The sequence below is a fragment of the Rhinatrema bivittatum genome, chromosome 9 (assembly GCF_901001135.1).
Source record: "Rhinatrema bivittatum chromosome 9, aRhiBiv1.1, whole genome shotgun sequence".
Lineage (NCBI taxonomy): Eukaryota > Metazoa > Chordata > Amphibia > Gymnophiona > Rhinatrematidae > Rhinatrema > Rhinatrema bivittatum.
This window is the reverse complement of record NC_042623.1, coordinates 84,822,078-84,894,166: the sequence shown is the minus strand read 5'-3', so window position 1 is coordinate 84,894,166 and position 72,089 is coordinate 84,822,078. Positions and strand designations below refer to the sequence as shown.

The 72,089-nt window shown below is 42.5% G+C and overlaps 1 protein-coding gene across 2 annotated transcripts; it reads left to right on the top strand.

Moving 5' to 3' along the window:
* Nucleotides 1–36,069: 36,069 nt before the first annotated feature.
* LOC115099520 lies at nucleotides 36,070–39,092 on the top strand. Of its 2 annotated transcripts, none has more exons than XM_029617194.1 (2): nucleotides 36,070–36,876; nucleotides 37,449–39,092. In XM_029617194.1, exon 2 carries the CDS (start codon nucleotides 37,617–37,619, stop codon nucleotides 38,955–38,957), a length of 1,341 nt encoding a protein of 446 aa, XP_029473054.1. In that variant the 5' UTR covers nucleotides 36,070–36,876; nucleotides 37,449–37,616; the 3' UTR covers nucleotides 38,958–39,092. The 2 variants fall into 2 exon arrangements, with proteins under 2 accessions (XP_029473054.1, XP_029473055.1); XM_029617195.1 differs by having other exon boundaries at nucleotides 36,125–36,876.
* Nucleotides 39,093–72,089: the final 32,997 nt, after the last annotated feature.

Below are 72,089 nucleotides of genomic sequence, written 5' to 3'. Positions count from 1 at the left end.
TTTTGTTAAGATCATTTTTAAAGTATTTATGGAATCAAATCAAATTTGACTTTTATATTAATAAATAATTATACTGATATGCGTAGTGCTGTGAATTGATATCTCAGATAGGACTCAACTTTATGATGCCAATTATTGGTCTTTGAAATAACTTCAGCACCAGAGTCTTCAGAAAGCGTGGGGGTAGCTTGCTTATCATGGCGGTTACTACCCTAAACCAATTAAGCCTGATACATCACTTTGAATACATATACAGCGTTGCTCTCTGCTTCTACGGCAGGGGGAAATGTGGAAAAGAGGATTTTCATTCAGACAACAACCAAAAAGGACTGAACTTCATAATCTGGGTAAACAAATAAGCGTGGGGGTAGCTTGCTTATTATGGTGGTTGCTACCATAAACCAATTAAGCCTAATACATCACTTTGAATACATATATAGCATTGCTCTCTGTTTCAACAGTAGGGGGAAATGAGGAAAAAAGGATTTATATTCAGATAACATCCAACAAAGCATCGATCTGTGCAGTCTGGGAAACAAACATCAGGGTAACTTGCTGGATGCGACGATTACTACCCTTAACCATAAGCCTTATGCTCACCTTTGATGCACTCCAACATTGCTTTCTACATCAATGAAAGGGGATGGCAGAAATTTGAATCAAACAGTTACCAACAAGGTTGATGAAACCTAAGATTTCTCTGTGACACATAGGAAAAATGTGTCTGCTTATATATGCAATTTTACCAAGAGATGGGATCTAGCAAAGCTAAGATTTAATGCTAAAAAATGCAGAGTAATGCATTTAGAGTTCAAAAATCCAAGGAAGAAGTATACTGTTGGAGGTGAAATTCTTTTAATCATGAAAGAATAGTGGGATACTGGGATGTGGGGATTATTATATCTGATGATCTTAAGATGGCCAAACAGGTAGATAAAAAAATGCTTGGCTGCACAGGGAGAGGGATGTTCAGCAGAAAAAGGGAATTGATGTTGTCCCTGTATAGGTCCCTGGTGAAACCTCATTTGGAACACTGTGTACAACTCTGGAGACTGCTCCTTCAAAAGGATATAAACAGGATGGAGTTGGTCCAGAGGGTGGCTACTAAAATGATCAGTGGTGTTCATTCTAAAGCATATAGCAGGGGTCGGGAACTCATGGCTCGTGAGCCAGATATGGCTCTTTTGATGGCTGCATCTGGCTCGCAGACAAATCTACTAAATCAGTGTGTAGCCACACTTTCCAGTCCCCCGCTGACCCAACTGCTCCCCGGTCCTCCTCCGTCAGGGCTTAAAATGCTGTCAGCCCGGGCGGAACGCGGCAGAATAGCTGGAGTCGGCGGCACCGGCATGCTCTCTTCTTCCCGCCCCCCCCCCCCCCCCCGCAGCCCGGAAGAGGAAGTGGTGCGCATCGGGTGTGTGCGCGGGAAGAAGAGACCACGCTAGTGTGGTCAGCGTCGGTTCGACGAAAAGAAGACTGTGCAGCGCGGCTCGGAGGAAAATAAAGAAGAGCTTCAACCGCGGCCAATGGGACTCCTCCTCCGCGAGGGCTGAAAATGAAGGAGGTTAGCGTTGGGAGGAGGCTGCTGCTGCCGCGAGTTCCCGGGGTGGGGGAGAGAGAGAGTGAATGAGCAAGCAAGCATGTGTGTTTGAGATCCTGTGTGTGTGAGTGAGAGATTGCATGTATGTGAATGACTGAGAGCCTGTATATGCGAAAGAGAGTATGTCTGTGATTGAGAGCCTGCCTGTGAGTGAGAGAGCATGAATGTAAGTTTACGATTGGGAACATGTATGTGTAAGTTTGTGATTGAAAACCTGTTTGTGTGAAAGAGTATGTGTGTATGATTGAGATCCTTTGTGTGTGAGAGAAATCATGTGTATGTATGATTAAGAGCCTGTGTGTATAAGTAAGAGAGAACATGTGTGTCTGTGTGTGATTGAGAGCTGGTTTAGGTGATGGAGCATGTGAGTATGTGATTGAGAGCCTGTGTGTAAATGAGAGAAAGAGAGGACATGTTTGTAAGCATGTGAATGAGAGTCTGTGTGTGAGAGAAAAAGACAGCATGTATTTATGTGATTGAAAGCTTGTGTGTGTGTGTAAGCGTGAAAAGATAGACAGCATGTGTGTAAATGTGTAATTAAGAGCCTATATAAGTGAGAGAGAAAAAGCATGTGTATATGTGAGTGACTGAGAGCATGTGTGTATAGGTGTGTAATTGAGAGCCAGTGTGAGAGAGAGCGCTGGTATGTGACTGAGAGAGAAGAAAGTTCCAAGCAAACCACCCCTCCTCCTGCTAATTCAGAACAATCTCAGGACACCTGGATATCAAACGTTCCCAGGTATGCAGAGCAAAAAAGCTTTTGTATCCTTATTATTTTTCATTACTGGGTCTTTGTGTCTGCTATTTTGAAATATTTTGTTGGTATCTGGAAAATTTTTATATGAGTTTTTAATTATTGGATATTCCACTCATCAGCTGTTTCGAAATATGTTCTTTTTGTTAGTACAGTTTTACTGCTGATGATTTTATATTTCTTGATTTGTTTTATAAGGATGGGTGGTTTCTTTTTTCCTTTGTTACACTGCATACAGAGACTCTGGCTTGTTGCAGTTTCCAATTCAGTTTTTTCTGCATGCTTCTAGTTATGCGTTTTGGTCTCTTTATTCTATGTTAGGTGAGGGACAGCACGTGATTCAGGTGAGGTTTTCTGCTGGCATGTAGTTTCTGTGTAGGACTCTATAGCAGCCTGACTTGGTCCGTTTTCCTAATAGGAGATGTATTGGTGTCTTAAGGCCTGGTGTAATATTTTCAGAGACTTATTGTACTTTAAAAGTGTGATCTTACATAAAATGCACACATTTACTTGTATTTAGTTTTAAACATATTGTATGGCTCTCATGGAATTACATTTTAAAATATGTGGCGTTCATGGCTCTTTCAGCCAAAAAGGTTCCTGACCCCTGGCATATAGGATAGACTCAAAGATCAAACATATATAGCCTAGAGGAAAGGAGAGATAGAGGAGACATTTAAATATCTCAAAAGTTTCTATGCACAGCAGTGGTGTAGCCAGAATTGATTTTTTGGGTGGGCACAAGGTTAACATGGGTGGGCTAAAGGCATGCAGGTCTGAGACCTACTAGTTGTATTCTTATTGATAAATAATGCCATATACTTCACCCTACAATGGCTTTGTAAGAAGTTTGCAACAGCCATTATGCATCATGCATGAAACTTTAAAATAATTTACCTCAATTATTTCAAGCACATACCAGAATTAAAATTCCTTATTAATCTGAATTTATTTTATATTTATTGCAGTTTATAAATGCACAAGTATATTGTATAAAAAGCAAAGAAAACAATCAGATCCAATCATGTAATAAAACAAAAATTAATGTATTCTTTCATGAATCCTCTTTTCAGAAAGCCAGAAATCATCATAACTACAATAAAACATAATTAATCATCAGAACAGGTGCAGAGCAGAGCTAGGACAATTCACATTACAACTAACATGAAAAACAAAATTCAAATTCTGGTGCCACCACAGCAAAAATTATCCTTCCACTGCTATTTTGTGAAGTAACACAAACTCCGGGAAAGAAAGACTGCTAGAACCTTGCTATATATCATACAGTCACAGCACTGACTCTCAGGATTCAAATAACAGCAACCTTATAGAAAAGCAGCAATGCAAATACTACACCAGGCCCTAGAACATTAATACATCACCTACTGAAATAATAGAACAAGCTGGACTACTACAGAGAAACTACACGCTAGCAGAAATACCTCATTTTAGTCACACACAGGCAAAAACAGAAACCAACCCTTACCTAATATAGAAATAAGAGACTACAAATTAGAAACAGAAACATGCAGATAAAACCAAAATAGAAAGCCTGAGAAACTAAAGTCTCTGAACAACTGAATACTGAAGAAAGAGAAAAATACAAAATATAAGAAATGCACATTCCCAAAGATGGCATATTTAAATTGCTCACAAATATTGATGATTACAAAACACACACACACACACACACACACACACACACACACACACACACACACACATGCTTTCTCTCACAGACTCCCTCACAAGCTCTCACTCTCATATGTTCTCCCCCCACACACACAAGCTCACATTCTCTGCAGACACACACACAAGCTTTCACTTTCTTACCCCTCCCCAGGCTCTCATTCTTATGCACACACAGATGCACATCCAGGCACCCATTCTCACCCACACACATATACATCCAAGCTCCCATTCTTACCCACACACACAAACCCAGAATTCCTTTCCCACCCTTACACCCAGGCTCCCATTCTCACCCACACACACAAACCCAGGCTCCCATTCTCACCCACACTTTCAAGCTCCCATTCTCACCCACACATACACACATTCAAGCACCTATTCTCACCCACACATTCAAGCACCCATTCTCACTCATATACACATATTCAAGCTTCCATTCTCACCCACACACAAACCCAGTCTCCTATTCTCACCCACACACACACTCAGGTTCCCATTCCTATCCATACATACACATTCAAGCCCACGCACAGCTCCTCCCCCTCAAAAGCGGGAAGATCAGTTGGCCTCTCCTGCTGCTGCCAGCCTCCTGCTATCTTTGGGCTGCATGGCCCACCAATCTTCCTGCTTGGGGGGGGGGGTGAGGGAGCAGAAGCTGTGCGCAGCACTTCTGCTCCCCCCCAAGCAGGAAGATTGGTGGGCCTTACGGCAGCAGGAGAAGCCGTGGGCTACTGGCGGAGCCTATACAGCCAAGGATCCGCAGCCTCTGCTCCTGCCGCCGGCCCGCTGCTTCCCCATGTGTGCTGCTCCATTACCGTGCAAATGCACGGAATGGCACACCTGGTCGCGCCGGGCCTGAGTCCTCCTCTTTGCCGTCATAAGGATGGGATCCGTGATGGCCTTGCAGTTCCAGCCCTTCTCTTCCAGTTCCAGTTGGGTGGGCCTGGGTCCAAATTGGGTGGGCAACTACCCACCCAGGCCTACCCGTGGCTATGCCACTGATGCACAGGAAGTGAGACTCTTTCAGTGGAGACTCAGAAGTAATCTTAGGAAATATTTCTTTATAGAGAACGTGGTGGCTGCATGGAACAGCCTTCCAGTGGAGGGGGTGGAGACACAAATGGTATTTGAATTCAAGACAGCATGGGATAAATACAGGGTATCTCTGAGGAAGTGATGGGAATTGTAAAGCTGAATTAGTTGGGAAGATAGGCAGGCTAGATAGGCCATATGGTCTTTTTCTGCCGTCATGTTTCTATGTTTTTATGTTTCTGTGTTTATCACCAAAAATATTTCTTGATAGAAAAAATTAGAACACATTACAGAAATTGCCCACTTATGAGATATTATCAGTGAATATTATACAAAATGAATAAAACCCAGCATTGCCAGTTAAATAAACCATAATGTACAACACTCCTTAAATGAAGAGATGGAAAGTAAGCACATCTTGAAAAACAATATTGTAAAATATACATGTGTATGCTGTAAGCTTTCAGCTTTTGGTATCAGACTATTACTTATCACTGATTTCCACTGGAACTATAATTATAATACAGAGCACACATGCTGCTTTTATCTCCATTTTGAATATTCTAAATGAAAATGTAATATGTTTTAAAGAATTTGATTACAAAAATATTGAAGATCAAACTTATACATTCACACAGATTTAGACTGAAAAACTGCTGTCACAATAGTTTAAAATTAATGGTGTGAGGTTTTAAACTTCTGAAGATATTTCATTGTTTTGCATAGTGGGATTTAGTTTTACAATCAGTGTGGACGTGTTTCATGCATATAATATACTTTGAATGTTATTTAACTGAAAAATGGCCAGGACATGGAACCATCATAAACTGGTAATTTCAGTTGTATTAATGGAGCACCAAAGAGACAAGAAGACATCATTATAATGCTGTTTTCTTCACTGCTGTGAATCAATTTTATTTGCCAGCCAAAGCTATTTTTGGATTTACTTCAATTCAGCTCATAGAGTTACACTAGTAAATCCTTTTAACCGCAGGTGCAAAAAATCAGGATGGGCTGTGACATTCCTGGCAAATAATTATGTTGTCAGCAAACAGATTTGATGCACAATATGGTCTCTTGGCTGCTAATACTTACATATATCTGTTAAGGTAGCATTGTACCTACTCTGACAGTGCTATTTAAGTTTCAGCAGAATTCCTGTACTAGCCAAATAAGGTGAGGGGAGTGAGGAACAGGAGTAATCTAATGTTTTTGCTTAGCTATCATAAAAAAAATTGTTTTCTTTATCAACACTTACAAGTCCATGGAATTTCTGGTGGTTATCCAGCCTTTTGCACCAAGTGCCACATGTATGATTATTTACCTTCTGGTAAGAGGTATATGTATTAGGGATGTGAATCGTTTTTTGACGATTTAAAATATCGTCCGATATATTTTAAATCGTCAAAAATTGTTAGAGGCGATATTTAATAGGAATTCCCCCGATTTATTGTCAAAAATCGTAAATCGGGGGAAGGGGGAGGGGAGGGGGAGAGGAGGGGGAGGGCGGGAAAACCGGCACACTAAAACATCCCTAAAACCCACCCGACCCTTTAAAATAAATCCCCCACCCTCCCGAACCCCCCCCAAATGTCTTAAATTACCTGGGGTCCAGTGGGGGGGGTCCCGTTGTGATCTTCCACTCTCGGGCCACGAGTGCGTTGATAGAAAATGGCGCCGGCGCTACCTTTGCCCTGTCATATGACAGGGCAAAGGTAGCGCTGGCGCCATTTTGGTTCCTGTGCCCGACGTCACGAGCGTAGAAGATCGCTCCCGGACCCCCGCTGGACCCCCAGGGACTTTTGGCCAGCTTGGGGGGGGCCTCCTGACCCCACAAGGCTTGCCAAAAGTCCAGCGGGGGTCCGGGAACGACCTCCTGCACTCGAATCGTGTTGCCGTAATGAAAAATGGCGCCGGCGCCGGCTGTATGGCTGTATGGCCCCTGAGGCGGGAACCTCAGGGGCATCCCCACCGCATGATGTCATCCGCTTACTATACTTAAGCTCAGCTAACCATCTAAGCTACGAGTTAGCAAGGATTCCTGTCCTGCTCAATTCCGCCATTCTGGGACTTGACTTGCAGTTCCTGTCTGAGTGATCTCGGTACCCGCTCCTCGGGGAACTTGTTACACCTAGGGCTATCTGCTCCTTGGCGAGCCATCTTCCCTGACTCACCTTCCTTTTAGTGAGCTTCATCACTGTTCTTCAGACGACCCTCCAGTGCTTCTGTTCTGGGTCTCCTCGCTGCCTACTCTGCATCTGGCTTCCTCTAACGCTGAGAGAGTACTGGACCTACTACCCCTTCATCGTGTGGATTCTCAGGTTACCCTGCTCTGCGGACCACTGCTGGATCAATACTGTCTTGTGCAACCATTACCATCAGCGTCCGGCCTACTCTGCACAGCGGACCACTACCGGAAATCTCCAGCACAAGGCTTCATCAAGAGAAGATACTCCCCGGGTTACCCCACGCTGCAGGCCACTACCGGATCTGCATTATCTTCTGCAACCACCAGCTTCAGTCTCCGGCCTACCCCGCACTGCGGACCACTACCAGAGACCATCAGCACAAGTCTCATCTAGAGGAAGTATCTCCCGGATTACCCCGTTCTGCGGACCTCTACCGGAGAAGCCTGATTGCAGGCTATTTACATGGACTGAGTTTATTAACCTACTCCTCGGGTTATTATTGCTGCATAATAAAGTTACTTACTCTCTTGTCAATCACTGCTGAGATCCCGCCTGTCGTGGTGAGTCCTCACAGGGCTCCTCCCTGTGGGTGGAGTCATCTCTTCAATGACCCAAGGGCCCACTGCCTAACTTTACACACAGAACATAACAGATTGCTAACTCCATGGACCCGGCTCAGCTCTCAGTCTTACAAGCCATTCCTGGCCTGGCCCAATGGATTACAGTAAGAGAAAAAAATCACATATAAAGAGTTTTATGATGAATTAAACCCTCATATATCTGAACATACCATACATACATGCCGTGTAAGTGTTTAAATATTCAAAACACTAAGAAAACTTAAGTGTTAAGCTCAGGTTAATTCATAATCATGGGGTTGGAATAACGTCATGTACTCATGCCACAATGTAATTATATACTTCACTGTTTTTCTATTTTTGTTTTTTTTTAATTTTATACTTTACTTGAAATCAATTTTACTTTACTTTTTTTTTAAAAGTTATGCAAGAAAAAGGTTTTTCAACTTAGCTCTGTCAAGAGAATGTCCATAGGCAAATCCCTGGCACTCGCCAATCTTCTTTCAACAATATTTCTACAAACAGTCCAGCAAAGTAAAGCTGGGCCGCCCGAGTTAGGCTTAAACAGAAGCCGTTCTTGAAACACAATGCTTATGAAACAAAGCCAGACACCGCTGGTGTTTCGCGACCTTCATCAGGTGCTGTAAGCTTCTGTGAAGAAACATACGTGTCAGAAATGTTTATTCAAAACAATGTACTTGAAAAAGTTCTTACTTACATTTGCGTCTGGAACTAAGGAGACCAAAAACCTTTTAGGAGTGGCATTATAGGATTCGGATCCTCCATCTTTAAAGAGACTGTTTAAAAGCTTACGTGTGGCCTGTAGAACAGCCAATCAAAAAGAAGCATTTGATTTAACCAATGGGAAACCGATCAAAGCAAAGACGCCCATTCAATAGTATCATTCATACCTTTAGGCGATTCTGTGTGTAAATCGAAAATCCATTTCTGTTCTTTAAAATTTAGAACAGAAAGATTATCACCTCCCCTGATGTTAGGGGGAACCAATTCCAAGATAGTCCATTGTAAATCACAAAAAGTATGGTGTGCTTGCTGGCAATGTTTGACCAATGGATTACAGAGCAACAGAGAACTCTTGATACCCTGGCTACCGCCTTTAACCAGCTGAATTCCAGACTGAGTGACTCTACTACTTCTAACCAGAATGTTTCACCCCCAGTGGTTACCGGGCGAACTACAGTTCCTCTGCCAGGTCCTACTCACTTCTCAGGAGACTCCCTGTTGTGTAGGGGCTTTCTAAATCAGTGCTGTATGCACTTTTCCTTACAACCAGCATACTTCCCTACTGCCACTTCCAAGACAACATATATTTTGTCCTTGTTGGATGGGAAAGCCCTGGCCTGGGCTTCACCTCTTTGGAAACGCAATGATCCAGTCCTTGATGACTTGCCTGGGTTTCTGACTCTCTTCAGGTCGGTGGTTGATGACCTCGCTCGCCAGTCCATTGCTGGTTCTGCACTCCTGAACCTCCAACAAGGGACCAAGCTACTCCCGGACTACGTGATTGAATTCAAGACACTGTCTTCCGAGCTCCTATGGGACTCAGGTTGCCTAAGAGCCATATTTCTATGAGGATTTAACTCCCACATAAAGGATGAACTTGCTGCATGGGAGTTGCCTGATACTTTAAGCTCCGTTATGGACCTTGCTGGGCGTATTGATCATCATATACAAGAACGATCTGTTAAGGTAAAACTTCTTAAGAAGCTTGTTTCTGGAGGAATCGATTCTCATCCTCTACCGTCAGCTCCAGTCCAGTCCTTACCTAACCCAGAAAAGGAAGATGAACCTATGCAACTAGGCCGTAGTCACTTGACTGCCAAGGAGAGGTGCTACCGCAAAAAGATGGGCCTCTGCATGTATTGCGGGAAGACCGGCCATGCAGTTCAAACTTACCCCATCTGTCTGGGAAACATGTAGACCTGGATCTAACTGCTCGTTCTCCTCCACTGACTCTCGCTGTCTCCATCATCTCTGGGCCTCTTGAATTTGCCACTCAAGCACTGGTCGACTCTGGTGCCGGTGGGAATTTTATTCTGAAGAGATTGGTAGAACACCTACGACTTCCCACTGAGCCAGTACTAACGCCGCTGCTCCTCTCTTTCATTCATGGTGAACCTTTGCCAGGAGAGGTTTCACTCACTGCACAACCAATTTACCTATGCACGGGATCCCTTCATACAGAGACCATTACGTTCCTGGTTCTTGAAAAGGCTATCCATCCCATAGTGCTTGGCATACCATGGTTACAAGACCACTCTCCTCAATTTAACTGGACTTCCATGGAGCTATCACAATGGGGCCCTAACTGCCATGACACATGTCTAAAAAAAATAACTCCATTGCATTGTATGGCTACCACATCTATTCCTCCTGGACTACCACTGCAGTACACAGCTTTTCAAGACATGTTTTCAAAACAAGCTGCTGATGTACTTCCACCGCATAGACCATTTGGCTGTACAATCAATTTGAAACCTGATTCAGAGCCACCCAGAGGAAGGGTTTGTCCACTCTCCTTAACAGAGACTGAGGCCATGTTGGCTATATCCAAGAAAATCTGCAGAAATGATTGATTAGACCCTCTAAGTTTCCGGCAGGAGCCGGATTCTTTTTCGTCGGCAAGAAGGATGGATCCCTTTGCCCTTGCATTGAATATAGAGGTTTGAACGAAATCACTATCAAAGATCGGTATCACCTACCATTAATTTCAGAGCTGTTCAATCGGCTTCAGGGTTCAAAGATCTTCACAAACAGGACGATACAGTACAGTGTGCTCCGGCGGAGCGCAATTTTAACCCGCGGTTGAACGCACGTTTTTGAAACACTAGCTTTACGCCCCCGAAACTAATAGCGCACTTTTAACCCGTGTTTGGACGCATGTTTTTGATGCACTAGCTTTACCCCCCCCCCCCCCAAAACTAATAGCACCCACAACATGCAAATGCATGTTGATGGCCCTATTAGTTATTCCCGCGCAATTCAGAAAGTAAAATGTGCAGCCAAGCTGCACATTTTACTTTCAGAAATTAGCGCCTACCCAAAGGTAGGCGTTAATTTCTCTCGGCACCGGGAAATTGTACAGAAAAGCAGTTTTTACTGCTTTTATGCACACCCTCTGACTTAATATCATGGCGATATTAAGTTGGAGGTCCAAAAAGTAAAAAATAATTAAAAATAAACAAATTTAAAATCAGCCTGCGGCTCGCGGGTTGAAAACCGGACACTCAATTTTGTCGGCGTCCGGTTTACGAACCTGTGGTTGTCAGTGGGTGCGAGAACTGACGCTGGCAAAATTGAGCGTCAGCTGTCAAACCCGCTGACAGCTGCCACTCCTGTCAAAAAGGAGGTGCTAGGGACGCGCTAGTGTCCCTAGCGCCTCCTTTTACCGTGGGCCCTAATTAGCATATTTTTACTTACTGTAACAGTGTCCTGTGCGCACACGCGTTTCTTTCTGTATCGGCTTGAAAGTTGGATCTAAAGGGTGCCTATAATCTTGTTCTTATTTGTCAGGGGGACGAATGGAAAATGACCTTCAATACTTGCGATGGCCACTTCGAGTATTTGGTGATGCCTTTTGGCCTGTGCAACGCCCCGGCCATATTTCAAAATATGATGAATGACATATTGTGAGATTTGTTATACCAGTGTGTAGTCGTATACTTAGATGATATCCTCATCTTCTCTCGTGATGTACAAACCCACCAAGCAGATGTCATTACTGTCTTACAGAGGCTCCGGGATAATCACCTATATGCCAAGCTCGAGAAGAATGCTTTCCATAAAGAGTCTGTTCCCTTCCTTGGGTACATTGTGTCCAGTAAGGGTTTTCAAATGGACCCTCAGAAGACTGAAAGTATATAAGACTGGCCATCGGTATCAAAGCTCTACGCTGCTTCCTTGGCTTTACGGATTATTATCGTACTTTTATCAAGGATTACTGAACCTTGACAGCACCACTCACTGCTAGGACTAAAAAAGGGTCTAACCCTTCACCCTGATCACCAGAAGCCATCTCTGCCTTTCAAGTACTTAAGGAGGCCTTCCTCAAGAAACCCTGCTTATGACATCCTGATCCTCATCGACTATTCATCGTGGAGGTTGACATATTTTGGCTCAATTCTGCTAGGGGCCATGTAACTTATATTTCTCAAGGTTTGGCTTGGCATGCTTTGGGGAACTGATGATGTTCATGCTGCACAGAAAGTGCACAAGGGAGACAGACAGGTACCCCATGGATTAGTTTTGAAAAATTTCCCTGGGCTGATATATTTTTACAATCCATCCTTGTTCAACAATCTCACTCTCTCATTCAAATCACACTCTATAGGAATCAGAAACTGGAAGTCATGAGCATTAAATATGGCTGATGGCACCCAATTCCTGAAAACTTCTGCTAGTATACTTATAAAGATATTAAACAATAATTGTGACAGAAAGGAGAAGTCCTGTGTTGCGCCGCTCGGCCCTGCCTGATGTGGCCGAGTAGGCTTACCTGCTGGCTGACCGTGCTCCTCGCATCGCCGAGAGAGGGCAGAATGCCCTCGGGTGTCCCTCGGTGTTTCATGATCTGCCCCACGGGCAGAAAGCCTGGGTGTTCAGCCAAGGCACTGCTATCGTCCCAGGATGCCCCTATGCGTGCGCGCGCATGGTAGGACGAAACTTGGAGAGACCTGGGCGGGAGACTTGGACTCCGCCCCGGGGATGATGTCATCGGGGCGGGTTATTTAAACTTCCTTCTGTCTCTTGGTTCTTTGAGTTAGCAAGGTTGGTTGTTCTGCCTAGCTACTCTGTCTCTTCTTGCTGCTGCTTGGAAGCTTTCCTACCCTTCGGGGTTGTGTTTATTTGGGTAACCGCTCCTCAGGGGCCCTTCTGCTTCTTTCAATTCTTTATCAAGGATACCGGGTACTCGCTCCTTGAGGGCCCTTGCTCTTCACTCTGGTGCTACAGTCTTACTTCTTCAGTCTACCATCTGCTTGTGTGAGGACTCAAATCCGTTCCTATCTTCGCTACTCTTCCGCTTCCGTGCTGCCGCTGGAAGCTCTCCCTCTGCCTTTCGGGGTAACTGCTAACCTGGGTACCCGCTCCTTGGGGGCTCTCTGCTTTATTTCAGGTGCCTTACAGGGAACAGGTACTCGCTCCTCGAAGGCCTGCTCTCCAAGCCTCGATGCCTGCATTATCTTCCTCAACCTGGTGGAATCGCATACCTACAGCAAACATCTAGAGAGTACTCTAACTCTCAGTCTATCTCATCCACAGTACTACATTGCTGGGAAACCTGCTTTGGAACCTCCCTATACCAATGGGGTGAGAAGGGCTCCCTCTGCCGAGGTCCCTTAGACTGCTACTACCAGACTGCCTCACTACTGCCACCTCTGGTGGACTCTTCAAGCTGTATAATAAAGAACTAATTTGTGTTTGTGCATTCTGAGTCTAGCCCAGTACTGTGGCTCCTCATGGGGCTCCTCCCCGTGGGCGTGGTCATCTGCCACAGTACCCAAGGATCCACCCAAACACCGCTTAACCATAACATCCTGAGAACTCCCATTTTCATCTTCAGTGGGTGCAATCAAACCTTCTCTATCTGTACTATCTCTCAAAAAAGAGAAGACACAGTCAGCAACTCTTCCCTCAACCCTACTTGTCAATATCTATCAATCAGAAGTTGAAGATCCATAAAATCAAAGATGCTGGAAAGATCAAGCAGATAAAAAATAAAAAAAAGCAACCGCCCTGCATCCAAATAATGCAGGTCTTCATTGGCCAAAAAGAACAAAACAGACTCTGTATTATGTCCAAATCTAAAACCTAACTCAAAATCTATCAATATACCTGTGCACTCCAAAAATTTGACACATGGGTATTCATCACCTTCTCAATAACTTTAGATAGAAAGGGCAGGTTAGTAATAGATCTTTAGTTCTCACACCAGGTGGGATCTAATTGCAGTTCCTTTACAATAGGTTTCACCCCTGATCTCTTAAGACATTCAGGCAAAAAGCCTTCCCTGAGTGAGATGTTAACAATCTGGGCCAGCCATTCCAGTGTTGCGATCCCGGGGCAGCCCCGGGATCGGCACTTACTTCGCCACGGTCCCGATCCGGTCCCCCATGCCCCGGGGCTGCAGGGACCCCGACTGCAGTGTCCCCAACGCGTGGCCAGCTCTCCCGGGCCTGCAGGGCCCTCAGGCACCGCGTCTCGGCCTCTCCCTCGCTGCCGGCGTTCCCCGCGGTTGTCTCCGCCCCCCTAGGCCCGCGCGCGCGTCTCTGCCCTACTCTTAAAGGGCCCAGCGCGCGAAAAGCCCGAATTAGCCCTGGATGACGTCAGACGCTGCAGGGCTACTTAAGCCCTGCAGCTGCAGCCATTCCCTGCCTTGCAACGAGGTTCCCAGGTGTTCCCTGCCTCCAGTTGCTGTTTTCCTGTTCCGTCTGATCTCCTGTGTTTCCTGACCCTGGTCTGGCTTACGGCGATTCTCGGCTTCTGACTCTGGACCGGCTTCCGACTACTCTTGGCTTCTGATCCTGGTACGGCTTTCGGTGTTCCCTCTGGCTCTGGACCTTGGACTGGCTTACGACGTCTCCTGGCTCTCGGACCCCGGTTTGGCTGACAACGATCCTTTGGCTTCTGATCCCGGACTGGCAAGCGACGATCCCCTGGTACACGACTCCGGCCTGGTGAGCAACAACCTTGGACTCCGTCTGACTCCGCCCCCGTGGGCTCTCCTAAGTCCCAGCGGCCGGGTCCCTACGGGCTCCTCCTTGGGGGGCGCCGGCTTCCAGGGTGAATCTCCTAAGTCCCAGCGGCTGAACTCCTATGAGCTCCTCTCGGGGGAGGCTCGGCTTCCAGGGCGAAGACCACCTCACCACTGTACCAGCTCCACAGTTCCTTCTTTCCTTGCCACGGCCCTTGGTCGCATAGGGCCTTCCAGGATCGTCTTCCAGCCACTCACAGCTCCGTCCTTGCCGCCTTCCGATCGGGACCTCCGCTATCATCCTACTCAGCGGCTCACCATCTGGTTCCGATCGGTCCAAGGGTCCACGAATTCTACATCCAGATCCTTCCTAGTAAAGATCTTATCAAATCCAGAGGGCAAGAGTTAAGAGAGCTACCGGATAGCCTCATCCCATCCAACATTTTTTGAGATGGATTCCATTTACATGCTTACATTTCACCAGCTGATCACCCCCAGACCTACTATCATATCCGCATTTACACCAGCATCTATCTTCAGCTATGTCTCTGAAGTTGACATCTTCTCCCCAAAAAGCAATATAAAATCAGAACAATCAGGTATACATGGAGAATTCACCACTTTCTTTTGACTTAAGAACATTCTGACTATCTTGAAAAGCTTCTTATTTGCACAGTCAGCTGAATTTATATACCAAAAAAACCCTCTCTTTTCTTCACCAATCAACTTTCTATTGAGGAAATTTTTAAAGGAGTTACATGCATAATTGTAACATACTATCATAGTAATCTTAAAAAGTCATTTACTTGATTAAAATGCACTTACGTGAGTAAATCCTATACACAAATCAATGGCATATATAGCAGCTATTTTCAAAAGCCCACTTACTCGAGTAAAGTGCATTTACATATATAAAACCCAATTTTATATGTGTAAACACTTTTTAAAATTAAGCCCTTAATCTATTTTCACTCTCCTCCAATCAGCACCTATATAGGTAGAGCCTGACCTCTTCTATTGGCACTCAAAACTTCTAACCTCTCTCCTCTTCTTATGGAGATCCTCCCCAAGCTATTTATTAGCTGGAACCCATCTCTCATAGTAAGCAAAACAGATATAATTGATCCATTCTGGACTGGGTCCCAGCATAGAGCCTGGGTGCGGGCCAAGGCCTAGGCATCTGGAACCGCCCTGGGCCAAGGACCCAGTCTCAGAATCCAGTCTCCAGACCAGATTGTGGCATCAGGCTGAGGCCCAGGCATCAGGATCCAGTTTCCTGGTTGGATCCCAGTATCAAGCTTGGATCTGGGCCAAGTTCCAGACATTGGGACCTGGCTTCCGGGCCAATTCCCAGCATTGGGCCTGAGTCTTGGCCAATGTCTCGGCATCAGGTTCTGGTCTCTGAACTGGGTCGTGGTGTCAGCTGAGGCCCAGGTGTCAGGACCTGGTCTCCGGTCAGATCCTGGCATCGGGCCTGGGTCTGGGCTGAGGCCTCGGCAACTGGACCCAGTCTCTGTACTGGGTCACAATGTCATGCCTGGGCTTGGGTTCCAGCCTAGGCCCAGGTCCAAGTGTTGGGACCTGGTCTAGGCTAAAGCCCAGGCATTGGGACCTGGCTTCTGGGTCGTGTCCTGGTGTTGGGCCTCGGTATGAAGCTTGGGCTTGGGCCTAGACTGCAATGCTGGATCCCTGGAGCAGGTAATTTTTTTTACATTTTTGGGGTCACGGTCAAGACCCTAGTGTCATACTTGGGCCTAGGCTGTGGTTCATGTGTCGAGCCGTGGTCTATGCTTAGGTGAGGCCCTGGCATCACATTCTAGCCTAGGCCTAGGCCCTTGCTTTGGGTCTTAGCCTATTCCAATTATGTACCTGAAAGAGTTTTTGTTATGAGTGTTTGCTTCTATGGTAAACTTCTTTGTAAAGTCTTTCTTTACCTTCCCTATCCATGCTTTGCAACTAACTTGCCAGTGCTTATGCTGTTTCCTGTTTTCTTCATTTTGATCCCTTTTCTATTTCTTGAAAGATTTTCTTTTAACTGTTATAGCCTCTCTGGCCACACCTTTTATTGTGTGCAGTTCCAATTGCCCTATTTCCAGAAAGATTATAGCAGAATTAACAAAGATACAGAGATGTTCAGCTTAAAGGGAATGGAACTGCTTCCTTATGAAGAAAAGCTAAACAGGTGTGAGATCCCCACCATACCACAAGCCTATAGAATGGCAGTAAAAGATTTAGGTGAGCTGGGAGGAGGCTGGAGGAGAAGCCTCTCGGACGAGAGGCATTGTCCAAAGGATTGTGTCTGGGGTTCCTTCTTTCTGCAACGCTGGAGTCTGGGAACATTGGTGACCGACCTGCAGCCCCACTCCTGGTGACATCATCACCCGGGGACAGACTACCTCAGGTTCAAGTTCAGGGAACGAGCGGCTCCAAAACTGGAAGAGACTGGAGGAGAAGCCTCTCGGAGGAGAGGTACTGGTCAAATGATTGTGTCTGCGGCTCCTACTTTCTGCAACGCCAGAGCCTGGGAACATCAGTGACCGATCCTCAGCCCCACCCCCTTGGTGATGTCATCATCCAGGGACGGACTACCTCAGGTTCAAGTTTGGGGAAGGAGCAGCACGCAGCCGCTGGCACGCTGCCAAAGCCGTATGCCAAAGGGGTGCGCCCCTTAATTAAGAAATTTTCCTATTCTTCTTTGTTCGTACCTATATGAGTAGGAAAAGGAAGGTTAAAGTTTGGGCCATCTCCGGCTGTTCCTGTGGTTAGATTTAGGTGGGCCCGAGGATAAATAGAAACCCTCAGAGCAGAATAAAGTGGTGGAGAAGAAAGGAATTACACCCCCAGCAGGCTTTGAGGATGGGACTGCCTCACTCACTGCTCTCAGTGTTTGCAGATGCCACAGCAGGGCAATGTGAGGCAGATGCTGGAAGAGCATTTTGAGGGTGGCATTTTTTGCTGCCTCAAAAATTTGCCTCTTGAAGTCACTGCCTCACCCTGACTCATTATAGAACGACCTCTGATGGTAAGGACACCGCTGGAGAAGAAGAAAAGGTACAGTATCCTACATCACCATAGCACAGGTACCATGCAAGCTCACCTTTTCTTGCTGCTTCCTTCATGCTTTGGTGCCATACTGAGCAAGGTCCTTGACGCCAGTTGCACTCCTCAGCAGCAATTGTGGCCTGCAGAGCTGCTTTCAATTTTGCAGCCTCTGTTTGTTTCCCATGTTGTGATGCCTGTTCTGCCTGCCTGCCTCCGTGGATCATTCTAAAAGTATTTAGACATTTTTAGAGCAAAGCTGAGCTTCAGTTCCCTGTGTGTTTGCTGTACTTAGCCACTTTGCAGCCTGTGGGAAGGGAGATGGTCAGGTGGGGGATTCACTGTAGAAAAAATATCTGAATCTGTGAGAGAGAGTGAGTGAGAGAGAGAGAGAGAGACTAGTCTGGGGAGAGGGGGTGAGAGTGACTGGTGAATGAGCAGTGCTGGCCTTTGGGAAGGACATGCTGCTGAGTGGTTGCCCTGGGCACCACCAGCATCATCTATCCTGCTGCAGCCTGAAGAGAGGCTCGGTGGAGCTGCAGCAGATCCTATCTCAACTCGTCCTGAAGGTATGTGGAAGCCCTGAGAGCGTGTGTATGTGTGCATTAGCGAGAGAGTGAGAGCTTGTGTGTATGTTTGTGAAAGAATGAACATGTGTAAGTGCATGTGAGAGCCTGTGTCATATATGTACACATATGAGAATTTCACATACGTACATGAATTTGTATGTAAGGGAATGAGACAGAGCCTATTAGGGATGTGAATCGTTTTAGGACGATTAAAATTATCGTCCGATAATTTTAATATCGTCTTAAACCGTTATGGAACACAATACAATAGAGATTCTAACGATTTATCGTTATAAATCGTTAGAATCGTGAGCCGGCACACTAAAACCCACCCCCGACCCTTTAAATTAAATCCCCCACCCTCCCGAACCCCCCCCAAATGACTTAAATAACCTGCGGGTCCAGCGGCGGTCCGGAACGGCAGCGGTCCGGAACGGGCTCCTGCTCCTCAATCTTGTTGTCTTCAGCCGGCGCCATTTTCCAAAATGGCGGCGAAAAATGGCGGCGGCCATAGACGAACACGATTGGACGGCAGGAGGTCCTTCCGGACCCCCGCTGGACTTTTGGCAAGTCTCGTGGGGGTCAGGAGGCCCCCCACAAGCTGGCCAAAAGTTCCTGGAGGTCCAGCGGGGGTCAGGGAGCGATTTCCCGCCGCGAATCGTTTTCGTACGGAAAATGGCGCCGGCAGGAGATCGACTGCAGGAGGTTGTTCAGCGAGGCGCCGGAACCCTCGCTGAACGACCTCCTGCAGTCGATCTCCTGCCGGCGCCATTTTCCGTACGAAAACGATTCGCGGCGGGAAATCACTCCCTGACCCCCGCTGGACCTCCAGGAACTTTTGGCCAGCTTGTGGGGGGCCTCCTGACCCCCACGAGACTTGCCAAAAGTCCAGCGGGGGTCCATAAGGACCTCCTGCCGTCCAATCGTGTTCGTCTATGGCCGCCGCCATTTTTCGGCGCCATTTTGGAAAATGGCGCTGGCTGAAGACAACAAGATTGAGGAGCAGGAGCCCGTTCCGGACCGCTGCCGTTCCGGACCGCCGCTGGACCCGCAGGTTATTTAAGTCATTTGGGGGGGGTTCGGGAGGGTGGGGGATTTAATTTAAAGGGTCGGGGGTGGGTTTTAGGAGGTTTTAATGTGCCGGTTTTGCGATTTTTCGATTTTTCGATTTTTCACAATTTTTCACGATTTTTCACGATATTTTACCCCCCCAAACGGCAACAATACGATTCCCTCCCCCTCCCAGCCGAAATCGATCGTTAAGACGATCGAGGACACGATTCACATCCCTAGAGCCTATGCATTTGAGAGAGAGGCGTGTTGTATGGGTATGTATATGAGAAGGAATGTGTGAGAGAATTAACATGAATAAGTGTGTCTGACAGAGAGGATAAAGTTTGTGTGTCCTCCCACTTCTCTCCCAATCCACAACAATCTCTCCATACCTGGGATGTTTTCAATTCTTTTTAATATAAATTATTGGGCATGTTTGCTTCTGCTGTTTTTAAACATTTTATTAGAGTTTTGGGACAATTATAATATTTTACAATTATATTGGATGTTCTATTCATCAGATGTTTTGAAATATCTATTCTTTTTATTAACATGGTTTTACTATTATGATTCATGATTTATAATTCTTGATTATATTGTTTGATGTTTTAATGAAGAATGGTAATGTTGTGCTGCATACATTGTCTGACTTGTAGTTTCCAGTTCACATTTCTATTTATGCTTTAAGGTCTCTTTATTTTGTATTTGTTTTCATACTTGTGTGAATATTTTGCGTAATCTGTGAGGTGTTACATATCATCTGATTAAGATTTTGTATCTATTTTCTAAATTTATTGACACAATGCTGTCAAACAATTTAACAAATAGTTTTGCTGGGTGGCTAGTAGAAATTGTATTTAGGGACCTTAGGAGTATTTCTTGAAATGTCTTATAACCAAGTTGCCAGATAAATTTAATGTCAAGTCAAGGTATACATGGTCTAGATTGTACCTTGGTTATTTAGACAAAATTTGAAATTTGTGTTTGAGATTTTTTGGCTCAGTTCTGCTGATGATGTGTGATCCAGAAATACATGATTGATAGAAAATTAAAAAAAAAATGAAAAAAATGCCTTTATTCTGTAGATGTAACATTTCTATATCTAGAGATTGTGTATTTCTGTATTTCTAAAGCCAGCACTGGAGTGGTGGGGAGGGGATTGAAGAGATTGCTGAGGTCAGGGAGAGAGAGAAAGTGTGCCCACTGCTGCTAATAATTGTTAATCGGGGATTTGACTTTTGGTTATTTTTTGGGGGGGTACCATCTTGTTCCTCGCCTTAAGCAGCAGGTTGCCGTGAGCCACTACTGCTTACCATCGTAGCCTCCACTGTGCACTCTGAGAGGGTATTCCATACATCTACCAACCTTTCTGTGAACAATATTTCCTGACATTGTTCTTGAGTCTGTTCCTTAGGATTTTTATATCATGACTCCTAATGTACAATTTCATTTCCACTGACAAAGATTTAAATTTGAAATTTCATAGGTTTTGGTTTAACAGTATTGACATTCATTGCATTTAAGGTCTTCTATTTAAATAGTTTTCAGCATGTTTCGCAGGCAACTGTGTGGCATATCTTTGATTTGCTACCTCTACATTCATGCAGTATAACACATCTCATAAAAGTTAATGTGCTATCAATTAACACAGGACTATGTTTCATCATTTAAATGAATCAAATCATTGTTCCAATATGATATAATTATGCTATCCCACATGTTCTTTGTGTCACTGGGATCCATCAGTAATGTTGCCCATTTGCAAGGCACCATAAATGCTACTGTGCTCCTGGGACCTGTTTGCTTCAGCTCCTGAAGAACAGTTTCCAATTAACGACTTCAGCAATTGGTTTAGGGCTCTCAAAGAAGCAGCTTTTCCACAGACTTGGAAATAGAATGTAGATATGTAAACTTAGCACTAGCTTCCTGAAGCAGAATGTTTTATGCAATAATGACAAAAACTATTTAAAGCAAGAAAGATGTACCGTATTTTTCGCTCCATAAGACGCACCTGACCATAAGACGCACCTAGGATTCAGAGGGGGAAAATTTAAAAAAAAAAAAATTGTGCTAAACCGGCTCTGCGTCTGGGCGTCTTATGGAGCAAATTAGGGGAGTGCATAGTTTTTTTTTTTCTCCCCATTTTGTTTTCGGGTCTGGGGAGGGCCATTTCGGTCCACTCCCCAGATCAGAAAATTTTTCTTTCTGTGGGAACCCCCAAAACCCCCCCCCCCCATCCCAACCCTTTAAATTAACAACCTCCACCCCCCTGACCCCCCCAAGACCTGCCGAATTAATTTCCTGCAACCCCCCACCCTCCTGACCCCCCCAAGACCTGCCGAATTAATTTCCTGCAACCCCCCACCCTCCTGACCCCCCCAAGACCTGCCAAACGTCCCTGGTGGTCCAGCGGGGGTCCAGGAGCGGTCCGGGAACGATCTCCTGGGCGTGAGCCGTCGGCTGCCAGTAAACAAAATGGCGCCGACGGCCCTATGCCCTCACTATGTCACTGAGACCGACCGCTGCTATTGGTCGGTCTCAGTGACATAGTGAGGGCATAGGGCCGTCGGCGCCATTTTGTTTACTGGCAGCCAACGGCCCTATGCCCTCACTATGTCACTGAGACCGACCAATAGCAGCGGTCGGTCTCAGTGACATAGTGAGGGCATAGGGCCGTCGGCGCCATTTTGTTTACTGGCAGCCGACGGCTCACGCCCAGGAGATCGTTCCCGGACCGCTCCTGGACCCCCGCTGGACCACCAGGGACGTTTGGCAGGTCTTGGGGGGGTCAGGAGGGTGGGGGGTTGCAGGAAATTAATTCGGCAGGTCTTGGGGGAGTCGGGGGGGGGGGGTGTTTGTTAGATTTTTGTTTGGTTTTTTTTTTATATTCGCTCCATAAGACGCACATACATTTTCCCCCCACCTTTGGGGGAAAAAAAGTGCGTCTTATGGAGCGAAAAATACGGTATATCATAAACGATTTATCCAGGAAGGTTCACAATTTGCCATAAAATCCATACATCCAAAATCATATAACATGGCAATGTGATAATTTAATTTTTGAACTATCAGAACACTTGATTAAAACTGGGTTTTCTTATTCTCTAGTAATGCAGACATTGCAACACATATTCACCTCTGTGCTCTGTGTTACTCACTTAAATTATAAACATCTTGCATTTTATCTTCCATGAATGGAGAAAAAAAAAGAGACAATTTTTTTATTGTCTTAGCTCATATGCATTTTTTCATACATGTTTCAATTCATCATTTTTTGGGCATTTAGAGGATGAATATCAGGAAAAAGTAAAAAATAATTGTCATAAAATCAGATATTTGGGAGATAGGCAACAAAACTCACAATATATATGTTGTGCCCATCGGTCACAGACGGCTGCAACCTCTGCTTCTCACCTCTCTTCTCCCTGCATCAGCGATTCTCACAGTCATGGCGGCCTCAGCCTGCAAACGCTGCCTTCCTCGGAGTCCCCAGGATGGCGTGGGTGATCCCGTCCACCATCTTGAATCGGGGATTACCTAGGGCACGCACGCGTGCCAAGCCCTCTCTTATTCACATCATGGCGGGAACCTCGGGGGCATCTGCTCCGCATGACATCACCCGCCACTGTATTTAATCCATCCAGCCTATGCTTCCTACGAGTTAGCAAGGACTTACTTCCTGCTTATTCCACTCCTCTTGGAGATGCTTCGCTTTGCTACTCTGAACTCGTTCCTGAACTCTTGGACTTAGAACGCCTTAGGTACCCACTCCTTGGGGACCTTGTCATGTTCTGGCAATCCGCTCCTTGGAGGGCCTTCCTGCCTGGAGAATCCATCTATCCTTGTTCGGGATCCTGCCTAGTTCAGCCTTGTGAGTACACTTCTCATTTCTACCACCTTGCTGATGGAAACATTGGCGTACCCTGTGCCTCGGGCCACTACCGTGCTCATCCCAGCTACCTTCATCTACATTTTGGAGTGATTACCGTCATCTATCTTGCTCTGCTGACCTCCTGCACTTCTCTGAATTTCTACTTGCTGATCTTCGGAGTACCCCATGTAGCAGGCCACTACCAGATCTCCTCTGAGAGGTGTGTCATCGGAAGAGGAGTTCCTGGTGTATCCCGCTCTGCAGGCCACTACCAGGGATATCATCCTTGAGCTGCCTTACTACTCTGGACTATGTCTTCATTCTACTCAGTGGGTATTACCCACATTCCAATCTAATAAATAAGGATGTGCAGAGGGACACCATACGTTGCATTCGGGATTCGTATTCATTGGGGGGCAGATATGTTGCATTCGGCAAGGGGGACCCCCGATACGTACATGCGTTAATTCTTATTCGTTTCACGGCTAAAATTGAATTAAGTACAACCCCCCACCCTCCTGACTCCCCCAAGACTTACCAATACTCCCTGATGGTCCAGCGGGGGTCCGGGAGCCATTTCCTGCACTCACATCCTCGGCTGCCAGTATTCAAAATGGCGCTGATAGCCTTTGACCTACTATGTCACAGGGGCTACCAATGACATTGGTCAGTCCCTGTCACATGGTAGGAGCAATGGATGGACGGCCAATTTAAACAAACCCCCCACCCTCCTGGACCCCCCCCTGGTGGTCCAGCGGGGGGTCCAGGAGCCATCTCCTGCACTCACACCCTCAGCTGCTGGTATTCAAAATGGCACCGATAGCCTTTGATCTACTATGTCACAGGGGCTACTGGTGCCATTGGTCAGCCCGTCACACGGTAGGAGCAATGGATGGCAGGAGCCGAACAATTTGGCGAAAATTCGTTGTATTCTTGGGGAATCGTGATACGTTTTGATTCCCCATGAATACAATGAATATGGCCCTATATGTTGCGGATTACAAATATGTAGGAAACAAATGCACACCCCTACTAATAAAGTGTCTTACTTCTGTGTCCGTCTCAGCCGAGGCCACGCCTATCATGGTGAGTCCCCACAGGGTTCATCCCTGTGGGTGGAGTCAGCTCTCACCACAATCCATGATCCACAACCACACCAGATTATAACAATATATTTGTCAAAGTCTAAAGAAGATGTTTGTAGCATACAGGCAGAGAAACCATCATTCATGCCCTCCATACCACCTACTGACATGTTTACAAGCAGCTATTCACCTAAATGTATTTGACTTTTTATTCATCTCTTGTCATTCTCAAACCCAAATGTATTTGTTCTTGCTTAAGTTTGGTGCAATTACATGGCCGGTACCTACACAACTTCCTATACCAATAATTTCAAAATGTTCAAATGTTCAGTATAACCCCAATATTTAAAAAGGGCTCCAGGGGTGATCCAGTACACTATAGACTGGTGAACCTGACTACAGTGTCAGGAAAAATAATGGAAACTATTCTAAAGATCAAAATAACAGAGCATATAGAAAGACATGGTTTAAAGGAACACAGTCAGCATGGATTTACCCAAGGCAAGTCTTGCCTCACAAATCTGCTTCACATTTTTGAAGGGGTTAATAAACATGTGGATTAAGGTGAACTGGTAGATATAGGGGCAGATTTTCAAAGGGTTCCACGCGTAAGATACGCGCGTAACCCCCAAAAAGCTGCCCCTTCCACCCCTGTGCGCCGAGCGTAGGCCCCCGGGATGCACGTATGTCCCGGGGCTTTCCTGGGGGGGCGTATCAGGGGCATGTCGGGGGGGGGGGGGGATGTGTCGCAACCAGCTCATCGGGGGCATTCTGGGGGCAGGGCCATGGGCATGGTTCCGGCCTAGAAGCATTCCGGGGGCGTGGCCGCAGCCTCCGGACCAGCCCCTGGACGGGAACATGGTGTGCCGGCAGCTGGCCCATGCGCAAGTTATGCCTGCCTCGGCCCCCTGCCTCGGCCCTTGTGACATAGTGAGGGCAAAGGCTATCGGCACCATTTTGAGTACTGGTAGCCGACGGCCCGAGTGCAGGAGGTCCCTCCCGAACCTCCGCTAGACTTTTTGCAAGTCTTGTGGGGGTCAGGAGGGTCCCCCAAGACTTGCCAAAAGTCCCTGGTGGTCCAGCGGAGGTCCGGGATCGATCTCCTGCACTCAGGCCATCAGCTGCCAGTAATCAAAATGTCCCCTATAGCCTTTACCCTACTATGTCACAGGGGCTACTGGTGCCATTGGTCAGCCCCTGTCACATGGTAGGAGCACAAGATGGCATCGGCCATCTTGTGCTCTTTTTTGACCAGAATTCTTCTAAAAGTGAGTTTGTGGTGTTTCCTTCATGAACATTAAAATCTCCAAATAACAAGAAATTATGATATTTTAAACTTAACAAAGTGATAGATTCAGCTAGCTACAAAAGGTTCAATCAATCCTACTGAGGTTTGGGGGCTGATAGACTAGAGCAATATCTCACATCTTTACTATAACAATCAAACTTTCACAACAATCTTCAAGGTCCTCTGGCAAAACCTGCACAACAAGATTATCTTTAAAAATAATGGCTAAGTCCCCACTCTTTTTCAACATTCTGGGCTTATGTAAAAATGTGTATCCCAGTGGGCATATCTGTTTAATATAGCATTATCAGCTGTAGAGAGCCAACTTTCAGTAATACAATAAAGATTAGGTAGAGAGTCCTGGATGAGTACAAATAGTAAATCATATTTTTTGCACATGGACTGGACATTAACTTACAGAAATGTCAACTACTTGCAATCAGCAGTGAGTGCTAGAGAGGGGTTTCCCTGAGCAATGGTGAGATGTGCCAGCACCAAAGAGTTGGTCTTTGTACAACTATGTGGAACAAATCCATGACTATATTTGTTCCTTCCCAACAAAACCGGGAAAGGTAAGTCGACAAACTGCAACAATACTCAGGAGGCGTGTCTGATACATAAAAATATAAGGGTCCATTTTCAGCCACTGGGTGGCTCAGTTAGTTAGCTGGATAAATATATCTGGCTAACCAGACAGGTATATGCAGCAGTGCGGTCATGCCACTGAATATACCTGGTTATCTTAAAGTTAACTGGTTATGTCTAACCGGCTAACTTTAGGATAAGCTTACAGCCTGACTAGAGTTATCCACATAGGTTAGGCATAACTTGTTGCTAATTCTGCTCTACCCATAAATGCCTCACGCCCACCATCAGAACACCCCTGACTTATACGGCTAAAGTCTAAGGGGCTGATGCAATACAGTGCACTCAGCCGAGGGCAGTGTTAACCTGCAGTCGGATGCGGGTAGAATGGGCACTAATCAATCTGATAAACCCAGCATCGATTTTCGTGACTGCCGTCCGCTGGTAAGGAAAACTGATGCCGGGTCTATCGGTGTTGGTTTTCGTGGCAGCCATCCGCTGGTCAGGAAAAACGACATCAATAAATTTGGCGTAGGTTTTCGTGACTCGCCCGTCTGCCGGTAAACTTGGTGACCCCCTAATTTAAATATTGCATGGTGCCCCCCACTTTCTATGCAAATGTATTGCATCGGCCCCTAACTCCATAACTAGTTATGTAGCTAGAATTTAGGCAAGTATAGCAGTGAATATCTATCTACAGGTAACAATTTAGACAGTTAACCTTTCAGTTATGCATATAAATGGTTTTTGAATATTGACCTCCACAACATTAATACCAGAGCTAAAATGGGAGAACATCCATGTAAAAAACTAAACATACCTTTAACAATAGAATGACCCTATAATGCCAGATTCAGACAGCATACAGACCCACATGCATCAGGCTGCCACATGCCTACCTGCCATACCCAAGTATCTCCTTAGTGGATTTTCTGCCTCATGCTCACCTGCTATATCAGGAAACTGCTGTTGGGGACCTATTATTCTTCTCATACTAGCTTTCTTCTTGTTTTGTTATACTGGGGAGTTTTGTCCCATAGAAAAAATATGAAAAAAAACCCAACAAAAGATACAGGTTCCACCTCCAAATACCTGTTCTAAACTTAAACTTTTATTCTGCCCCTCCACAGTCCCAGCCTGACTCTCCCAACCTCTTTGTTTGTTGATTATACTGGAATGGTTTGTCCACAGAATCCCTCAGTCAGAAGGAAAAAAAATAGATGCTCAAGAGAAACTATTTTGATTTTCTGAATATGATAACAGTTACAATAGTGAGGGATCTCATGCAAAACCAGAAAATATAGAAATAGAACAGCCAGAGTTTAGCTACAGAATATGAGAAAACATTTCTAAATAAAGCAACCCTCACAATTTACCAGAAAATCCAAACCACACTCATTAGAAACTATTTACAAGTTCTAAATGTGATAACAGTTTGCCTCAGAAACCCATTTCACCAAAAAATCAAAATACCACTCAGCAGCTTCATCAGATTCAACAGGGAATGCAATAAAAGCTTATATCAAGAAAATAATACTTATCACAGTTCATTTTCTTGTACTGAATCTGATAATTGGCAAATGTGCTTTAACAGAATGAGTGGCATCTCCCATGCCACTTTTCCTTGCTGCTATACACCTCATGCTATACCTTGAGGGTCTTTGTCCTACTCAGCCTTGCCCAGACTTTACACCTTGAATTCTTTTCTGCCACTTTGACTACCTCAGACCTTATACCTTGAGTTGTTCTTTTCAGTCTTGGGGGTTGCTTTTCATTGCACATGTTGTTTTGGTGTATTGATTACACTCTTTGTGCTAATTGGACCCTTTATCAGTACCTGGGGGGGTTGCAGCTTTTTCTGCTTCATTTCCCCTTCATGGTATGTTAGGTTGCTGATGCCAGTTTTGGTGCCAGTTTGCCTTTTGTGATGCTATTAAGCATTCATGTCATTATTGCTGGTGCCCTATTTTGGAGCCTTTGGGTGTTCTTCCCACACTAGCTTTCTTCTTTGCTCATCTGATGATGCTTTGGAGAACTGCTTGCAATGCTGGTAATCCTTTGCTGCTTTGCAAACCTTTAGACTATTCATGTCACTTTGGGATGGATTTTCTATCTTCGTATGCCTTCCTGAATTACGTGGTAATGGGGGGTGGGGGAAGAAGTGGGGCGGGCCTGTGAAATCTGGCAGCAATTGCACCACCGCAGTGTTATTGCTGCCGGCTTTCGCACCCAATAGCGCCACCATGAAAGGTGGCGCTATTGGGCGCGCTACTGGCGGTGATAAGGGGTCTTACCTTTTCACCACCAGTGAAGTTTCTGCAGTATCTGCTCTGCCACCACCCTGACTCCTCCTCTTCCAGTGCTGACACCACCCTGACTCCGCCCCGATAGAGATAGAAAATGACCCCCTTTTGGGTGCCACTTTGCCAAAGATTAAGTAGCTTGGAATTCTTTACCTCTTCTCTAGGTAGTTGGTGTTCTTTTCCCCTTCTGATGATTTTTTTTCCCTTAAGTTCCATGAGAATTGATGAAAAAACTCCAGTCCTAGAACCCAAACTAGGCTGCATTGCTCCTACCATTGAGTTTAAAAGTAAATGAAAAAACAAAGCAAATAAATTTGGGTCCCCTGGAAATGAATGGATGAAATAAACAATTTTTTTTCTTCTGCACAAGTCTAAAATGGACTTCTTATGCTGGGCTAACTCCTGCAGATGCATAGAATGGTATTTCTGATTTAACCACTCAGTCATGGACAATCCACCTCTCGCTCATTCTTCCTGCACTCTAGAAACTTGATGTCTAGCACTACTTAAAGCTATCAATTTATCCCTCAAATGTGCCTTAGCCGCATAACACAGAACAACATCTGATACTTCCCCATTATCATTTCTCTAACAAAATAAACTCAATTTACTGCTGAAGGTGGCAGAGGCTATCATCTCTCTTGCGAACCTTTCATGCCCATAAATCATACATTCAAAGAACATTTTAACAATATGGGTGCATCATCAGACTATTTAATAAGGCCCACCTCAATGAGATATATCATCCCCAAACTCTGTCTTCTCAGTAAAAATAAAGTCAATTCTTGAATAAACATCATGTGGAGAGGAGTAAAAGGTATAATCCTTTTTGTTCAGATAAAGATATCTCTAGGAGTCCATCAGCCCAACATTCTACAACTGCTCAACAGAAGAGCATTACATCTTAAATCCCTAGAACTCAGACCAGTTTTATCAGGAAGAGGAGAAAAAAAACAAATTAAAATCCCCTTCAACAAATAATCTACCCTCCAAAAATGACATAAGGCTGGAAAAACATGAAGAGATAAACTTCATTTGATTAACATTTGGGGAAAAGACAGAGTATATCCAGCCACCATGCCTTTAACAAAAATATATTATCCATCTGTATCTTTTTTTAAATTTTTTTCTCGGTAAAAGAAAGTTTTTAGTTAACAAGATTTCTACAACTTCTTTCTTAACCTTAGCTGAAGTAAAATAAGAAGCTGCAATATCTTTGCTTTTAAAGGAAAACTCCCAACATCTCGACTGTAGTAAGTCTCTTGTAAAAAATAGACTAAAATCTTTTCACAAAAAACCTCCCTAAGGAACATGCTTCTTTTAACTGGTTGAGTTCAGCTCCTTTATGTTAAAAGAACAACATGAAAATTCAAATAATGATGGCATATTTGTAAAGAACATCCATGTTAATGGCAAATACAATCTTAATAGCAATTTAAAAGCAGACATAAATAGTTAAAATAAAAGCAACATAACAAATAAAAAAATAAACTACAAACAAGACAAAGCAAAATAATATTCTCCATCCTGCAAATATAGCCAGTGAAACCAGACTGACATGCAGTATCAGCCAAACAGCACCAAACTAGAACCCAAGGCTGGGAAAGGGAAAATATCCTCCCCAAACCACAGAAACCCTCCTCCATTGAAAAGGAGCCAAATATTAACACTCACTACAGAGAGGAATGTGTTTAAAAGGGGGGGGGGGGCAAGGAAATACCAACTGGAAACAAAAAGTAAACCCAAAACCAAAAACAACAGCTAAATCCCACCTGCTCTGTGTAAATCCCCCTCATAACAATTCAAAAGGAAAGAACATTATTCTCAAAAAGAGGGAGGAAAAAAAAAAAAAAAAGCTTCAACCCACCACCAAACTGTAATATGTTCTGAGGGAAAAGTAAAGGTAATCAAGGATGGTAACTTTCAAACAGGGGCGCAGGCACAAACGTGCAAGCGTGCGATGTCCCATGGTCAGGGACACGGCTACTTTATAACTTGCGAGTGTATATGTGTGCATGTTTGAAAATAGCCTGGCCACGTGCGCTTGTGAGCCAAATATTAAGAGGGCACGCACATGGGCGCGCAAATCCTTCTTCTACAGCGTAAATTGAGGGGTTTTTAAAAGGGCGCACACCGATGCTATTCCCAATCTTATCATTTCATCCAGAGTTCACCCAGTTAAGAGATAGGTCCTCCAAATCCCCCTAGTTTAATACAGCTCACTCCCCCCCCCCCAGTCAGCCCCAACCCTTCAAACCCCACAGATCTGCCTAGTTTTCTTTAAATTTTAAATTACACGGCATCCGTAGCAGAATCAAAGTTGTGCAGCAGAAGGTCTCAGCGTGCGCCTGATCGCATAAGTATTTACGCGCTGAAGAAATGCTGACCTTGGACTTGTGAATATGCTGATGCCAGAACCAGTCTGGGCCAGGCACCTGGACCTGAACCCAGTGGGCAACGTGTACAAGTTGCACAAAAAGATCTTACAGTTTCAGCAATTCAAAGTTTAAATTGAGAAAGAGAATAAACAGGAAAAATGAGGCTATGTTTCTGAGTACGAAAATAAATCTGTGAAGCCAAGGACGTGCGTGCTAGGAGCTGATAAGGGGAAGAGAAACTAGGCCACAGTGACAGTTGGCATGATAAGGAAAAATGTGACCCTGAGTGTAGGTATGGAGCAATCATGAGCTGATTTAGAGCAATACACTTTCCTGCTTGCAGTGCATATTATGAAACTTATAAAAATTGATGGAAAAGAGGAATAACTAAGCAAAGCTGTTTCTTTGATTGACCTGTATACTTCATGTGAGTAAAGCAATAGATTAATTAATTAGCTTGATTCTTTGCTTCCTGTATAGGCCACTTGTTGCCTATCCAGTTTTATAACAAGGTATTAATATAGCATGTAACAGTTTTCAATTAATAAAAATTTTTATTTGCATTAAGAAGCTTTTGTAAATTGCAGTTTGTTCAGTGTCATTTTCTCTCACATTATAATAGTTAAATAAGGTTTAAATTCTATATGGCGACCGCGGCAGGACTGGGATCGCTTTAGTAGGCCGTGATAAAGGGTGACACTGAATATAACAGTTTTGTAAGGTATACATTCACGTTCCTGATATCTCTTTTAAGAGCCGGAGTGATCAACCGAGCTTGAGGGGAGAAGGAAATCAGGTCCTGTGTGAATAAAGGGTTAACGAGTACTCAGAATTAATGAAGATTAATATTTTTGGTTTAATGGATGATTTATGCTATATATCTCTTTGGGTCGCTATTGCTTGCAATTGCTTATTTTGCCTTGTGCTTGGCTGTTGGATATATTGTACAGTTGGGCGTACGTCGTCTAATCAAGAGGAACAGGAGCAAGATTTTGAGGGAGAAGCTCAGCTTTAAATTAACTAATATGGAAAATAGTGAGCTTAATGCAATAACCCTGAAAAAGATCCCCCAGCCTACTACCCTATATATTGATAGTGCACAAAACAGTACGGCACTTCAATATGTTATTGCACTATTCCCATTTCAAAGGGAAATAATAAAGAAAGTAAATGACAAATGGGTAAAATATGCAGCTAAGGACTCTTTTCTGTCCTGGCCTTTAGAGGGCTCTTTACAGTCTAGTCGATTGTCCCCCCTCCTACAATTTCTGCAAGTTAAAAAACAAAATAAGGTTGCTAGTCTAGAGAAACATTTACATATTTGGAAACTTTTTTCCTTAACATCAGATTTGTATTATGCTGAGACAGATATAAAAAAGGGAGTAAAAATAAAACATGAAATAGTGAAAGACCACTCAGAGTTACAAAAGAATGGTCCTCCGGACCAACTTGTTGATCCTCAGGTCCACCCGCCACCATATGTAATGACTTGTCCAATGGTAAATGCAGGAGAAGAGGATGGTTTTACTTTTCCAACCCCTGCCGGATATAGGCCCCTATACAGTGAGACACCAAGTGCTCCATTATATCCAAGTCTGGATACACAAAAAGAGAGCATGAACAAACCTGAACAAGGGGTATCGAACAAATTAATAGATGAAAAATCTAAAATGCCAAATCCGATGGGATATGGCTCTTTACGAGAGACTCAACCGTCATCACATACACCTAGCCTTGGTATAGAACATGGACAGGATACCGAAAAGAGGAATGAGTTTGAGATTAAAGGAAGAGTACATTTAACAGCAGTGCAGGAAGAAAATGAATTCCGAAAGCAAGTACAGCAGATAGAGGGGATAGACCAGGGTAAGACTCCGGTAAAGGAACCTTTACAAGATGAGGAGGAGAAGAATGTAGCAATAATCACATGGGTGCTTGATTATTTAAAAGGTTACAGTAAAAGTAAATATGGTAGACCTTGGTGGGAGGTTATCACACAAGAGTGTGAAAAACAGCAGTGTCGCATCCCGTGTTCAAATGTTGGGCCTGTGAACACGAAGCAAGTCGATGACTTGCAGACGACTCTTGCTGTTCATTGTGCTGACTCTATCCACTATGACTTCATGGTAAAAGGATGTGAAGTCTGGGGTGAATCATTGCTAGAATATGAATCAACTACGCCTTTCACAAGATCAAAAAAACAAAGGCAGAATGCTGGGCAGATAGCTTGTGCATTACAACACAAAGATTCACGAGACAGAGTATTACAACAACCTGTTTTCGTAAGAACAAATGCCCAGAATCAACCGGTAGCTACATATAAGCCATATAGCCCCACCGACATCAGTACCATCATTCAGAAATTGCCGAGTATTCACAAAGGAACTAGAATGTGGCTAGAAGCTGTAGATACAAATACGGCAGGGACACAACTTGCCATCGGTGATTTTAAAGCATTATGTGCAGCCAGTGGTATAAACTTATCTCAACTGTCCGTAGTTAGTGTATGTCCTGGGTTACTTACCTCTGCTGTGGATGGAAACCCATTTCAAGGACGTGATAGAATAAATTTAGCAAAAGCCTTGGATACTTTATACCCAACTACAATTGATTTCACAGCCATTACAGCAGGAAAATGGGATGGGAGTGGTGATTTCTCTGCACATTTGACAAAGTGTATGGACACATACAAGGCACAAACTGGACAGGATGCTGATGTACAGCCTAACATCCCAGTGTTCTTGCATTTGTTTTATGCTACTTTACCAGCAAACATGCAGACAAATTTGAATAATGTTGTGGCTTTATCTACAAAGGCATGGCCTGAGGTGAGGGCAACTCTGTTACATTTTGCTTCAGTGCATACAAAAATGTTACAGACTCCACATAAAGAACAGCAGAAAATAGCTCATAAATTAATGACTATGCAAATTGCGGAAATAGAGGAAAAGAAAAAGGTCAGATGCCATGATCAGAGTAATAATTTTCCAAAAGATCCTAATATCGCAGTTGGTATACAGGATTGTTATGTGATGCAAAAACCACCCTCAGATATATACCAGGGAGGATATGGCCCATATATCCCCCGGGGTAGAGGAATGCAAAGGGGTAGAGGTGGCCGTGGTATGACACAGGGTAGAGGGAATAGGCCATCACCAGATAGAAGAGCTCATGTAGAATGTTGGAATTGTCATGCAGTAGGACATTATTCAACTGAATGCAGACGGCCAAAGAACCCTGATTCTTATCAGGCACAATCGCCGGCACAAGACCGTTACCAGCCTAGCCAGCCTGGGCCACAGCCCACACAACAATTTCCTGTGTACCAGCCAGAAAGTTACTGACATAAGGCAGGGAATACAGGAATCGTCCAAGGTGATACTGTATTCCTCCAGACATCAGAACCATTTGTTCAATTACTAGTAGGCCCACAACAAGTTCCAATGCAATTTTTAATTGACACAGGGGCTACCTCTTCTGTTATATGTGTTAAACCAATTGCTGTCAGAGAATCACGTGAAACCAATACTACTATAGGTTTTGATGGTAAGCCTAGTGAGAAACATCTAACTGAATTAACACCTGTGACAATTAAGACTACACAGGGCAAAAGGGAGGCATCCGTAAAATTTTTAATAGCCGAACATTGCCCAGTTAATCTCTTAGGTTGGGATTTACTCACTCAATTTGGATTGACACTAACTTTTAAAATTCCCGATTCTAAGAGCATTCTCTCATTGGTTGCTCTAACGGGTAAAGAAGAGAATGATGAGATTCCTGACGAGTGGAATTGGGATAAATTGCCATCAGAATTATGGAGTACAGAAGAAGCCCCCTATGGAAAGGCTAGAACAGCTCCCGCTTATCGGATTAAATTAAAACCATATGAGCAAGGTCCATATGTGAATCCTTATCCAATTAATAGAAAATTGACAGTCCCTACGATGCGTCAGATTGCGAGACTATTAGAAAATGGTATTATTGAGGAATCCGATTCACCCTATAACACTCCTCTATTCCCTGTGCCGAAAGGAGAAAATGATGTGAGAATAGTTCATGATTTACGTGCCTTAAATGAAATGGTAATCCCACAATATCCAGTATGTGCAAATCCATTGACGCTTTTGCAGACTCAGCCAATACATAAGTTCAACTCAGTTATTGATTTATCTAATGCATTTTTTGCTATCCCCTTACATATGGCTTCCCGTGATTTGACATCATTTGTATATGGTAACAAAGCGTATCGGTGGACGCGACTTCCACAAGGTTTTACGGATAGCCCTACTGTATTCTCAAAACAATTGAACAAGGATTTGGAAAGGTTTAGGAGTAAATTACCCAAATCTGTGTCCTTATTTACATACGTAGATGACATCCTACTTTCCACAGACAATAAGCTGGACTGTTGGGAATGGACCTTTAAATTGTTACAGGTATTAAGTGAAGCTGGATATAAGTGTAATCAACAGAAATGCGTTTTAGCGAAAACGCAAGTGAACTTTTTAGGCCAAGTGATATCTTCCAAAGCTAGACACATTACTAAAGATTTATTGTTAGAATTGCAGAAGCAAGAACTTCCTCAGACATTAAAACAACTTCGTGGATTGCTGGGAACCTTTAATTATTGTCGCCAATGGATCCCAGGCTACTCAGCTCGAATTTCTCCTTTATTACGGCATTTACACGTACCTGCGGGTACTATTTCCAACACACAAATTGCCTTAACTAAGGAGGATGAATTGTCCATACATGACATATTACAGACTTTGTTACGAACTGAACCCCTGAGTACTGTAGACCCCCAACTAAAAGTGCATATATGGGTACGAGATTTGGGTAACACGTGGGCCGCTCTCGTAAATCAAGATGATACCCCAAACCAAGCAGTGGCATTTCTATCCGGCTCTTATAGCCCGGTGGAAATGGCACTGCCTGAAATCCCAAAATTACTGACAGCCATTGTTGCTGCAACTGGAAAATGGAGAGCGATCATGCCATATTGCACATTAGTATTACACTGTGATCATTCCATACATCATATGCTAACCACCAGTAAAGCAGCATTAACCGCCACCAGATATGGTAAATATCAGATAGAATTAAATGGCAAAGATATAGAAACTAAACCCCTTACAAAAGCCCAGAATAAATTGTTAGATTGGTTTTTCCCTAATATAGAACAGTCTCAAGTAGAACGGAAGGATATCCCTGAACTATTGTTAATCCGATTCAGCCCTCTTGAAAAAGGATTGATTTGGTTCACTGACGGGGCACAGAAAGGCCAACAATCTGCATTTGCAGCACTACAAGTTACACCTGAGTTAGAAATTATTACGAAAATACAATACCAGACAGAAAAAGGTGTGACTGCTCAGGAAGCTGAACTGTTAGCGGTGATAGCTGCTTTAAAGTCAACAGGGTTAAAGGAGCACTGTACTATATATACTGACAGTTCATATGTGGTTAGCTCCTTACAATATCATTTACTTAAGTGGAAAAGGAGGGGAATGATTACAGCCACAGGTCAACCTTTACAACATATTAAAGATTGGAAACAAATTTTGAAAATATTGTCCAAAAGGGAAGGCATAGGTACTGAGACTGCAATCGTATGGACACCTGCACATACAGAGCATACAGACTTTGAGGCAAAAGGTAATGATTTGGCAGATAAAGCAGCCTCTGAGGTGCTGTCCGTAAATCTAATGATTATGCAGACTCGCTTTAGCTCAGAATTGACTCACACTCCTTATCCAATGAGTAATATTATATTTCATGAACAACCAAGCGGTGAGGAATTAGAAAAGTGGAAATCATTGGGATGTTACCAACGAGGAAAAACATGGTTACATCCTAATGGTAAACTTTGTGTCACAACTTCGGAAATTTTAAGATACTTTACTGCCTGGCATAGCACCTTGCATTTGTCTGCTACAGCGTTACTAGCAGGAGTACAGGCTAACCATTGGAACCAGAATTTGTACGCTCTGGCTGTGCAGATAATTCATAACTGTCTAGTTTGTTCCACTCATATAGCTCGCCGAGGACCTGCTGTGAGCCCTGGTAGCCTACCTATTCCTCAGGGGCCAGGTTTGGAGTGGCATATTGACTACACTGATATGATTGAACCAGTTAAAGGAAAACGGTATGTATTGGTATGGGTGGATGGTTTTTCACATTGGATTGAAGCGTTTCCATGTACTAAAGAAACAGCCCATGTAGTCATCGATACTTTTATCCGCAATATACTACCTTCCCATGGATGTCCTATTAGACTTGTGTCAGATAATGGCACACATTTTAACAATCAAATAATGCGAGAATTACAGGATATCTGCAATATAATCCACCGTAGAGTGTCAGTTTACAAGCCTACATCAAATGGCTTAGTAGAACGCTATAATGGAATCTTAAAAACAAAATTGAGAGTACTATTAGCAGCTCTCAATAAAACCAAAACTACAAAATTATATACCTGGCTGGATATATTACCATTGGCTTTAATGAATATACGAAATACCCCAGGTATACGTCATGAAATCACTCCTTTCCAATTGCAGACTGGGAGAATTATGAACCCCATACATGCAAAAGCCACTGATACTCCAAGCGAATACTGGAGTAAAATTCAACCGATAGTGGCGATGGCTACTGATTTAGTCCAATCCAACTCGAGATTAGCGCCAAAATTGACCCTATCTTCTGTGTTCTCAATAGGTGATCAAGTTTTGCGAAAGAATCACACGCATAAAACTTGGAAAGATCCAATTTACATCGGACCATTCACCATTACAGGATTAAGCCATACTGCCGCTAAACTGTCTGAACATTCCACCTGGGTACATTTGTCGGATATTCGTACCTATCGTCCCATCATCTGAGAACATGAATAACCGACTTCCCAGTGTAATTCTTGCCTGCGTTTTGCTGTGGTGGTGGAGTACTCCTAGAATCTCCTCTACCTTGGACAATGAATCATTGGATGAGAGGTTTAAACATAACTTGTGGTTGCGTTTAGCAAACATTACACATGTTACTTCCTTTTGCTTAATGATTAGTTCAGACTTACATACTATGTTGGGTTCATGTCTCATTCCGGTTTGTAAGGATCCGAACGATATTCACAATGATACTCAATTACCATACATTGGGGAAAAGTGGACTTATGAATCATCCATCAATTGGGGAAAAATAACCAAACATTTGCCTCCAGATGCATTGGAGCTTTATACCCCACATGTCGCAAATCTTGAAAATAACACTTGTGCAAAAATTGTAAATTGTAAAGATCAATGCCGTAAGTTGCCAAAAGGGCAATGGACCTGCAACAATCTCACTAACATTAGCTATAATTGGGCTCATATAATTTTACCACTTGGATGGTTTTTTACTTGTGGTACCACAACATTTAATTACATTCCAGCAAATATTAGTGAGTGTACCTGTTGTCTTAGCAGATTAGTACCTATCCTGCCGAGTAAACCTAGCAAGGTGAAACAATTATTAAAATCCCGTAGGACTCGAGATTCGACTTTAGTTTCTCTCACACCTGAATGTGATGGAAATGTTTCACTTTTAAATAGATATGAGACCACGGCTTTGGCAGTTGCCTTGGTAGGTGTACCCGGTATGGCTATGCATGCTGAAAATCAATTGACAAAGCTAGCTTGTAATTTAGCTAAATCAATAAATGCCACCTCACACGCAATTGCACTATTAAACCAAGAACAGGCTGCTCTTCGCAATGCTATTGTTAATAACCGAGGAGCTATTGATTTTTTATTATTGCAGCACCGTTATGGTTGTGAAGTTATGCCAGATATGTGCTGCTTTAACCTTACTGACAATTCATTAGCAATTGACCAACAGATACAGAAGTTGAAAACTTTTGCTGCAAGTATTCATATTGATGCAGGATCAAATACAAATATATGGGATAGCTTGTGGTCAATATTCCCAGTAGGATGGATTAGGAGCCTGTGTCAATATGCAATTATAATTATAGGAATTCTTATAGCTGTTTGTTGCTTTGTGCAATGTATTCCAAATTTAATTCAAACATTTCAAAGATGCATAACTCACAGGATAACCACAAATATTACTCATCATGATTCTCATTATGCTGTCATGGCCCCAGGCCATACTGAAACCAATTATGCTGTAATGGTACCTGCTGTTATTGAAACTAATTATGATAACGTAATAGTAGAAACAGTAATAGAGTAGTAGAAGCTTCAAGATTGTTCCATGCATGTCATTCTATGTCACATATTGATAGAAGAATAGAGGGAAATTGGAAAGTGAGTATAGGTAAGTGGGAAGTACAAAGATGATGTGAAGAGGTTTGCAGATACCGAAGAACGGCTCAACATAGTCTTATTGATGAAGGAGGTGAGACAGGGTCAAGTCCTGTCTCAAGGGAGGGTTGAAGAAATGCTGACCTTGGACTTGTGAATATGCTGATGCCAGAACCAGTCTGGGCCAGGCACCTGGACCTGAACCCAGTGGGCAACGTGTACAAGTTGCACAAAAAGATCTTACAGTTTCAGCAATTCAAAGTTTAAATTGAGAAAGAGAATAAACAGGAAAAATGAGGCTATGTTTCTGAGTACGAAAATAAATCTGTGAAGCCAAGGACGTGCGTGCTAGGAGCTGATAAGGGGAAGAGAAACTAGGCCACAGTGACAGTTGGCATGATAAGGAAAAATGTGACCCTGAGTGTAGGTATGGAGCAATCATGAGCTGATTTAGAGCAATACACTTTCCTGCTTGCAGTGCATATTATGAAACTTATAAAAATTGATGGAAAAGAGGAATAACTAAGCAAAGCTGTTTCTTTGATTGACCTGTATACTTCATGTGAGTAAAGCAATAGATTAATTAATTAGCTTGATTCTTTGCTTCCTGTATAGGCCACTTGTTGCCTATCCAGTTTTATAACAAGGTATTAATATAGCATGTAACAGTTTTCAATTAATAAAATTTTTTATTTGCATTAAGAAGCTTTTGTAAATTGCAGTTTGTTCAGTGTCATTTTCTCTCACATTATAATAGTTAAATAAGGTTTAAATTCAGCGCACATCTCAGCTTCATGCCCTAAAATGATCTTTCCCCACAAAGGCCCCTCCCTCTTTCTTAAACTTTCTAGATGTGCATGCTGCAGGATATTCCCGTGTATCTCACAGGTTTTAAAAATCTGCTCAGCTTGCTCAAGCCCAACTTATCCGTGCATCCCCCGTTTGATGTGAGCATAAGATTTTTAAAATTCACTTTAAATAGTATACTGTACTCAGATCCATCTGTATGTCGTTACAAACTCACTCAAGCCCATAGTAATACAGCAAATCCCAACCCATCAGGCCCCTAGCTGATCCAAATATAGTACAGGCATAACAACTCTCCTATCCCCAATTAAACCAAAACATACAGATTACAGCAAGCAATAATTCATTAAAAAACATATACAGCTGTGCTCATAAATTTACATACCCCTAGCAAAATTTGTAAGATTTTTACGAAAATGAGTGATCAGACAAAGCACATCAGTTTTTTAATGTGTTTCAAATTAACCAATTATGCATCACAGGATAGTACAATCATTAAACAAACCATAACAATAAGGGAAATAATAAAATGGTTGTGTCAAAAGTTTGCATACCCTTAGTTCCTAATATTGGGGTAGATTTTCAAAGGGTTACGCACGTAATATACATGGATAACCCCCGAAAACCTACCCACTTCGCGCACCGAGCCTATTTTGCATAGGCTCGGCGGCGCGTGCAAACCCTGGGACGCGCGTATGTCCTGGGGATTTCAAAACTGGGCGGTCCGGGGGCGTTCCCGAGTCCTCTGGCACAGTGGCTGTGCCGGAGGTTCACGCACTGGCAGCTGGCCGGCATGCACAAGTTATGTCTGCCAGAGGCATTTTCAAATCTTTGGTTATCATTTTATATCTTTTTCTGATTTATAAAGTTTAATTACTTTTGCTCGCAGATCCTTTGACAGCTCTTTTGCTTTCCCCATGCTTCAGTAACCACCCAAGTCAGTATAGCCCTGGATGAAATGCACAAAGATTTCTTAAGAGCTAAAAAACTCATTGACTATTTATACACAGACACTAATTACAATCAAATAAGGCATGGGTGAGGATATCGACCCTTCAATGCCATCTCAATCTGTGTGTGCCAACTTGTGTGTATATCAGCCCAAACTTTCAAACGTATGTAAACTTTTGAACAGGACTATTTTATTATTTCTTATTTCTTATTGCTATGGTTTGTTTAATGACTATGCTATTCTGTGATGCATAATAGTTTTAATTTGAAAATCATTAAAAATAGCAGATGTGTTTGCATGATCATATATTCCCTTTGAAAATTACCCTGGCAAAAAGTGCTTACAGAGATTTACCCCTGCTTTTTTCTGTGGGTAATACTTCCATAAAAAATATTGTATGAAGATTTGAAAATCGAATCTATGCATGTTATTTCTCCTCTATAACCTAAAAATATCCCTAGAATTGTCTACTTTTTACCGAAATATAAGTACATACTGGGTAAAAAATGGGTAATTTTCAGACAGTCAATTTACCCATGTAAATGACTTCTGAAAATTGCCATGCCCATGTGTAACTGAGGCATGCTTGGGAGATGTAAATTGAGCAGCACTCTCTTAACTTTGCCTCTTGTTTTAGAACTAGAAAATGGGTAGGAGAATTTCAGGAAAGTTTCTCCTTTCTGAATTTCCCAGTATGCTTACTTTCAGGGATGACATGCTTGTGTTTAAAGCTTGGGAAGCAAGAAACAAGTACTGCCTTAGGTTCAATTGCTCAATTAATGATGTGCCTCATGCATTCTAGAAAACCATGGTTTTCTGAGAACATTCATAAATTAGAAAGGATTGGCATATGCCTTGAACTTTTTGAGTAGAAAACAAAGGCAAATAAACTTATTTATTTTATTTAGTTATACATTTTTTCTAAACCGCCTATAGCAGAAAAACTGTGTTAATGTAGATAAAAACATATTCAAAACCCTTGAAATCATATAAAAAAGCTATTGATTTGTCTAAAAGGAGCTATTATGAAGTGACAAATAGGTTATTACATGTAATGGTTCTAAATAAAAATTCTGTTCAGTCAGATCTGTACACGGATAAGTTTAAGCATATTCACCTAGCGCAGGCTAATACAGCCCAAATGGAGTCAGAAGAAATCTATTTAATTCAGATTATATTATTAAATAGTGATATAGATCTCTATGGTCCTGGGAGGAAGTAAAGTGACCACATGTCCAGCAGACCTTGCTCATCCTGGGTAGTTAAAGCAGCCAGGAGAGGTTTGTTAGAGTGAGTAAGCAGGATAATTAATGCATAACTAAGAGAAGGAGTTTTCTTTGAAAAATATGACATTCCATCCAGTTCTTAAGAAACCTTCTCTGGTTGTTAACAATCCAGAGATTTATAGGCCTTTTCCAAATTTAACTTTTCTGGGGAAACTGATTGAAAGTGTATTTGCCCATCAGTTGCAGGCTTTCACGGATGAACAGGATTTGCTGTCTGTCTTTCAATCAGCGTTCTGTCCAGGTCATAGCACAGCGACAACATTTGCCTCTCTGTTGATGATTTACGTTGAAATGTGGATAATAATGCAGCTATCATTGTAACCCTGTTAGACCTAATGGCCACATTTGATACACTTGATCACCCACTTTTATTAAGATGGCAGTTTGCAAATGGTTCTTCTTTTTCCTATCTGTGAGATCTCAGTGTGTGTACGAAAACCACTCAAAACCTGACCTTTATTATGTGGAGTCCAGCAAAGCTCTGTTCTTTTCCCAATATTATTTATCACCTATTGGTAACTGTTGAGCCAGATTATTAGTTAGCTAGAGGTACAATACCGTTTAAATGCAGATTATATTCATCTGTTTTTACCTCCAGAGACTGATTCTGACAAGTCAATGAAAATCTTAAATGCTGGTCTGGAGACCATAAGCCAGAGGATGAAGGCAAATATACTATACTAAGTTCAAACCCACAAAAGGCAGAAATTCTATGTGTGACTAAATGCTCAATCCCAGACCCTAATCTATGCCTAACATTGGAAGTTCTGGTTCTGCCATTAAAGATGAAGGTAAGAAATCTGAGTGTTATCCTTGATTCAAAACTAAATGTGGAAACCCATACTATCTCCACTGAAAAGAGTGCATTTATTAAACCGCATGCTGTGCACTTACTGAAGGTGATTTTCAAACAGCCCCACAAGTGGTCAAATCTGCATGTATACTGTGCTCACAGACTGTGGAGTATTTTTAAAGCTATGTGTGCATGTATGCTTTGAAAATATTTTGGTAATTGGGGAATTATTAGTGCACATTCACTCCCATAAAGTTACACCTCCTCTTCTCTAACTTTTGCATGCCCATGTGCATACTTTTTAAAAACAAAAGGTATGTATTTAAGTTTTGACTCTGTTCCAACTCCACCCCCAGAATGCTTCTCCTCAGTGCGTGTAAAACTACACACAAAACCAGGTATGTATGCTCTTTTACGTGCCCTGAGCTTAGGTCCGTTTTAGAACAGCCATTTAAGTGGATAAAACTGGGGCTTATGCATGTAACTGGCTTTGAACATTACCCCCATAATATCTATTTTAAGAAGTATCAAATCCATAAACAGTGATGCATGCTCTTATTTTATCATGACTAGATTATTGTTACATATTGTGTGTGGGCTTTCCAATGAAATATATTCACAAAATCAAATTGTTCCAAAACAAAACAGCATTGTGCTTCCTGGAAGACACTGGGTGATCTGCACAAAGTGGAAGTTGCAACCCTAAAGGGGATACAATGGAATGGTTTCCATGTGGGAATTTAATCTGCTTTGGGTAGATGCACATAAAATCACTGCTGGGAAGACTAGATGGGCCTTTTTGATCTTTAGCTGTCATCATTTATTATGTTACTATGCTGTGTTATTGCCCAAGTGATAATCATTTCTAAATACAGGGATCAAAGCAGCCCTGTTTTTAAAGAACTTCATTGGCTTGGCTCCTTATCTTTTGGCATGCACAATTCAAAGTTTTGTAGAGAAAAAAATTAAATAATTGGGACTCAATATATCTAAAAAAATTGTCTTTCATGATATATGTCTACGTTTGTGCTAGGATGTGCATATAAAGCTCCACTCTGTGTCCTCTAATTTACTGACATGAAATTAGGTGAAACCAGGAAGGGGGCAGTTTCTTGCATTGTCCCTTCATTATGCAACTTACTCCCTGTAGACATTTGCCAAGGGAATGATTATTTGGTTGTTTAGCTAAGCCTTTGAATTTTAAATCCTACTTTTATTGCTTGACATTACATAGGTTTTAATTTAATTGTGCAATTATTGCTGGTATTTTTGAGATAGCATTTGAAAGCAATTATAGATTCACAGACATGACTTTTATAGATTTATAAATATAATTTTGGATTGTAAAATAATCTTTATGTATATTATAAATATTTTTATTTATTGTTGTATATGTAAAGTTATTACCTGCTTTCATTAGAATTGTGGAAACACAGGCTATAAAAACTGTGTAAACAAATAAATAAATTGTCATCAACACTTGAACACCTACAACAATTTACATACCTAAAAAACTATCATTTCAAGCCATGGCAGTGGAGTAAATGAGCTGAGCTTGCCTATCAATACCAAGGTACATTTTCGTTTTCTAGCATTCATCCAACTATAGAATGTTAGAACAATTTGAATTTATACAAATAATTATTCATGAAATTCAGTTTCTAAGGCTAGTCCCTCTCCAGTGTTTAATACATTATCAGCTTTACTACTACCTGTATATATGCATGAGCCCAATTATGTCCTTTCAGATAAGTAGTTGCTCTTCTGATGTCATCACCAACAAAAGGAATTGGGTGGAGGAATCACATATGACATTAGCACAGCTTGATGTCAGTATGAACTAAAGGGAAACAGTCAAAAACACTTACACTTCAGTAGCCTTATTGTGTTATTTAAATATCCTCTTATGTGCATTCAATTCCATAGGAAACAATGGGCAAAATTCAGTTCAGGGCATACTGTGAAACAGTAAATAAAAGAGGGAGAAAAATATGCCAAAAGCAGAAAAAGGAACATCTTATGATAATTGCGTCTCCTCAGAGAGAGAGAAAGTAATCAGGCACTTTTCAAGGATAAAAGCAAAAAACCACCCTAAAGGGAAAATATGCAGCACTTGAACTAAGAATCTCAATACACTGTTCATGACTATGTAAGTTGTATCTTTTCCAAGAATTATCACTTTTCATGATTACAAAGAAGCAGATCAAATAAGAGTTATGTGAGCGCCACTCTTTTTTCCCCGATGCATTATGAAAGCTGCAGAAGATACACATGATGGCAACCACAATGGCAACCACAATCTCACCTTTACTACTAGTCCTGATGAGGAGCAAGTTTTAGGGTTTTTCAAAACTGCTGAACTACCATATATACTGGGAGAGGGAGAGAGAGAGGAAGGGAGGGAGAGAGAAAGAGAGAGAACTCTAGGAGAGACAATATAACATATATATCTACCACTGTAAGAGGGGTATGTTCAGCTCAGGGTGGGTTTGAATCATAAGAACCGTGCCCAAACCATTTATGAACCCACTTACATTAACTGCATTAACCACATCCTCTGGCAATGAATTACAGAGCTTAATTATGTGTTGAGTGAAAAAAATATATTCTTTGATTTGTTTTAAATGAACTTCTTGATAACCTCATGGAGTGCCCCCTGGTCCTTCTGTTGTCTGAGAGAGTAAATAACCAATTTACATTTACTTGTTCAAGTCCTTCATTCCCTCCCCCATGGCCAGGGTGCAAGGGTCTGTAGTGCATCAATGGAACACTGAGCCACGCAAACCCACCTTGAGTTGAACTTGCCCCTCTTCCAGTGGTAGAAATATATAGTGTCATATTGTCTCTTCTTCAGTGCATTCTCTTTCTCGCTCTCTCTCTTTCCCTCCCTCCCCTCCCCTCCCCAGTAAGGACATGAAAAAAACTGGTTTCCCCCTTGTGTGAGAATGCACATGTAAAAGCTATTAAAGCCCTGGTAATATACATGGGACATTTACTCAAGCCACCTCTTAAGATTAATTGTGGCAGGGTATTTTAAATGATACCACGTATGTGTGCACACAATATAAAATTGCAGTGTATCTCTGCTCAACTATTTGTGGGCACACACCCATTCTTTTTAAAATTAGCCAGATAAGCAAGAACCTACATATGCATGCCTACCTTCCGTTTCTGAGATACGTGTACACTGCCAAAACAAATAAAATGAATAGAGCAATGAATGCACACCCCTACTATTTATTCCTCTTTCTATGCAGGCCAATATTCTTCTGGCTTTAGCTATCACCTTGTTGCATTCAGTGAAGCAAGGTCCCTCTCCCAGTCCATGTACATTAGTCTTTCACCCCCCCCCCCCACCCCCATCTCATATAGCACTTTTGGATTACTGCACCCCATATGCATGATTCTGCACTTCTTGGCATTGAATCTCAGCTTCCACATTTTTGACCATTCATCAAGCTTTCTTAAATCACTTTTCAATCTCTCTACTCCTTCAAGTGTGTCCACTCTGTTGCAGATCTTAGAATCATCCATAAATAGACAAACTTTACCTACTATCATCATTAAGTTATTTATCTTATCCCCATACAGTTCTTTTTACTCCTCACTGTTCCTCTTTTTTCTCTCTCCAAGTTATTCTACCCCTGGTTTTTTGTAATTGCTTCCCCCTTGCACTAGTTTAGTTCTACTGTTCAATGCACCCCTTGTTTCTATGTAAACCGGCATGATGTGACCTGTTCATGAATGCTGGTATATAAAAAATCTAAATAAATAAAATAAAATACTATCCTTTCTCCAGGGGTCTCCCCTCTCCTCCACTACCCTAACAGAGGAACCTATGCAACTGGGCGATGCCAGGCCGGACTTTGTTTATACTGTGGTGAGGCCAACCACGTAACGGGAATTTGTTGCACACTAACTAGATGTTAGTGTGCATTAAGTTCCGTTAGTGTGCACTACATAGTTTTCTAATTTTGGAGTTAGTGCACCCTTATAGGACTTAGGGTGCGCTAACTGGATGTTAGCATGCCCTAACTAAATATAGTGCACACTAACATAAAATGTTACTAATAAGTTAAAAAGTGTGAATTGGGGAGCAATTCATTAGCTAGATGTAATCTGTTTTCTTACTGTTTTCTTAGAAGGAGACAGCCAACAGGAATGCAGAACCATACCTCTAGCTAACAAACTGCTCTCCAGTTGACACTTTTTAACTTACTGGTAACATTTTTGTTACTGCGTTCAAGTTAACAACCAGTTAGTGCGTCCTAAGTCCTATTAGGGCAATAGTTTTCCTATTTTCAGGCTTAGTGCGCACTAACGGACGTCTTGTGCATTAACATCTAGTTAGTTCGCACCAAAGTCCCATTAGTGTGCACTAAGGCTGAAAATAGGAAAACTATAATACATGCCAACAATCCTATCAAAATACATATAAATATTGCCAACATTAACAACCAAGATAAAAAAATCCTATTAAAATGTGTTCAAACATACTATTTCCATACTAAAAACAACAAAGACAATACAAAAGCCCCACAAAAACAACTACAAGAACAAATGCACAATAACACCAAACAAAATTTTAAAAGTCCCATAAACTTCCCCTCTCTTGAAGGAGGTTCCTCTCTTGAAGGAGGTTCAAACCAATCAGTAAAGATAAGAGGGTGAAGGCATTAAATATCCATCTCAAAGTTAATAGTGACCAATGTAATCCAACATGTTTTGCTATCAGCTGCTTCAGGTAGTGCATACTAATGGATCTAATGCGCACTAATATCTAGTTAGTGTGTCCCAAAGTCCCGTTAGAGCGCACTAAGCCTGTAAATAGGAAAACTATAGTTTGTGCGCATTAAAGGGATGTAGTGTGCACTAACTACATGCTAGTGCGCACTAAGTCCAATTAGTGCGCACTAACATGAAATACAAAATTTCATCAAGTTTTCTTTCATTTCGGGGTGCTCCCGAAACACAACGAAATAGACAATTTTGTTGCCATTGTCTATTTCGTTCAAAATGAATGCACATCCCTAAAATATATAGAAAGGGTAAGACTATTAAAAGTGTGCATGAGAGGTGGTCCAACTGATGCCTGTGAAATTGAATGGCTGCAAATCTTATAGAGTGGAGTTGCTTTTGCCTAACCCAGTAATTGAGCTATAGGTATTTTTGTAGCATGTAGTTTGTTGCCATCAAATGTTGCATTGCAGGTTTATACCTGATTAAGAGATATCATTAGAGGTGCATGTGAAATAATGCCTATAGGACCACTCACAGATGAATACACAAACACACACACACACACACACACATACACATATGGGTCAATATTCAGCACCAGTTATCCAAATAAGTAATGACTTCTCTGACTAAGTAGCAGAAGCTGAATATCTGACTGCATTTTGTGGTGGCCACTTATTTGGATAAGTGGGAAATGGTGTTTTACTTATGTGGCTGGCTTAGGCCTAGATTCATCAAAATGTGATACATTTAGCATGAATAACACCTGTGATAAGGAAAAGGTGTGTGGCAATGATAATTTTAGGGGGAGAGAGAGACTCTTTATAAGGATCTCATAGCAGTCAACTATTCATATCACTATAGGAGGGCCAGCTAGTAACTCGATGTGAGGTTTTGTGGTGGTCTAGGGTTTTGGGGCCAGTTTTACATGCACAATGAGACATACAAACAGTACAGTATACATCAGTGAAGATATGACATGATTTTGAGTGAGGAAAGTCACACAAAGATGAGATTTCTACAATGTTCTCTTGCCTTAGCTTGATAGTATCTTGGTGCATCAAGCTAAGGTGTAAGAACATTGTAGAAATCTCATCTTTGTGTGACTTTCCTCAATCAAAATCATGTAAAATCTTCACTGATATGTACTGTGTTATTCGCATGTCTCACTGTACATGTAAAACTGGCCTCCAAACCCTAGACCACCACCAAAACCTCACATTGAATTTCTAGCTGGACCTCCTATAGTGGTATTAATAGTTGATTACTCTGTATGTCACCCCAGAGGCTCTTTCTCTCTCTCCCCCCTGCCTGAACAGAATTTACAATAAGTAACATAAATTCCATTTCAGACATATCATGCAGCTTAACACTAGGAAAAAAGGTATTGTTATCTCCAGCATTAAAACTGCGTGATAACATGTTTTATGCTATCACTTACTGCATTAATGTTCCTCATTTTCATAGATCCCACCCAACTCCTCCCCTTTGAATACATTTTCAAAATTTGCATTCATGTCACATGATACGATAAATAACACATGAATTATGGTGTTATCATGGACGTTAGGGTCCTAATGCCCGTGAGAATGGCCTAATGCATTTTGATGAATTACCCTGTTAGCTAGATAAGTAGCAATATTTAAACTTATCCGGTTAAGTTAACCGGATAAGTTAGACTTGCTAACTAAAATTAGCCAGAAAAAAACTTATCCAGCTAACTAGCAACTTATTCAGGAATAGCCAGTAGCATAGACGTACTGCTGAATATCACCTGTAAATTAATAGGATACGTTTTGTCCGGCTAACTTACTTAGAAAATAAGTCCCATACTGTATAATCTAAATGAATTTGTGCAACATCAGAGAAAAAGAGAAGTTCTAACTTAGCTTTTAAGTGCTGCCAATATCTTCTTTTAGCTGCTTAGGAAAAAAATGTCAGTTAATCTCTCTAAATATTTATCTACTTACATAAATCTGGAATTTGGCAAAATAGAGCCTGAGATTATTTTGTGTGAACCTGTTCTAGAATTATCAGTAAATCCAAAAGATTCCAATAGTACAAGCAGATGGGCCAGACCTGCTATTTCCAATGCATCACATAATGCTCTGTTAATTGTTTTGTATGCAAAGAGCTATTGCTGCACATTTTTAATTATAAACTAATCCTTGGAATCTTGCATAATTTTTTGCATCATCTCTTCAAGTAAGAGATAAAAGAAAGTTTATGGAGAATAGATGTTCAACCTCTTCATTATTATATTGCTTTCCATTTCCAATTAGAGTAATAGATTTCTTTCAGCTAGTATAATAACATAATAGAGCACAAAATTGAATTAAATGTGAAGTATGGTTTTACGTAGTTATTATTATAATTTATGTATTTACATTTATTACTCACTATTTAACCAAAAAAGGTATGCTTGGTGAAGAAGAGCAGTATAAAAAATTGAGATACTAGAAGTAGTTCCAAAACTATGCATTTAGAGGTAATTTTTAAAAGCCTGGCATGTGCCAGCATTGGGAGATGTGTGCACATGTAGAGTATGCACATGTGCAGTGGGATTTTTAAAGCTGCCAAATGCATGCATATTCCGATGCACGAATATCTCATTCTGATTCAGATGTGGGTGTGGTTTGGGCAAAGTGTGTGTGTTCCAGGGCGGGGTCAACAGATGTGCTATGCGCGCAAAGACTTCTGCCCCACCCGGCACCTTCTTGTAATATTTTTCAGCAAACCCGTTACTATCTAAGCAATGCCTCAGGCCACTGGGATTATGGTATGAGTGTACCGAGATTCCAGCAGCCAAGAAGGTTTCAGAGAGTGCTGGATGGGGTGGAAGATTAGGGATGTGGTGGTGGGGGGATGAGGAGTGGACGGGACGTAATCAGCCCCAGAGGTCAATCACATTGGAAAAATCTTTGGGGCACTTGTGGGAAGAAGGGATCAGGCTGGTAGATCCCAGTTTAGTCACACTAGGTTATAAGTTATGGGATCTGGCCTGCAATCCATTACATTTTTTTTTAATTGGCTGCCACTTAACTGGTCCCCAACCCCCCCATTCAAACACCCCATCCCCTCAATATCTTCCCACCCCTAAATCCCCTCACACAAACACATTCTCTGGTAGTAGTCCCCCCACCCCACCTTTCACAGAAAAGCTTTCCCTGGTAGTAGGTCACTGCTCCCTGGACCCCCACACACACCTAAGAAAAGTGTCTCTGGTAGGCTCGTGGTGGCTCAAAACACCCCATAGACTACAGGCTCATTGACGCCATTTACCAAAATGGTATTGATCCGCCTTACCTCATATAATGTAATGGGGAAAAGGCTGGCTGGCGTCATTTTAGAAAATGGTATCAACTGGCCTGGGTCCAAGGGGGAACTCCGGGTCATCGCTAAACTATTGGGACACTTTTTCTAGGTAAGGAAAAAAGGGGGGTATTAGACTACCAGGGAATGCTTTTGTATGGGGAGTTCTAGGGGTTAGAGGCAGATACTGAGAGGGGTGGGGGTGTTTGAATAGGGGCTATTTGATTGGGGGGCCATTTTGAACAAAGGGAAGGAGTTTTCAGAGGGGTGGGGCATCACCACACTACTCTTACATCTTTTTTTTTTTTTTTTACTTTTTGCATTATTGTATCACCTCTACAGGAGGTAATGCTGGGAGGAGCCCCACTCAGATTTCCAGAGGGCATTTTTGCACATTAGGATGGGGGAGTTCTAGGCCATGTGGCCCTTTAAGGAGTTGGCCTGAGGCATTGATATGTGCATTACCATCATGATGTCTCCAGGGAAAAGTTAGCTACAACTCCTGAATTGTAGCTAACATTTTGGGAAATAAAGCATCTTTTGGAAACCATGTTATTTTATTTGCATAGGATTATTGATGCATTAGCTGCTATGCATGATTTATAAAATTTTATGCATGCAAATGTATGCATAGCAGCTAATTTCAATTGGGGTGGTTTTTAGGTGAAAATAACACACAATATCATCATGATAAGCGATTAAGTCTTTGTGACAGAGTATACAGCCAGGGGACCATGGAACATCTTAAGAACAGGGCCTAGAGATCTTGCCCCAGTCCACCTTAAGACAAGAAATACTGGGTATAGGCTGTTTTCTCTGGGCCAGGGATATAATGTGGGCTGAGACAAGAGCAAGACAGGTCCCAGAATCTAGGAGAGAATAACTTGTGGATTGACTGTTTGTAAAAAGGGGAAAGGCAGCCCCTTCCAAATAGATGACCTGCTTGAGTTTGAATTACTGAGTTGGAAATGTGAATATGAATACTATTGGTTTATTTGAACTGTAAATAAAGCACACAAAGAGAATAAGCCTTGACTACTCAGTTCTGTGCCAGAGACACAATAAAAAGCCTTTTACATTTGATAAACACTTTTTTCGAATGTTAATTGATGCTTAACAAATGAGGCCCTATATTCTTTGAATATAACCAGTTAAGGAAAAATTAGCCAGGTACACATTCACAGATAACTTGGAAAACTAACCAATATTCAAACATTGCTGGTTAAGTTTCAACGTTATCCATCTAAGTATAGTCAGATAACTTAATCTGAGGATATTCTGTGGTATGTTTATTGAGCTGAATATCCCTGATAACTTATCTGGCTAACTTTAGCCAGATAATTTATCCATTGTACTTTTATTTTCAATGTTTGACCTCTATATTTCTTACAATAAGTAATAAAGCCTATGGGGTAAAATGGATGGTGGATAAGGGTGGGGAAGGAAATGATAGCTCATGATGACAGTACTATTAGGGGAACCTGCTCTCATTCACTGATTCCCCATCACCCCCCTCCCTCTGGTATTTCCATTCTTGCACTTTAATCACCAGCTTCTCTTTCCTCTAAGTGAGATTGAGACTAGAGGCTGATAACTCCTTTTCACCCGTGGGTCATACAGAGTGGCTGGCAAATAAGAATCTAGCTGGGTGAAGGGTTTGGACTGATTTTACAGTTGCAGCTGCAATGAGTCCACAAGCACCAACACCTCTGGTACCAATCTCTGCTCCTGCTGGAAGCCCCGTAACTTCTCCAGGTTATTTATTATGGAGATGACATAGCTCAGGGTGACTGTTGCTGAACTCAGGTACTCTGTGGCATCCTTGAAGGGTTTCAGGGTTTGTAATGTCTGCGTCATGTGTAGCCAGTCCTGATGCCCAAAGGGACAATGCCCACTGATCTCAGCATCTACATACAACTTGTGAAGGGATGTATGTTGCTCTACCTCTATTTGTTGATACAGTGTTATCTTTACATTTGCATATCAAGAATCCATCCAGAATGCCTTCCATAAGCTCTGAATTTTACATAGATTATGACTTATTATAATCAGACTATTTCAATTTAGTAGTACAGGCATTTTTAAATATAGGATAAGATTACAATAATTCAGTATACAGTGGCCATTTGTGGGGAAGCTTTACAACTGGTACAGAGCTTTACATCAGGAACACATCATCATAATTCTGCAGTCCCTATATTGATTCTCAGTAGTGTGGCAAGTTAAGTTTAAGATTTTATTATTGAGATTATCATGCTGTAATACTCCTAGCACAGGAACTTCGATCTCAGGGGAAAACTTATTAGCAATACCATCTTTTTGGCAATTTCAATACTGTGAAACAAGGGAGAGAAAATTTGGGGTTGCTGGCCCAACTATGTGGAATTCCTTGCTCAATGAGCTGAGATCTGAAATATGAATTCAAATTTATAAAGAAAAGCTGAAGGGTTTTTTGTTTGGACAGGCATTCAGAGATTAAAGCAGAGGTATCTTTGTTGTTTACTCCACACTCTTTAGTTTAAGTCTGCATGATGAGCTTAAAGTGTTTATGATTTTAACAGCTAATGTATGGTAAACTAAATATAATAGATTTGGTAGATATCCATCTTGTTTGATATGATATCAATGTCTTAATTTCTTTGTATGTTCTTATGTAACCCACCTAGGATTTTAGATAGTGCAGGCTAAAAATATTTTAAATAAATAAGTTAAATGCTAACCTATATATCATCACATAGATAGAGTTGCACCTGGTGCCTATATCCTGAATAAACTGGTACATAGGTGCCCTGATTGCTTCCTTCTTCTCCTGGAGTTGCTGCATATCCTTCACTTTCTGGGTTAATGCCCTGCTAATTTTCTTTCATCTCTCAATCAATTGTCACAGGACACAGTTGCTGTCTTCCTTGACCCTCAGCCCCAGGGAATACCTGACTGCCAGGCAAAGTGTTCAAAGCATCTGATCTCCTGGAAGTTCCTGTTGCTCACTGCCCTGGTCAAGTTCCTGCCACCATCTGTAATTTAAAAAATGTGATAGCTATAACATAGACAACCTCTTCTGGCCTCACTATTTAGTGACATAAAATGAAAAACATGAGGGTGTAAAATTAGGCATGAAAGGATCGAAACTTCACTAGTGAAACATTGTTTCTTACAGCATGTGCTTGAAGATGTAGGTTTGTGGTAATGAATAGGGATGTGAATCGTTTTTCAACGATTAAAATTATCATCTGATAATTTTAATATCGTCTTAAATCGTTATAGAACATGATACAATAGAAATTCTAACGATTTATCGTTAAAAATCGTTAAATCGTGTTAGTGCGCACTAACTCCCGTTAGTGCGCACTAACAGAAAATGATACAAATTGACACTTTCCAGGTCAGTAAAGGTCAGTTAGGAATGAATATGTGTTCCTATTGGCTGGCTGCCCTCTTATCTATTGATGTTACCAAGGTTCGCACTGAGGTGATGGTTGGGGGGGATGGGAAATGGAACTGGAAACTCACGAACACCAACAGAAAATGAAACAAAGTGTTGACACTTCCCAGGTCAGTAAAGGTCACTTAGGAATGAATATGTATTCCTATTGGCTGGCTGTGCTCTTATCTATTGATGTTATCAAGGTTCCCACTGAGGTAATGATTGGGGGGATGTGAAATGGAAACAGTTGGAAGCTTGACAAAAAAAGTAATGTGATGATCATCACTCATGTGACTAGAACTTGTTTGTTTATTATTTTTGTTAGCAGGCATGTGAAATGCTAGTGCATGTTGAATTTGCCAATCACTGTGCATTTTAGAAAGGTGGTCCTGGCTGGAACTATTATACACAGTTCAAATATATGTGGTAATTGATTGTTGGTAAGTGTATTTTTTAAGTAGCCACACTAGCCACCAGTATGTTTACTTTTCCTCCTACTTAACTCACTAGCTCAACTTTATAAGAAGGGCTTCTCTGCTTGTGTGTTGCTTTTGTTTGGTGTGAGGAGAGCAGAAACATCAGATCTTTATTCAATCTACTACAGTCAGGCAGCTCCCCCCTGTCTGTGAAGCCAGCCTCTCACTAGTAATGCAGGGAAGGAGCTGTTTCAGCCTCACCATCCTCCTCCCCCCCCCCTCCCCTCACCCACACACCATTCACTGGCTGGGACATTGGGGAGGGTCAGGCAGCTCCCCCCTGTCTGTGAAGCCAGCCTCTCACTAGTAATGCAGGCGGGATAGGGCACTGCATGCAGGAAGATCACAACACCCCTGGTATTAATAGGGATAGGGCACTGTGTGTACATGAAGATCACAACACCCCTGGTATCAGGGTTAGGGCACAAGTTCTAGTCACATTGACTGATCACATTACTTTTTTTGTCAAGCTACCAACTGTTTCCATTTCCCATCCCCCATATACTGTCAGTGGGAACCTTGGTAACATGAATAAATAAGAGGGCAGCCAATAGGAATACATATTCATTCCTAAACTGACCTTAACTGACCTGAAAAGTGTCAAATTGTATCAATTCCTGTTAGTGCGCACTAACTCCCGTTAGTGCGCACTAATCGGAAAAAACGATTTTTAACAATTTTTCAACGAAATAATCGTGCCAAACACGATTTTCTTCTCCTGCCACACGATTTCAATCTTTAAGACGATATGGCACACGATTCACATCCCTAGAACTGAATAAGCCTCCATTAAGTGTTCGTGGTGGTGATTACTTCATTTGTTTTCTCTGCTATGAACAAAAACGGATCTATTCCTTGAAAAAAATCATCGCTTAATGATTGGACTGTGTGTTTTTAAATTTGTTGTGCACTGGTCATTGTTTTTAAAAAGCACCCAATTTTTAACACTGGGTTCTGATTGGTCTGTTTGGTTGACTGCCGTGATTGGTTGTGTATTTTGTGGTGATGAGACTGACATCTCCTGATTGGCTCAACTTTGAGCCTTGCCTTTTTTCAAACATCAGCTGGTCCTTCATTGTTCTTATGCTATTTGAGATGCTAATCCATTCAAGATAGTAGGTAAGGGGTAGATTTATGCACCCGCATCCATGTGCACATGCTATCCCACGTGCATACATGGACGTGCAATTTTATAACATGTGCGCGCCAGTGTGTGCATGTTATAAAATCCAGGGCAATGCACGCAAAGGGGAGTGAAATATTGTAATTTTTGTGCGGTGACACATCGCGGCCTTCCCCAGTTCCCTCCCAGTCTGCTCCAATTAAGAAGTGGACTGGGAGGGAACTTTTCTACCACCCCTACCTACATGTATATGGCTGGGGGTAGTAGCAGCATCATGGCAGTAGGTGGATGTTGCTGGGGTGGCAGATGATAAGAATATGTATGGCTAGGTGATGGCTGATATATGGGTATGTGTGGCTGATGAGATGGGATAGCTGATGGGGAACTTTGCCCACTGGACTTCCCCTTCCCCCTTTACACTCACACTCCCTTATTCTCCTCTTCAACCATCTTTCCCACACCCCCTTCCAATTCACTCCCTCTATCCCCTTCGACTTTCCTTTTTCTTCTATTCACTTCAACTCCCTGGTTGGCTCCTGCAGCATTGCCTCTTCTTGGGCTAATGGGGCATAAGTTCTACATTGAACTGCTGCTCCAGCAGAGCCTGTTATTTCTTTATTTATTTTACAAATTTAAATATCTCTCTAGCCACAGTGCAAGGCTTGGAGTCCCCACCAGTCTTCGGCCAATGACATCATCTGACCACTGTTCTCATGCCTCTTCTTGACTCTCAATGTACAGATGTTGTATTCAAAGCTGCCTAACAAGGTCATTCATCAAAATGCATTATTTATCGCATTGTGAGATGCAAATGCAAATTTTAAATGTTAGTCAAAGGGGAGGAGTTTGGGCAGGGTTTATAAAAATGAGGGGCATTTACACTGCATGCGCTAGCATAACACAAATTTTTAATGCTGAAATAACCACCTTTTTTCCTGACGTTAAGCTGTGCGATATGACTGAAATGGAATTTATAATATTTATAGCGAATTCTGGTTCAGGCAGGGAGAGGAGAGAGGGAGAGAGAGTGGAATGGAGTGCAGGAGGGGGAGAGATAGAGAGAGAACACTTCTGGGGTGGCACACATAGTAGTCAACTATTTATACCTCTATAGGAGGATCAGCTAGTAACTCGATGTGAGGTTTTGGTGGTGGTCTAGGGTTTTGGGGTCAGTTTTACATGCACAGTGAGACATACAAACAGCACAGTACATATCAGTGAAGATTTGACATGATATTTAGTGAGGAAAGGTACACAAAGATGAGATATCTACAATGTTCTCTCTCCCTAAGTTAATACACTAATAGGGTACTATCAAGCTAGGGCAAGAGAACATTGTAGAAATCTCATCTTTGTGTGTCTTTACTTACGTAAATTCACATCATATCTTTGCTGATGTGTACTGTGCTGTTCATATGTCTCACTGTGCATTTAAAACTGGCCCCAAAATCCTCAACTCGAGTTACTAGATTTATTTTATTTAAAAACTTTTCTATACCATCACTAAGGGCCTCATTTTCCAATATCGCATTAGGGGGTGTTACCAATGCAAATGAGGCTTCTTTCGTGCAGTGGGGAAACACTGCGTGCGGCGATGTTTTCGCCATAACATTAGCACCACACACAATGTTTTCCTTTCAGTCTTTTATCACAGTGCACGATATTTTTGAGAGAGAGAGAGAGAGAGAGAGAGAGAGAGAGAGAGAGAGAGAGAGAGAGAGAGAGAGAGAGAGAGAGAGAGAGAGAGAGAGAGAGAGAGAGAGAGAGAGAGAGAGAGAGACTTACTATAGTGCCTATGCCCTAGACAGTAATTTTAATCCCTATGGGAGGGCCACCTACTAACTCGGGGTGGGGATTAGGTATGAGCGTCGGGGGTTGGGGGCCACTTTCGCATTCCACATGAGACCTACGGACAGAACAGTGGTCTCTAGTGCAGATTTGCTGGCCGTCGGAGTGAGGACGCTCACTCCAAGAAGTGGTTTGGGCAACGTTCTCTCTACCTAGCTTGATGGACACTCTACCTGGGCAACAACATGCTAGGTGGAGAGAACGTTGCCCAAATCTCCTCTTGGAGTGAGCGTCCTCACTCCGACGGCCAGCAAATCTGCACTAGAGACCACTGTTCTGTCCGTAGGTCTCATGTGGAATGCGAAAGTGGCCCCCAACCCCCGACGCTCATACCTAATCCCCACCCCGAGTTAGTAGGTGGCCCTCCCATAGGGATTCAAATACCTGTCTAGGGCATAGGCACTATAGTAAGGTTCTCTCTCTCTCTCTCTCTCTCTCTCTCTCTCTCTCTCTCTCTCCTGACACAGGCTGTCCGGAACTATCATGGATGGTGATAATCCTTTTCTGGCCCGTAGCGCAGTCCATAACGCAAATTTGAGGTTGTAGTTAATAGCCGCGATAGCAGCTGCGCTTACACTGTGGCTGTTTCGCTGCACACGATAAACAGGTTCCCGCGGTAAAGTGCTTGGGAAATGAGGCCCTATGTCTTAATATGGACCTCCTATTTGTCTGGATAGGTCAAATAGCCAGGTAAGTCTAAAAGATCTACTTATCTATCTTATTTATCCTCCTTTTGTCCAGACATTGCATGATCTGTAAAGCAAGTGGGGTGAGGGACTCATATATATCGAGCAGGAGAGAGATCTTGGAGTGATCATATTTGATGATCCCAAGGTTGGAAAAGAATGTGATAAGGCAGTGGGTACAATTAGAGAAACACTGGGGTGCAGAGGTAAAAATATTACCAGAAGAAAACAGGAGATTATGATGCCTCTGTATAAAACATTGGTGTAACCTCAACAAGAGTATTGTGTCCAGTTTTGAGTCCCTAAGAATTGAAGGGACAGGACAGAAGCTGCATAAAGAAGGTTTTTCAGACCCAAGCACTATGAACTAAGACATAAAGATCTAAATATGTGTACTCTACAAGAAAGGAGGGGGGTGGAGGTATTGTAGAATCATAGAGTCATTCACTTTTTTCTATGTTAGAGATTCAGTGGCCATTTATATGTAAGGTCTATTTGAGTGAATCACTTTAGATTGGTGCACAATTTCTGAAAAGGGGTTTTGCATCTGACTTATATTAACCACCTGTATCTGTTATGTGTTCTGATTTCTTAACAATCTTCAGAGCGTGAGAGGATCAATATGTCTGGCTTGTCAGTCTGAGATTGTCAGGGTGCCTGTGATGGCAATATTTCATTCATTCTATTTATTTCTTTTACAGCTTTCAGCATTAACTTCATATCAAACTTTGTTTATACATTTTCCTACTAATGAGATCACCACAGTGTTTTCCATAGGAATGACATGCTGTCATAATGAAGTTCATTAGGTCTCTATTAAGAATACTTTCTAGCATAGCCTTGCACCTCTTCTTGATATAATGTCACCAAAGAATCTTTTGCCCTTTAACGTAGTCCATTTAGATTTTTACACGCAGCACTTTCAAAATCAGACTAAAAAGTACAAAAACTTACTCATAAGTAGAGATGTGAAGAGGCAAGATTTTTGTTTCAGTTCATTTATTCATTTCATACAACACCTCCATTCATTTGATTCATTTCAAATGAGAGAAATTCCTTTACTTGTTCCCTTTGTTTTTTTCATTTCTGATTAAAGACAATGGGGGAAGAAATGCAGCCTTTTCTGAGTTTCAAAATAGGAGTTTTCTAATAAAAATGGTGGGTAGACGGCATCAGAAGGAGGAAGAGAACCTTATGACAAAACGATTATGGCAAAGTGACACTAAAATTGGCATAAACAGCCTAAGGCACCTTAAAAGGGCAAAAGCCCTCAGCAGTGTCAGGAGTTCTCCAAGACACCATGAAAAGAGCAAACCAGTAGCATGAGTGGCAAGCACATTTTAATGCTTCAAAAAAAAGTGCACCAATAGCCATGGCATGAACCCCCAAATGCAGCACAAAAAGGAAAAACATGGCACCAAGAGTGGTAGGAACATCCTATGGCACTATGAAAGAGGAATAAAGCTGCAAAGGTGACAGAAAATAATCTAGATACTGACAGAGGGACAAAGCAACACAAAGAGTGGCATATGAAGTGCAAAACATCCATCCACCAGTGGTAAGAATACCCCAATGTGTAGAGTCTGGGGTATGGCAGAAAGGCAGAATGGGAGCAAGAATGCTAAAGTGTAGTGAGGTAAAGCATCAAGGTTGAGTGTCAAAAAGACTCACAAAGTATAATATAACTGGTATAGCAGCAAGGCAGAATGTCAGCATGAACTCTGAGGTGTAGAAACTGGGGTATGCCAGCAAGGTTGAGGGGCAGAAAAACCCCTTAGGTGACACATCAGGTGTAAGGCAGCAAGGAAGAAAGGCTGCAAGACCCCTAAATTGTAGAATTGAGTTGAATGAAAAATAATTTTCTCTGATTAGTCTTAAATGTGCTACTTGCTAACTTCATGGAATGCCCCCTAGTCCTTCTATTATTCGTAAGTGTAAATAACCTAGTCACATCTACTCGTTCAAGACCTCTCATGATCTTAAAGACCTCTATTATATCCCCCCTCAGCCGTCTCTTCTCCAAGCTGAACAGCCCTAACCTCTTCAGCCTTTCCTCATAGGGGAGCTGTTCCATCCCCTTTATCATTTTGGTTGCCCTTCTCTGTACCTTCTCCATCGCAACTATATATTTTTTGAGATGCGGCGATCAGAACTGTACACAGTATTCAAGGTGTGGTCTCACCATGGAGTGATTCAGAGGCATTATGACATTTTCTGTTTTATTAACAATTTCCTTCCTAATAATTCCTAACATTCTACTTGCTTTTTTGACTGCTGCAGCACACTGAGCCGACGATTTTAAAGTATTATCCACTATGACGCCTAGATCTCTTTCTTGGGTGGTAGCTCCTAATATGGAACCTAACATCGTGTAACTACAGCAAGGGTTATTTTTCCCTATATGCAACACCTTGCACTTGTCCACATTAAATTTCATCTGCCATTTGGATTCCCAATCTTCCAGTCTTGCAAGGTCCTCCTGTAATGTATCACAGTCCGCTTGTGATTTAACTACTCTGAATAATTTTGTGTCATTCGCAAATTTGATAACCTCACTCGTCGTATTCTTTTCCAGATCATTTATAAATATATATTGAAAAGCACCGGTCCAAGTACATATCCCTGAGGCCACTCCACTGTTTACCCTTTTCCACTGAGAAAGTTGACCATTTAATCCTACTCTCTGTTTCCTATGAACTTTTTAAATTCTCTTGTAATTCAGTATCCCAAAGTAGTTTTATTAGGTGACATGAATCTTCATGCTAATAGTAAACTGTGGAATGTTTTCAATGAATATTTGGACTTTTTATCCTCAATTGAGCTTTTGCCATTGTTTGTTACACCTACACATAGCACTAGCCATATTCTTCATCAGGTGACTTGCATGGAACATCTAACACTTGCTAATGTGATTCAGGTAACCAATGTACTTCCAGTAGCTTGGTCCAATCACTAATTACATTTACTGTATCATATCTAGGGGTTACACTAGTGAGGTAGGCAGTTTGCATCATTGTTTTGTAAGGAAATTAATTGATTTGGAGCAATTTAAACTAGACTGGTAATCTATAAAAGATCAATTATGTTTTGAGAATGCTGAGATCATTATAAGCTCTCTGTTTCAACAGCATTTCTCTGGTTGAATTAAAATATTGGTGAGGGGCTAATAATAGTTCCATGGTATGATAATGTTTTGGTAATGGCAAAAAGAGAGATGAGACAGAAGGAGAGAGCATGGCAGAAAAGTCGATCAGAGATAGCCCGTTGTCAATTTGTTAGGGCTAGAAGTTATTATAGGTGTTTATTTATTGCAATTAGAAGAAGTATTATACTGAACAGCTTCATTCTTCCCTTAATAGACCCTCAGATCTATTTAAAATTTTTAAGAGCATACATGAATGAGATAAAAAAAGAGGAATGTAAGGGCAAATTTTCTTCTGAGAATTTTGCCTCGTCAACAAAAAATGACTGATTTGCATAGTCTGTTTGATTCTTATCAATCTGGAGCTAATATCATGAATGATTTGGTAGCACCAGTTTAGAGTGTCGTGAGGAATGGGTCTCTTTTAATGAGGTTGGACAATTGGAAATTGAAAGATCTAAGGGACAAATGAAAAACTCTGTTCGCTTGACCCTTGCCCATTTTCATTGATATATACCTTGAAGGATTACTTTGTCAAGTTTGTTAAATAATTAAGCAATTTCTCTTTGAAAGAAGGGTTAGTGTCCTTCAAATTGAAACAAGCATCTATTTGCTCAGTTTATAAGAAGGGAAAACTTTCTTTAAATTTTCCTAGTAATTATCGCCCTATTTCAAACATTGTGACTTTGGGCAAACTTTTGAAGAAAATAGTTCATTCTTAGTTAACAAATTTCTTACTGAAAATCAAATATTGCATAAATATCAATCAGGGTTCAGGCAAAAAGATAGCACTGAAACATTGCTTCGTTCTGCACTAGATTTTTTGCATTTGCAGCTTGATAGGGGAGACTCAGTCATTGCTCTATTTCTTGATGTTTCAGCGGCATTTTTACAGTCTGTCATACTATCTTACTTGAGAGGCCAGCTGGGACAGATGATGACACACCGTGAGAAGACCCACAGTGGAAGTCGAAGCCGGGAGGTGGCACAGGGCAGGAGACCGGAGGGATCTTCACCACTGGAAGCCCGAGGTCCCCCCAGGAGGAGCCCATGAGGACTCAAGCCGCTTGGACTTACGTGCGGTCTCCTGTGAGTCGGTGTTTGAAGAGGAGTTCTAGAGATGGAGAAGAGTAGAGCTGAAGCCAGGAGGCCAACTGGAACTTCACCACTGGAAGCTCGCAGTCCCCCTGAGAGGAGCTCATGAGGACCCAAGCCGCTTGGACTTAGGAGAGGACTCCTGGATGAAAGCCTGAGTCAGGAACCAGTGGACGAAAGCCGGAATTGGAAGCCAATGGATGGACCGAGGTCAGAAGCTAGTAGTAAGGAGCCGAAGTCAGAAGCTAGTGGACGGAAGCCGGGGTCAGAAGCCAGTAGTTAGAAGCCAGTAGTCAGAAGCAGCAACTAGTAACTCTCAAGGAGTGAACCTCGTTGTTAGGCCCTGAGACGCTTGTCAAGTCAGCTTAAATACTGGCAGCGTCTTATGTCACGTCCTGAGGCAGAGCAGGGTATTCCCGCGCTGGTCCCTTTAAATGGCTGAGCCCCTGTGCGCGCGCGCACCTAGGGGTGGGGCCTGCATCGAAGTCGGCGGCATCTCCCTCGCTGAGGGAACACCGTGAAGGGGGCCGCGGGCCCGACTAGGCTTCAGCCATGCTGCCGCTGCCACCAGATGCCCCGGGGTAAGAGGGGGACCGGCCCGCGGACCTCCGCGGGTCGGGCACATAACAGTTCTAGCCTGGTTTAGGTCATTTTTAGAATTTAAAAGGAGTTAGCTCCTTGTAGTTTTGAGCCCCTTGTGGGGTGCCACAGGGTTTGGTCTTAGCGGCAGCATTGTTTAATATCTATACGAGACGACATTGCTCAATTTGGAATCACAGTCTTTAACTTTCAGGTTTCATGCAGATGACATGCAGTTATACTTTGTTACAAATAGTAATCCTCTAGCCACTATAAATCATATTGCAGATTACATGCAATTAATAGATGACTGAATGAAGGGAAATCATTTAATACTGAATGCTCGAAAAATTGAAGTAATATGTTTCTCTCGTTATCCTGATTATTTGATGAAATATAATATTGATTTCTTGTCATCCTGATATCCAGTTTAAAAAATCTGTGTTTTGTTTGATAGTCTGAAAGCATTTAAGAACTAGTTTCAAAATGTTTTAGAGGCAGGCTATTTTAAATTGAGATTGCTGTGAAACCTGAAATATGTTCTTAGAAGGATGAATTCCAAACTGTAGTTCAGGCCTTTGTTATATCTAATGTTGACTACTGTAATTCTCTTTTTATTGGTTTGCCAGCTGTTTCACTGTGAGCCATACAGATTTTGCAAAATTTTGTGGCTTGTTTGATATTTGGGGGAAAGCGATGGGATCATGTCACACCCTAGTTCATGGAACTTTATTTTTTGACTGTAAAATTCTGGCTAGAGTTTACAATTTTGGTGCTTGTTTTTAAAGTTCTAAAATTAAATGAACCTTCTTTTCTAGCTGAATTGTTACATCAGTATATCTCAATGCACAATTTGTGCTCTACTGATAAGGTTTTGTTAATGATCGCTTATATTCATTGTGCTCGATGCAGGAAACATGGGGTAGGTCACTCATGGTGGTTGGGCCTGCCTGTGGAATGCATGTTCAGAGATGAGATTTGTGCATTGTTCTCTCAACCTAGCTTTATGGACACTCTACCTGGGTAACATCAAGCTAGGTTGAGAGAATATTGCACAAATCTCATCTTTGAGTGAGTTTCCTTACTCCGAGGGCCATCAAATCTTCACAAGAGAGCACTGTTCTGTTCGTAAGTCTCACTTTGAATGTCAAACTGGCCCCTAACCCCATACACTTATACCTAAACCTCACCTCGAGTTACTAGGTGGGCCTCCCATAGAGATATAAATACCTATCTAGGGTTAGGATGCTACAGTTAGGTTCTCTCTCTCTCTCTCTCTCTCTCTCTCTCTCTCTCTCTCTCTCTCTCTCTCTCTCTCTCTCTCTCTCTCTCTCTCTCTCTCTCTCTCTCCTATCCCATGACCCCTAAACTTGGAAATATATATATTGGTTTTTTTTTCTTTTTCTTAAATTTGGTTTTAATATGTATATTACCTACTTTTCTTTTCAAACATATTATTGTATATTTGATTAAACTTATAAATAAAGAGTTAAAAAATGAATTAATGACTGGAAAGGGGACAGTAAGTAAATCCATGGCTATAGCACTAAACTTTCAAAAGGGAAACTGATAACATGAGAAAAAAAAGTTAAAAAGAATTAAGGGGCCGATTTTAAATTTTAAGTACACGGGGTACATTTGTGCACGCTACCCAGCACGCACAAGTGGGTGCACACTTGTGCACCTTGCACGCGCCGAGCCCAAGGGGAGCCCCAATGGCTTTCCCTGTTCCTTCCAAGGCCGCTCCGAAATCGGAGCGGCCTTGGAGGGAACTTTTTGTTTGCTCCCCCCCACCTTTCCCTCCCTTCCCCTATCTAACCCACCCCCCAGCCCTACCTAAATCCCCCCACCTTATCTTGCTGAGTTACACCTGCCTCTGGCAGTCGTAACTAGGGATGTGAATCGTTTTAGGACGATTAAAATTATCGTCCGATAATTTTAATATCGTCTTAAACCGTTATGGAACACAATACAATAGAGATTCTAACGATTTATCATTATAAATCGTTAGAATCGTGAGCCGGCACACTAAAACCCCCTAAAACCCACCCCCGACCCTTTAAATTAAATCCCCCACCCTCCCGAACCCCCCCAAATGACTTAAATAACCTGCGGGTCCAGCGGCGGTCCGGAACGGCAGCGGTCTGGAACGGGCTCCTGCTCCTTAATCTTGTTGTCTTCAGCCGGCGCCATTTTCCAAAATGGCGGCGAAAAATGGCGGCGGCCATAGACGAACACGATTGGACGGCAGGAGGTCCTTCCGGACCCCCGCTGGACTTTTGGCAAGTCTCGTGGGGGTCAGGAGGCCCCCCACAAGCTGGCCAAAAGTTCCTGGAGGTCCAGCGGGGGTCAGGGAGCGATTTCCCGCCGCGAATCGTTTTCGTACGGAAAATGGCGCCGGCAGGAGATCGACTGCAGGAGGTTGTTCAGCGAGGCGCCGGAACCCTCGCTGAACGACCTCCTGCAGTCGATCTCCTGCCTGCGCCATTTTCCATACGAAAACGATTCGCGGCGGGAAATCGCTCCCTGACCCCCGCTGGACCTCCAGGAACTTTTGGCCAGCTTGTGGGGGGCCTCCTGACCCCCACGAGACTTGTCAAAAGTCCAGCGGGGGTCCGGAAGGACCTCCTGCCGTCCAATCGTGTTCATCTATGGCCGCCGCCATTTTTCGCCGCCATTTTGGAAAATGGCGCCGGCTGAAGACAACAAGATTGAGGAGCAGGAGCCCGTTCCGGACCGCTGCCGTTCCGGACCGCCGCTGGACCCGCAGGTTATTTAAGTCATTTGGGGGGGGGGTTCGGGAGGGTGGGGGATTTAATTTAAAGGGTCGGGGGTGGGTTTTAATGTGCCAGTTTTGCGATTTTTCGATTTTTCGATTTTTCACGATTTTTCACGATTTTTCACGATATTTTACCCCCCCAAACGGCAACAATACGATTCCCTCCCCCTCCCAGCCAAAATCGATCGTTAAGACGATCGAGGACACGATTCACATCCCTAGTCGTAACTTGCGTGCGCCAGCTCGCTGTCCCCGGCACAGGCCTCTTATACGCATAACTCTTTGAAAATCTACCCCTAAATGTTCAGCTACAAAGGTTAAAAGTGTGCAACAGGCATGGACTTTGTAAAAAAACAAAAAACCCTCTTAGAAGAGCAGTCCAGATGTATTCCACAGATTAAGAAAGGTGGAAGGAAGGTCAAATGTTTGCTGGCATGGCTTAAAAGTGAGGTAAGAGAGACTATTTTAGCCAAAAGATCTTCATTCAAAAATTGGAAGAAGGATCCATCAGAAGAAAATAAGATAAAGTGTAAGCATTGACAGGCTAAGAGAGAATTTGAAAGGAAGATGGCCATAGAGGCAAAAACTCATAATAAAAACTTTTAAAAATATATCCGAAGCAGAAAGCCTGTGAGGGAGTCAGTTGGACCGTTAGATGATCAAGGGGTTAAAGGGGCACTTAGGGGTAGATTTTCAAAGGGATACGCGTGTAGGTTATGCACGTAACCCCCAAAACCCTACCCCAAACCCTCCTTGTGCGCACCGAGCCTATCTTGCATAGGCTGCCGGCGCGCGCAAAGCCCTGGGAGGCACGTAAGTCCTGGGGCTTTCCTGCGGGGGAATGTCAGGGGCGTGTTGGGGGGGGGGCGTGTCACGGCTGGTGCGTCATCGGGGATGTGTTTGTGGCATGTTAGGGGTGTGTCGCAGCCGGCGCGTCATCGGGGATGTGTTGGGGCATGTCGGGGGCGTGTCGTGGTCGGCGCGTCATCAGGGGCATTCCGGGGGCGTGGCCGTGGCCTCCGGACCAGCCCCCGGAGCGGACCATGGCGCGTCGGCATCCGGCCTGGCGTGCACAAGTTACGCCTGCCTCGGGCAGGAGTAACTTGTGCAACAAAGGTAGGGGGGGTTTAGATAGGGCTGGTGGGGTGGGTTAGGTAGGGGAAGGGAGGGGAAGGTGCGGGGGGGGGGGGGGGGGGAAGGAAAGTTCCCTCCGAGGCCGCTCTGATTTCAGAGCGGCCTCGGAGGGAACGAAGGTAGGCTGAGCGGCTTGGTACACGCAGGCTGCCAATTTTGGGCAGTCTTGCGCGCGCGCGCCGACCCTGAATTTTAACAGATACGCACGGCTATGTTTGCGCCTGGTGCACGAACAAAAGTACGGGCGCGCGTAGTTTTATAAAATCTGCCCCTTAGTGAAGATAAGGCCAGTGCGGAAAAACTAAATGAATTCCTTGCTTCACTGTTTACTGAAGAGGATGTTGGAGAGATACCCATTCTGGAGACAATTTTCTCTCTTTTTTTTTTTTTTAATATTTGATTGCATTTTCACAATTTTTAACAGAATTAACATGCTACAGAAAACAGGACAAATGGTATATCAATTAAACAAAAGTTATTTGAAAAACAGGAAATTATTTATCCATTATCCTTGGTACAAAGGAAATCAGGAGATTCAAGATTCAACAGAGCGCATAGCAAATACATATCACATTCAAAGAATAGAGGGGAGTTTAGATACTCATAGGGGTAGATTTTATAACATGCGCGTGCGGCAAACATGTGCATGCGCTACCCGGTGCATGCACATGTACACCCGATTTTATAACTTGCGCTACCCCCGCATCCCATCTTCCCTTCCCCTACCTCCCCCATCCTTTCCTCCCTACCTTTGACGTTTTGTTTTTTTTATCTCCAAACTTACTTCAGCCCTGGGGCAAATATGGCCGCTGTGCTGGGAGCCTGACATCACCCCCAACCCCCTCCCAGCCCCTTTTTGCAAGCCCAGGGACTTACACGTGTCCCGGGGCTTTACGCATGTTGCCGGGCCTTTTTAAAATAGGCCCAGCGCGCTTTTCCCTTTTAAAATCCAGCCCTAAATATACTTTATTTATCAAAATGCATGTCATGTCTTGCATAATTTAAAATATCATTTCTCAAATGTCAAAGTATTTCATCTTTCTCCAAAGACTTGTATTTTGTCTTTATTTTGTATAAAATCTGTATTTTTAATGGAAGTATATTTCATAGTTAGTTGCTACAGTTTGAAGCTCAGAGAAACTGTCAGAGTACAAAGTATCAAGCACATCCCTTATATAGAACTAACATTTTAAAAAATAAAATGCTTTGAAAGCTGAAGATCTTCAAATATAGAAAGAGTGCTGACTAGTTTAAAACTGTAGACATCCATACAAATTCCATATGTATAAGACCAAATGCTCATACCTATGGTGGGCTCCTTTTTAAGGAAACAGAATTATCATGGGTTTCCTGCGGCCAGCTGCAATGAGTCCTGAAACATTTAGCTGATACATTTGTGTCTGTCATAATATCTTGTTATGTTTTTCACATTTCTTCAAACTTTATATCTTTGCCTTTTGTTATGTTCTGCAGATTTTCTTTTAACATACAAAGGTCCATATTCAGAAACATTTAGACAGATAAGCCAGAAGTTATCCAGCTATATGAATATTTGGGTACTTAGCTGGTTATATTTTAGCTGGCTAATAAGTTAGCTGGCTAAGGGAATAATTTTTCAAATCATGTTAGAGGCTTACCGTGGGCATTAGGGCCCTAATGCCAGTGATAAAGCCATAACGCATGCGATAAATAATGCATTGCGAGATGCATATGCAAATTTAAAAAATGTAGTCAGGTGGAAGGAGTATGGGAGGAGTAAACGCCCGCGATAATGTATTAATGCTTGCGATAAATAAGTCATTGTGAGATGCATATGCAAATTGAAAAAATGTAGTCAAGTGGGAGGAGTAAATGAAAATGAAGGGTGCTTAACGCTGCGTGCGATAGCTTAACACATCATCTTCACTGATGTCTACTGTGCTATTCATACCTCTGACTGTACATGTAAAACTGTCCCCAAAACCTAGCCCACCATGAAAACCTCACCCTGAGTTACTATTTTCCCCTCCTACAGTAGTATAAATAGTTTACTTATATGAAAGCCTTATAAAAAGTCTCTCTCTCTCTCTCTCAGCAGCTCAAAATGTGATAAAAGCATGTCTGGGCACAACTTTATCACAAATTTATCACAACTGCAAATATTGCAGTTGTGATAAATTTAACATGTGTTTTGGTAAAATAGCTATTTGATATCAGGAAAATTACCCTAACCATGCTGTAGAAGGAGCCGGGCAGCGACTGAAAGTGCATCCATTCTAGCAGCCAGCCTCTCCAAAACTCCTGTGACTTGGTCTAGTACACCTTGCTGTTGCTGAATTCGTGTAGCCAGTCCGGGAATGGCCTGTAGGGCTGTCAGATCTACAGGATCCATGGCCTCGGCTAACTGTTACGGGTGTGATAGTGAATCCCTTAGTAGACGACAGTCTTACCTTAGGCTGTGGTGGACACACTTGAGCGGAGGCTGAATAGATAGCGCAGAGCAATCCTTTCCCAGGATCAGTCCTGGGTCTGGGCAGGCAGCTGACAAAGAAGAATCCAAATTCAGTCCGGGTCATGGGTAGGCATCGAGCAGGCAATCCAGAACACAAACCAGAGTCAGGGCAGGCAGCAGACAAAGAAGAATCCAAATTCAGTCCGTATCGTGGGTAGGCAGTGAGCAGGCAATCCAGAACACAAACCAGAGTCAGGGCAGGCAGCAGACAAAGAAGAATCCAAATTCAGTCCGTATCATGGGTAGGCAGTGAGCAGGTAATCCAGAACACAAACCAGAGTCAGGGCAGGCAGCAGAAGAAGGAAACCAACGTGAGCACCAGCACAAGCAAGCATGTAGCCGAGGCAATGCTGTGCTGGGCTCAGGGCTTTAAATCTAAAAAGTCCCCTTGCAAAAACAAAGATTCCCGGGAAGCTGACGATACATCTTGGGGGGAGGGGGTGGAGCCTGGACACGAGTTGTACCGGATCGCACTGCTGCTGGAAAGTGAAGCTGGAGGGAGCCCTGAGTCTCGTGGATTGCTGAATGGTAACAGACAGAGAGAGAGAGAGAGAGAGAGAAAAAAAAAACCTCTTTATAAGGCTCTCATTTAAGTAAACTATTTCTCCCACTTTAAGAGGGGCAACTATTAACTCGGAGTGAAGTTTTGGTGATGGGCTAGGTATTGGGAGACAGTTTTACATGCACAGTCAGAGGTATGAACAGCACAGAAGACACTAGTGAAGATTTTCTGTGATTTGGAGTGATGAAAGGTACACAAAGATGAGATTTATATATTGTACTCTCAACCTAGCTTGATAGCACCTAGGTAGAGTGCATCAAGCTAGGTCGAGAGTACATTGTACACATCTCATCTTTTTATACCTTTCATCGTGTCAAATCAAATAAAGTTTTTATTGATGGTAACTGGCTGTTTGTACCTTTAACTGGGCATGTAAAACTGCCCTCCAAAACGTATCCCACCACCAAGTCCTCAACCTGAGTTCAGAATGCCCCCTCTTACAGTGGTATAAAAAGTTGACTAATATGTGTGCCTCCGTAGAGGCTCTCTTTCTCTCTCTTCCCCCCTCCCCCCCAAAAAAAACCCCAGGATTTGTGATATTTATAGTAAGTCCCATTTTGGCCATAGCACACAGCCGAATGCCAGGAAAAAAGGTGCAGTTATTTCTGGCATTAAATCTTGTGATAGCGTGCGTTACCCTATTGCACGCAATGTTAAGCACCCCTCATTTTCATTTACTTCTCCCAAACTCCACCCACTTAACTACATTTTTCAAATTTGCATACGCATCTCGCGATGCGCTATGGCATCATTGTGGGTGTTAGGGCCCTAATATCCATGATAAGGCCCTAATGCGATTTGAAAAATGACCCCCTAAATCTGGTCATGCCAAAGAGCTGACCAAACGTTAACTGGATATATTCAATGGTGCAGCTGATTTTTTTTTTCAGTTTTTATTTTATTTTACCTTGGAATTTTATAACAGGAAAAAATCACATTGAAATCCTAGGTAAAATAAAATAAAAACTGAAAATAAAGGTCCCTAATTAAATTTATCCAGCTAACTTTGCTATCCGGACAGTGACTGAATATGGATTTCTTCATTTTTTTGCTGTTAAGACAGTAACTTTCATACCAGCATGCGGGCACACATCTCTGTGCATTTGTTGGCCCGCATCCAGGGATGTGGCCATTTTATAACATACATGTACACATGCGCACACGTTATAAAATAGTCTTGCCGCGTGTACATGTGCACTGAATTTTAAGCAGGCACGTACAAGTGTGCACAAATCCCACTCCTATCATGTAAGTAAAGCCAGTTTGTCCCCAGTTTGCCCAGTTAGCAGTTAGTTTCACCAAAACCCCTAGCGTAAATGCCTTTACTCCACTGAGTTAGCCCCAGCCCTTCAAACTCCACAGATCTGCATAGTTTTTTAAATTTTTCTTTGTACACAGCATCCATAGCAGAAGTAAAGTTGTGAAGCAGGTGGCCTCATCGAACAGCGGATCGCAGAAGTATTTAAGCACATATTTTACATTCCTGCCCAGAACATGCCCATTTCCTGCCTCATTTGCATACATACCTGGGCAGCTTTTAAAATCCACTCTGTGCATGCGAGCTCAACATATTTATGCATCCCCTAATTAATGTGCGCATCGGGCTTTTAAAATTCACCTTTAATTGTCTAAGCACTTAATTTATTTATTGTATTTGATACATTTCCATTTTGCCTTTTTCAAATATTTTTTAATGGTACTGGGAATTCTAGACTACATTAGCTTTCTTTCTGTGAACTTTTAGCACTTTATATTAGGGATGTGAATCGTGTCCTCGATCGTCTTAACGATCGATTTCGGCTGGGAGGGGGAGGGAATCGTATTGTTGCCGT

What these genes read in the sequence shown, in the direction of transcription:
- LOC115099520 (XM_029617194.1), top strand. Translation starts at nt 37,617, where the DNA reads ATGAATAACCGACTTCCCAGTGTAATTCTTGCCTGCGTTTTGCTGTGG.